This window comes from Athene noctua, chromosome 27, assembly GCF_965140245.1.
Source record: "Athene noctua chromosome 27, bAthNoc1.hap1.1, whole genome shotgun sequence".
In the NCBI taxonomy this organism is placed as follows: Eukaryota; Metazoa; Chordata; class Aves; order Strigiformes; family Strigidae; genus Athene; species Athene noctua.
The window spans coordinates 4,267,609-4,328,865 of record NC_134063.1 but is presented as its reverse complement, the minus strand read 5'-3'; the positions used below and the strand labels follow the sequence as shown (position 1 = coordinate 4,328,865).

General features: G+C 53.0%; 2 protein-coding genes across 7 annotated transcripts; one reads left to right on the top strand and one right to left on the bottom strand.

Annotated features, from left to right (window-relative positions):
- Positions 1 to 27,058: 27,058 nt before the first annotated feature.
- Positions 27,059 to 36,204, top strand: LOC141971030 (4-galactosyl-N-acetylglucosaminide 3-alpha-L-fucosyltransferase FUT6-like). The gene is made up of 3 exons (XM_074928093.1): positions 27,059 to 28,104; positions 29,464 to 29,549; positions 36,200 to 36,204. Exons 1-3 carry the CDS (start codon positions 27,059 to 27,061, stop codon positions 36,202 to 36,204), a joined length of 1,137 nt encoding a protein of 378 aa, XP_074784194.1.
- Positions 31,101 to 60,461, bottom strand: NRTN (neurturin). Of its 6 annotated transcripts, none has more exons than XR_012635247.1 (4): positions 59,780 to 59,879; positions 42,477 to 42,747; positions 39,150 to 40,726; positions 31,101 to 31,378 (listed from the first exon to the last, which is right to left on the bottom strand). XR_012635247.1 is itself a non-coding variant. In XM_074928094.1 (3 exons), exons 2-3 carry the CDS (start codon positions 42,718 to 42,720, stop codon positions 40,278 to 40,280), a joined length of 693 nt encoding a protein of 230 aa, XP_074784195.1. In that variant the 5' UTR covers positions 42,721 to 42,747; positions 60,383 to 60,461; the 3' UTR covers positions 35,701 to 40,277. The 6 variants fall into 6 exon arrangements, 3 of the variants coding, with proteins under 3 accessions (XP_074784195.1, XP_074784197.1, XP_074784196.1); XR_012635245.1 differs by lacking the exon at positions 31,101 to 31,378 and adding an exon at positions 35,701 to 37,369; XR_012635246.1 differs by lacking the exon at positions 31,101 to 31,378 and adding an exon at positions 35,701 to 37,011.
- Between the last annotated feature and the right edge of the window lie 796 nt (positions 60,462 to 61,257).

Here is a 61,257-nt window from a genome sequence, read left to right as displayed (position 1 = left end):
GTCTGAAGAACAGAGGATGTGATACTGTCCAACCTCATGACAGCAGAGGAGCCCTCTAGAACTCGAGGGAGCAACATCAGCAGACAACACTGGATCTTGCTCCGTGACCTTGTCAAAGGAGCCTGTGGATGCTAAAATTTTATATGGGTTTAAGACAAGACTGGGCAATTTCATGTAGGAGAAATTGCTGAGGGGTTACTGAGTACATCTGGCTCAAGAGTTCCTCTGAGTTGGAAACAGCTGGAGACTGGGAAAGGACTTGGAGTAGTATCATATAATTTGTCTTGTTCTTACTGTCTCCGGGCATCCTCTTATGGTCACTGTTAAAGAGAAGCTCTGAGGGAACCTGAGCCCATGGCCTGACCTTCTGGAGTGGTCTGTGTGAGGACCTTGTCTCTTGACTCTTTTTTATGGGGTTATTTTCTGCTGTTTTGGCATCAGCTGTGTCCCCAGGAGCTGACGCTGGACTCTGCTGCTGGCTGAGCTGTGAACCAGTGAGGCTGTTTTTAGACCTGCTCTGTAGATGAACTGGAAGCCCAAGGTGCTTCCATCTCAGCACTGAATGAGAAGAAATGCCTGATCATGCTCAGGTGCGGGGGGCATCAAGGGAGATGGATGGCTGAGGCTGACCCTTCCTCCCTCCCACTCACTTCCTCCTCTCAACTCAGCCCTTTGTTCTCATTAATTTCTCTCCAAATCTTCCCTTGCACTCAAACTCTGACCTTCCCTCTCTCTATAGTGCCCTTGCTTTTCTGCTTCTCCCCTTCCTCTGGTCCCCTTCATCCTCCTCCCAGCCTCCTCCTGCCCAATCCTCCTCCTCTGTATGAAACAGTTCCCAGCAAGCCTACAAACCCATTCTCTATAGTTTGCCAGTTCCTGGAGTTACTGAGGGAAAATTGAAGCAAACAAACAAATGGGCCATGAACACCAACATCGGTCAAGAATGAAACTTCCTGTAGCTGGAAACGGGCTAGTATCGACAGTGACAAATCCAGGAAGGTGGTTCTCCTCTGCTTTTTTTTTTTTTGGTTCTGCATTAAGCTCCACAATCAGAATTGCTTAGCAGCAGAGGGGCTTCATGGGTCAGCGGCAGAGAAAACAGATCTCTCTCATACCTTTTGGGGAGGATGTAAGATGATTCGGATGGATTGACTGGTGGGATTCATGCAGAGGTTTATAATCTGCTTAGAAATATCCCCCACCCCAAAGAAGGTGCAAGTGATAGATTTGCGAGGTGAGCAACCTGGCAGTTGTCTGCCGAGGAAGGCTTTGCACCTGCCCGGCTCTTGGATCCGTCTCCACTTCAAAGCAGGCGAGCTCTCCATCACCGCATGTCTCACAATGGGAAGGGCTGGCAGAACGGGGCAGAGGTTGTCTTTCTTTTCATCTTGATGTCGTTCATCAACGCCAAACACGTCCCCACCTGGGGTTTGTATGGGTTAGCTTTAAACTCCGCAGTGCTTCGTCTTGGGTGTCCTGGGGGAGGTTTGGCTGGACATAGCAGCACAGCCTGTTCCACCATGAAGGAGGTGTCTTCAGTTGCCGTTTGTGGGTCCTACCTTGAGACCTTGCTCTGCTCTAGATCTGTATTAAGCCAAGTTTAGCTGGGCTTGTCCTGGTACCCAATTTCACAGCCATTGAGGAGCTGCCTACTAATTTCAGGCTGTATTTTATTGTGGGCCAATTCCTTCCCCCATGTAGGGCAGAAGGAATGCTGTGCCAGTGTTTGTCTTTAGCTTCCTTGACTTTTATCCCTTGATGGAAAGAAACTGGTGGGAGTGAAGGCATTTGGATAGGGGGTACCGGGGAATTCACCCTGCCTGGAGTCACGGGGCCGTGACCCTCCCAGGACAGTGACTTTGGAGAAGTCATTGGTGCTGTATATTTTTTTTGAGGTTTGAGATTGGGTCAGCGTGGCTTGATTGCCTACCACGGGATCAGCCAGTGTGAGAGGCTGTGAGTGTTTCCCAGATCTGTGCTCTGAAGGGCTTGGATTTTTGATCTTGATGGGGACCTGTTGATGAACTACTTGAAACCACCTGGTGCAAAGTCAATGCTTTCCCTTACAGAGATGCTTAAACTCCTACTGATTTTAGGCAGAGCTCGTACAGGAGGTGATTTGCTCTTGTGTTTTATTATCTAGTAATAAACTTTTATTATTGTTGCTATTTGCAAGTGAGTACCTCAGCACAGCAAGTCTTCAAGTGGTGACAGGAGCATGATAAATTTTGCTACCAGTTTATGCCCTGATCAGTGGAGGACATTTCTTGCTTTGGGATTCCCAGGCTGTTGACAGCTGACATCTAGGTACTGGCTGCCCCAGCGAAACACCCTGTGACCTTGACATTGATGTGTGAAGGGTTAATAAGGGCTTTGCTCTGCCTCCTGTTCACATCTGCTGATTAATTCCAGCCAGGTGTCTATGGTTCAGGTCTTAAAACAACAATTGCTGAAGTGTCTGGGAACACTTAGTTAGGCTTCACTCTGCAATTCCAAGTATGGATAAATATTTGCACCTCTGTGGCTGTAAGACACCTTTGAGATATGAAGGCAATTACTGTAGGAGTTCTTTACAAGAGAAAAAAGGCTGATTTCCTGGGGAGTGGTGGTGGTTCAGAGGCAGGCAGGACTCATGGGCTCTTTTGCAGCTCTTTCTGGGTGGTCTTGGGGAAGGTCACAGGGCAGCTGGTTTTGGGCGCTGGAGGACTTGTCATCCTACAGCACCTCTCAGGGAATTCAAACATGCTCCCACTGATTTTTGGCTTTACATTTTCTGGGCCATGGTTGCCCCCAGTGATCCATTTTACATGGGCGAATGAGGAGGAGAAATGCAGAATCCAGAAGTATGTGCAAAGACCCTTTCTTGAGATATCCTGAGGAAAGGTCCTGCATGGCTCAGCAGTCCTGGAAAAAATGTTTAATTTTGATGAGTTTCTATTTCCATCTAGGTGTAGTTTAATAGTTGTAGTGTTCTGCCTCTTTCCATTCAAGAAACCAGGGGGTTTCAGCTATATCTTCAGGGGGATACAGCCCCACGATTCTTCATTTCTAGCTTTCAGCAGTGCGCCATGCTGTGATGTGATCAAGGATAACAGAAAATGTGTCTGTGTTCTCCTGACAAGGGCCTCCCTGCACACCTAGAGACTCCAAGTGTTACCTGCTCCTCTAAATGTGTTAATGACGGCCCTGCTGTTGCACTTCTGACCATTTTTAATGTCTTTTTTTCTGGGTTTGAGTCTAAAAATTTCATGGAGACTTGTGGACCGAAGCCATGTCTCACTCTGGCTAGTGATACATGTAACCCTCCTGAGCTGAAGCGGGACAAATTAAAACTCACCCCAAACATCATCATTGGCTCGATTCAGAGACGTATATGGCCTACAGGATCCTTATTATTTGGCCAAATAAACGGCCTCTCAAGACAGCTTTTCCCTCCAGTGTGTGATAAAGTTGCTTTATACCTCACTATCTGTACCACTGGGGAGTCTGTGGTGTATTAAAACTATTGTAATAACTTCACAGGCATTTCCACATTCAAGTGATCATAATAATGCTCATAAAGTACACTCCAGCATGAAGTATTTATGAATTATTTGACTTAAGGTGGGAAAAAAAAATATAAAAGAATAAAAGACCTGGGCTGAATTAATAGCTTTGGAAGAACCATAAATTTAGAGGCATCATATTGCAGAGGGCTATTTTGTGTGTGCAATAAAAGGGAACATTTATGGCTTTGGTGCGTAAATTTGTTTTGAATGTTTTTGAAGCAAAGACCTTTGAAATAACTTGGACCTTTTCTCCTTTCATTTCAATATTGCCTTAAAAAGAAACACCAGACACTTTGGTGCTATGCGCGAAGGCAAGCGAGGAACGAGGTGGGAGTGCGCTGAACTTGGAATCTTGTCCTTGAGCATGACTTGAGCAGGTGAGGAGGGTGATCATGATGCTCCCGGAGCCCTAAGGGGGGTACTCAGCTCCGGGCTGGCTTGCTCTGAGCCCTCGCTGGGGTTTGGTGGCCACATGTCTCCCATTCGCTGCTGTGGCAATAAATATACGTGATCCCAAATCCCTTGTTAGTAATGGTCTTGTCTGGAGGCGTTTCTGGATGCTGTTCACACGCTGCAATAAGGCAGACGGCTGTGAGATTTGTCTTCCCTCATTTCCCAACCTGAGGGTGATGCTTTTATGGGGAGATGAAGGAAAGGGAGCCAGGGGGTACCTGAGGAGCAGGCGTCCCGGCCGCACAGCGGGGTTAATGCCAGGCCTCTGCTTACCCTGGATCAGAGAAGGGAACAGATTCTGCCCCTTAGCAAACTGGGGACAAAGCATTCACCGCATCCCTAGGAGGAGTTTGCAAGTGATGGGGAAGCATTTACACCTCTGATCACCTCCTGCCCAAGGAATAGGGGTGGGAGAGTGGGGCTGGTTTAGGACGTGGCTCTGCGGGATGCCAGGGACGGTCCTTGGCGCAGGGTGGCAGGGATGACCTGCCCCAGTGTGTCCTGCCCGCTGGTCACCTTCCCTGTGTCCCTGGAGGCAGGGGGGACTGGAGCTGCCAGGAAAGATGTCTGATTCAAGCAGGAGGAATGCAGACACTATTGCTCCCTGGTTTTGGTTTGTTTTTTTGGTTGGATTTTTTGTTTTTTGTTTTTTGTTTTTTTCCTTTGCTACATATCATGATCAGGCAAAACAACCTGAAGCAAAGCCCCAACTCATAAATCCTTACTGCTGCCAGGACCCGGAGGGTTTTCTTCCCTCTGTCAAACTGAGTAATCAAATCCCCTCAAACACGTTTTTAATTGGGTAACTGAAGGCTGTAATGTTCCCTCTGGGACATCTGCGGTGTGCTTGCAGAGGCAGCAGGGAGACGCTGGCTCCCATTCCCCGGTGCGAGTGACGCCAAGCAGCAGCCAGGGCTTCTCCAGCCTGGAAGTACTTAGGGCTCCGGGGGGCTGCTGGAACCATGGCACCCACCTGGGAGCAATTTGGGGAGATGCCTGCGGAGCTCTGCGGCTCTGGCTCTGCTCCCCCAGGGCGGGAGCCGGCGAGGTTGGTGACTGCATGGCAGCTGTGGGGTGTGTGGGGGGATGCTGCCCCCCTTTCCCTGCTAAAGCATCGCAAGCGGGGAGCGGGTAATGACTGAATGGCTGTGAGGTTGTGCTAGAAACTATGGGATTTCCAGTGAGGCCGCTAGAAGACATTACCTGGGCGTGGAGGCACATTTGTCTCTTTGCTTTGAACTCTTGAGTTGCCCAGGTTAAAAAAATCAAAGGGAAAGGCACACGATGTGATATTCCCTTGTCCCATCCCCGCTCCCCCTGCCCAGCCGGACCCTTCCCACTCTGCTCTCTGCTCCCCACAGCAGCTTCTCTGCTGGGACAGAGCCAGTCCCACTGGGACCTTCCCTCAAGGGATGGTGGAGGAGACAAGTCATGTGCTGAGAAAGTGGGGGGATGCTCTTGTCTTGGTCTCCAGCAGACCAATATTGCTGGGAGTCCTACAGCACTTGGTGCTATCTCAGCCAAGATGGTTATCATTAATTGTACTAACTGAAGCCGTTCCTGACATCCACAGAAATGTCTAGTCCTGGTTTGGAGCTACGTACATTCTTGGCCTCTCTACATCCTCCTTTCCCTGGGAATTTTCCCCTTCAGACAACTGGACTGTGCTAGAAATACACGTTAATGCCAAAAACCTACAGAGGGGTTCTGCTGGGTTGAAGATGTTGCAAGGGGAGCCCATGGTGGTGCGGGTGCAGGGCGGATGCTGGGGCTTTTGGGGTCTTGCCGCTGACACCAGGGACTGGATGTGAATGTCTTTCCCCAAGGTGCTGCCTCAGTTTCTCAGTCACCGTCTGAGCTCAGCGATGGTGCATGCCTGTCTTTCTGTGGACGTTGGCCCTCCAGGCAGGGGTAAAATGATGCTGGATTTGTAGGTAGAGGTTACATCTCTGACTTAGGTTGTTGGGGAAATCAGGAGAAATGGAGAAACTGGTTAAAGAGGTGGATGAGGTTTGGATGGAAAGGCTGTTCCCTCTTCATGGGCTGGTTTGTTGTGATGTTGGAAAAACGGCATTGAGACCTGAGGGTGTCCTCATCCCTGGGTCTCCCTGGCTCCCGGCGAGAGCCAGAGGGTGCTGCAAAGAGGTGCCAACAGCAGCTCTTCTCTGCAAGCCTGACTCCTCCAGCAGTCAGTGTCTGTAAGGGAAAAGAAAGCAACCCTAATCTTAACAAAATTAATACACTGGGAGAAAAGATCCTTTTTCATTCCCATGTCACTAACAGAAAATATGTGCTGAAAACCCCTTACGCTCTGGCTGTTTTGTGTGCAGGATCCACAGGTTCCCATGCAAGCCTGTGAGGTTTTCTCACTCTAACACTGACTCCTGATGGATTTCCCTGCTGGTAGGCAGAAAAATCTTTTTTTTTTTTTCCCTGGCAGAGGACCCTGGCAGAACTGATTGCAAAGGATGCCCCACCTCAGTTCCTGGGAGGCTGGTACCTAGACGTTGGTTTGGGATTGATTTCCACGGCAAGGCATTTTTTCACAAGCAATGTGCATTTCTGAGGTGTTTCTGGTGCATCCAGGATGCAAAGGAGAGTAAACTGAAGAGCAGTTGGTGACTAGAGGCTCATTTTCTGATTGATGCTGGCTGGAATCAGACCTTTAATGGGTCCTTGGCTGTTTTTGGAGAGATGTTGAACCCAGTGCCCTCTGCTCAGTCCCCCATCTAGGCAAGCCCCTGCCTGGGTGGAAAGTTCACTTCTCAGACCCGTAAATTTAAACAGCTCAGGAGGCAGCTGGGGTCTAATCCAAAACAGTAGGACGGTGTGAAATATCCTCCCGGAGAGTTTTCCTGCTGTGCTGGATGCAGATCTGAGATATTTTGTGCAGGGCAGGCTGCCGGCAGTGGACGGGGCGCCAGGATCCCATGTCTTTGGGGATCGGGGGGTTTCTTGTATGATGGTGAGTGGTCCCCTTCTGCCACCACCGTGCAGGACACTGTGCACCAGAGGGGCTTGTGGCTCCCTGCGTCCCTGAGATCCTCCTTTGCTGCTCAACAGCACCACGAGCCTGGGGAAGGATGTGCTGCCTGGATGAGATTTTGGGAGGGGATGTTAAGAGACGATTGGGATCATTTGTTCCCCGTGGTTGTCACTGTGTGCCTCTGGCACACTTGCCTCTGGGTCTCTGAGAAAGAGAGGCATTGGAGTCAGCAAGGATCCCACGCTGTGCTGGGACCAGCCTGAGAAAGGGGAAACGTTCATGGAAAATCCATCAGCTGTACCGACAGCAGATGAATACCTGTCTCTATCCCCTACAGGCTGGATTAATGGGTATTTCCTTTTCATCCCGTAGAAAAGAGTTATTCCCCTTGCATTTATTTCAGAGCAGCATCCTGGTTCAGACCCTCTCCCTGCAACAGCCCTGTGCGGGAGCACTGGAGTTCCCTGGAAATACCGTGATGGGAAGGAGCTGTGAAGTGGCAGACGTCGCCGTGCATTGATGGCACACGAGGATGCTGCTCCCTGGGGGCTGCAAAGAGCCGCTGGAGCAGAGAATTGCAGGTTAAACAAGCCAAAAACTAGCATCAGCCCCCGGAGTGCTCGGTGTGCCCCAGCACGTGGGGCTGGTTCCCACTTCCCTTGAGACCCATTGCTGCCAGGGGATCTTGAGGGGCTCCCCGGGGGAGTCCCAGCCAAGATTTCCAGCCCTGACTGTGGATTTTGAGTTCTTCGAGGGGTGAAGTGGGGTTTGCGTTTCAGGGGAGCAGGATCTGTGTGCGGATGGGGCTCCTGGGCACATCACTGGGGTAGGTGGGTATTGACAGAAACCATCTCAGTAGCACAGCTACGTATCCTCTTCGCTAATGTGTTCATCCATTGATCTGGCCTCCCAGAGACCTTTTTATTTCAGATTTTAAAGGACTTTGTGGAGATGCATGGCCAGTGGTAGAAACAGATGGATTTTGGCAGGATTAACCTGTTGTTCAAGCCCTTGGCTGAACCATGACCTTGAGAACAACCTATGAGGGTCTCCTGGCATGCAAGGCTGGAGACAGAGGGTCTCTATGAGGGCAAGGGCAGGTGATGGCAGTGAGAATCAAGTTAGTAGCAACCAGATCATTTTAAATCCCTGTTGGGATCTGCTGCTGCGAAGCAGATTAAACCTTGCACTGAATACCTGAGGTTGGGATAAAGCAAAGCCTGACCCCCCCCTCAGCTCTGATCCTGCATGGCTTCATTAAAAAGAAGAACCAAAATTAACACTGGGCAAGTTAATTTTTCATTGCTGCTGTTGGGTAAAGTTGAGCTTGGAGGACTTTTTAACCTTGAAACAGACGTCTTCAGGTCTGGGCTAAATTATGCCTCCACAGGCTGTCATTATATCATAAAAGGAGCAGGTAATATTAACATTTTTGAACAACTGCCCAGATTAAGTTTGCTAGGGAAGAAACCTCTGTGAGTGTTCATGGATGCATAGAGGAAACCAGGACTGGAATGCTTTGATTTATGAGTGGGGCCGGGGATGCCCGGGAACGAGCGGGTCCTTGGACAGCTTACACACGAGAGCAGGAGGCTTAAAAGACCTGCTGAAATTCTTTGTGGTCTGAGGATTTCGCTGCTGTACTGATTCATCTCCGATTATCAAACGGAGCACAAATTCCTTCCTGATGACATGCGAGTGAGCGTGTTACCGGAGAAGCCAGCTGATGAATTTGGGGCGTGAGGGATATGGCAGAGGGTCCTTTGGAAGGACTTGAGTGCCTCTGGATGCTGATGTGACTCGTGGAGGTTTCCGCAGCCTGCAGAGCTCACGATGCTGTTTTATGCTCCCTGGAGACGTGGCCATTGAAGCAGAAGGCATTTTTAAGAGGTAAAACAGTATCGTTGTCTATGGGCTGGTGACGCATTTTGCAAAATAACCGTATCCCCCAAACTGGAAGAGAAAAACCCCAAACCAGCCCCAAATGACAGCCCTGTGAACAGCACATTGTGAAGTTTGTAACTATTGACTCTTTGACATTTTCAAGGGGGGAAAAAAATGGAAAAGGAGAGACATCATGTGCTGTCTTCTGCTCCAAGTTACCCAAATCTTTACACCCCAGTAAACGTTGACTCCTTGAGGGCCTGAGTCTGCATAGCCCATACCCAGCAGTGGTGGGTGCCAGCAGAAGTATCTTGGCCCCATTTTGGGAGCGCAAACGGCAGCAGAGGCTGCACAGATTCAGTCCTGGGATGGTGTTGGGACCTCACTCTGCTGCCGCTGACGTCAGGCGGGAGCGCCCGGGGAGCTGGCGGGAGCAGAGTTAGAAACACCCTTTGCTGGTGTGAATTAGGTTAGAGCGTGGTCCCGGGAGGAAGGGGGAATTCATTAAAACGCCACCACATGTGGAGTGAGGTTATAACTGATTTTGAGTGAGTGCAGCTGACAATCTGAAAATACATTTTCCCCTCCAAAGAGTTTTTATTCTCAGCTCTGCCTCGCTGCAGCCTTCAAATACTGCAGATGTACGTACAGGAGACGGTCTGGCATTGGTGTGAGCTTTTCCTGGTAGTGGTACAGAGCAGACCGAGGCACGATCAATTTAAAGAACGCTGCTGCTTTTCCATTGCTCAGATCTTTGTGCCCGTTCATACTCAGCGGGAAGTAAGTGGCATTTTCCAGTTTCTGCAGTAATGACTTCTTTGTGGTTTCATGGTGCCTCGCTGTTGGTTTATTCAGAAATAACAAAAGCAAAAAGCACCCCAGGTCCCATCAGGCAACATAAATTCAGCTCCTGGGGCTGCAGGAACCCCCTTTGGAGTTGCTCCTCAGATGCAGATGCACAGGCAAACCCTTGCAATTTAACATCACGTTGCTAAATTTTACGCTGTTTGCACCCTTGGCCTGTTGGGGTGATGGGGTTTAGCAAAACCCTACTCTGAGCTCAGGAAAGCTGCAGCCATTGCCCTTGCTGAGCTGACGCGAAGGAGCCCATCTTGCCCTGATGGTGTTTGTGCGTGTCTGAGCACCCACCTGGCACGGAGCTGCTCTTTGCTCAGAGTGGAAGGTCCTTCCCACAGCATCCTGGAGAAACTGGCTCTGCTCTTTCAACCCTTCTGCCCTCTGTACTAGGGAGAAGGGATCGTCCTCCCCAGGATAAAAAACATGCATTAGTGGTGGCTGTTTTCATTTTTATTTTTTTTTTTAAAGGGTTGCACAATACTTCCCCTAAAATCCGCTTGGAGCAGGGGGAACCAAACCAACCCACCGCAATGCCTCCCTGCCACGGCTGCCTCAGCATCCCCGGTGCTGGGGAAGGGCTTTGCAGCAGGATGGACTCTCCTCCTGTGATTTAGGACCCATCTTCCCCCGAAGCTCTCACTGAGCCAAGCAAGAGCACAGATCCTTCACTCCCATTGTTACTCTGCAAAACAGCTGCTTATTTCTGCTTAATCCTTTTCCAAACAGATAGGCTTAAATCAGAAAAGTTTGGGTTTATGCCAGCCTGTGCAAGAAGCTGTCCTGAATCATATCTCTGGGCAGACGGACTCTTGTGAGGCTTATAAAATACTGAGCACCTTCTTGGCAGAGTCGTAGTGAATAAGAGTGAGTAAAAAAATTGGCCTAGCCTCCTGGGGATGGGGGGAGCTCCTGGCCCAGCTCATTCCCAGCAGTGCTGCAGCAGCCCTGTGGAAAAGGGCTTGCAGCTGAATTGGGGGAAAAAAAAAAATCCTTAATATTTAGATTGATGAAGTAAGGGAAAAATGTCTCTGTGAAGAGGACGGCCCCGAAGGGTGTTTCTGTGCACTGGGAAATTACATGCATGTGTTTCCACTGCCGGTTGAGGTGTCCAGTGCCCAGATCCAGTCTGGCTCTCCTCTTGCAGGGCCAGTGTCCCCCAGCTGCCAGGATAGCTCATTTTTTCAGAAAATGCAGGGAAATCGGGAAAGATAAACATCCGTGCGGCCAATGCTGGTGTAAGCGGGGACCTGTTGTGCTGGGACTGCCAGAGGCTGACCTGGGGTGAGCCCTCAGCTGCAGGGCCCGTGGCGGAGCATCATGAGGGACACGGAGGCCTCCCTGGCTTGGAGTTAAACCTTTGCTGTCGCCTTGGTCGTGTGAATGGAGGGGAAAACCTGACCTGACACAACTTGTGGATGGGCAGAGGTTCAAAACAACCACCTGGGAACCACCTCATCTCTGGAAAGAGCACCCAGCTGTGGCAATTTGGACCCACGGGTGCAGTTACAGTTGAAACTCTAACTAAGGAGCCTGGCAGCAAGGTGACCCTTCAGTTACATCTCTCTCTTTTTTTTTTTTTTTTTGTTAACAGGTGAAAAACCTCATGAATTTTCCCCTGGAAAACAAATACACAGCAAAATCAAAGCTGTGGCTCACCCCACTGAAACCGGGTGGTCAGAAGCTGAACACGAGCTGGGGGAGAGCAGCTGAGGTGTGGTGGGGAGGCTTCGCTGGAGACGGACTGTCACAAGACAACGTGGCCGGTTGGAGCCGATGGAGGAGGAAAACATCCCAAACGTGTCAGTGCTGGTTTGGGTGGCTGCCGGGGCAGGGCTGGGAGGTGCAGTTCTGGTGACCTCCAGGCATTACAGGTAGGATTTCAGATGTCAGGTCTGGGGGCGCACATACACACGTGTGCGACCAGCACCAGTGTGGGCAGCACACACATGTGCCTCGACCACAGCTGCCAGTGCACACCTGCAAAGCAGCCCCTGCGGGCACAAACCGCATCCCAGCCTGGTCCCAGCTGTGTTTTCTTCCTCTTCCCTCTTCATGGCTGCACTCTGTGGATGTGACTGTGTCTTCTGACTGGGCTGGGAGCAGCCCCAGTCCTGCTGAACCCCTGCCTCTGGTCCAGCCTTTGCTGCTGGAGGGTTCTGGAGGGGAAAATTTGGAGGAAATGGGACTGGAAGACCTTTCTGGTGGTGAGAGCTGAGCATTGGCTGGAGGAGGGGGACCACGGGTAGGTCTTTTACCTCCAGCTCCAGCAGCATCTGGGCATCGCTGGTGCTGTGCTGCCGTGGAAGGGCAGAGGGCTGTGATTTGTCCACCGAGGCACTGTCATGAGGATCATCCAGCCCCCAGGTATTGGTGCTGTCCTTCACCAATCTCTCCCCTAAAACACAGTCCTGACCACTCCCCTCTAGCCCCATACCGTGGTCCCACAGACATGTGGGAAGTGCTGGGACATCTGAAGGAATCCTCACAATCTTCCTCTGACCAGCGCTGGATTTTCAAGCTAGTGGAAAGGAAATGACAGCAGGAGCCTGGGGCAAACGCTGGGGTGTTCACAGCCCTCTGCCCTGGCTGGAAGCTCCTGCCATTTGCCCTCAGTCCAGGTGTGATTTCTTTTTATTCTGTAAAACAGCAGCGCCCAAATGAGCCTGTAAAGCAGTGGCAGCATCTTTAGAGCACTCCAAAAACATCTGAAACATCAGTAAGATGAGTGTGTGGATGAAGAGGAATTCCTCCTGCAAACCCTTAGTGGCGTAGAAGGAGGCGCAGTGGTGGCTGGCAGGGGTGCGGGGCATCCCCCATGGGCTACCTCAGCCCACGCCACCTTCCCTGGGGAGGGCAATAAACTGTGATGCAGGCAAACAGCTCGGTGGTCCAGCAAAGGAGGATGCTCACATCAACTGTAGAGCTGGGAGGCTCCTGCCAAAGTCTAACCTGGGGCTGCCTTTGCCTGGCAAATGTTTGACACCACGCAGAGGGGATGCTGGTGCATCCAGGACATTTCCATCACTCAGACCCAATACAGGCACCAAAAAGAAGACAGAAATAATTCCAAGTAAAGTTGGCCTCTTAAATGTAATTAACCCTGAGCAGATGCTGGCTCGCTCTTAATCCAATTATCTATCAGCAGGCCTAGGCAGTGCTGGGAGGAAAAACACACCGACCTCATCTTGCTGGGAAGTGGGGCTTCAGATTCTTCCAGAATTTGCACCCCCACCCTGCCCCAAATCCAGCAGAGCTCTCTGGAAGCATGAGGTCCATGAGCAGCACAGGTGAGCTCCTTGTCCAAGGGCACGGGCTGCAGCCTCTGGGCACTGGTTGTCGCCTGCCTCCTGCATCACTCAAAGCACTTGGAGTGTGAAGTTTTGTTCTAAAATACTAGAACTTGAAGCTTTATTCCCCAAGGCTGCCACAGTGGTGCCTTCTTGAGTTCTATCGCGCAGGTTCTTAGGGAAAAGCTTGCAGTGCAGCATGTTCATTTTACAGCCACCTTCCCTGCCCAGAGGATTGCAGGGCTTTGCATCCCTGTCGGGATGTGACTCATGGGATGCTACAGCTTTTGGGGTACCCCAGAGGCAGAGCCAGCTGAACCCCTGTGTCCGAGGAAGAGAAACCTCTGGGAAGGTGGTTGAGCAGAGGGAGCTTTGCTCTCCTTGCAACTGCTCTTGTCTGCTTGGCCACCCACCCGCCCGGACCCCCTGTGAGAGGCTGGGGTGGGCTCAAGTGGCGGCTTCCCCAGCAATTAGTGGCCACTCTTGGGACTCGGGTCTCAGCAGCCCCGGCTGGCGGTGAGAAAGTTGATGGAAGAGGAGCCATGTCCGCTCGCTGTGACAACAGTACAAGTATTTCTGGAGGAGCGCCCTTGCCAGAGTAAATTGTTGGCAACCACGCGCTAATTCTCTTTTCATAAACAAAGCGAAGGAGATAAAAGCAGCAGCCTCAGCTGCCTCCGCCTTCTCCCTCCAGCGCAGCGCCTCGCGCCCTTGCACACCCAGTCCCGCATCTGGAGCTCATTGGGGGCAGCTGCTGGGAGGACGGGGATGGGAACCAGCTGAGCCTCCTTCCACGCTGCTGCCAGGTCCAAGCGTGGTCCTCAGGAGGGAGCGTGCAAATGGGGCCCTGCCTGGGTTGGGAAGCTTGGGTCAGATTGATGGTGGCAGTCAAAACATCGAAAAGCAGGGGGGTTTGGTCAACCTGTAAACAGAAAAGTGAGGGGGCCAACATGTAATTTTAATGGGCAAAGTAGCTTCAGAGTTCCTCTTGGCCATTTATCCCTTTCAATCAATAGTGACCAAGCACTGGGAAAATGTGCTGCTTGTTAGATCTTGAGTGTGCCCTGAATTTTGTCCTATCTCTGGCACAAACCTGAGCTGGGCACCACAGGCAGGTTGTTTCCCTTGGGTCTGCAAAGAGGCAGTCATTTTGGGAGCAGGCACCTTGAGCTTTGGCTTTGGGAAGTTGTTATTAAAAAAGCTGATTTGAGCCCCTTTTTGCAGCCAAGGGTCATTGCAGATGGGTTTCTCAATGCAGAAAGATTTTAGCAGGCTGGGGAGAAAAAAAAAAAAACAAACAAAAAACCAACAAAAAACCCACGATGTGGCCACAATGGAAATGTTTGCATTTTCCATTTACAAGAGGAACATTTTCTGTTTTGGGGTTGGAAGTGACTTCTGTTTAAGAAAGTTGAGGACAGCATAGTACAACACAAAAATAAACAGCAAAACAGCTCAGTTCGCTGCAGCCCCAAATGAAGCATTTTGAAATGAATGAAACAGTCCCCTGGCTGGCCCCAAATGAGATCTCAGGCGGTGGGATGGACACTCTGACCGATCCTTGGCTCTTCCAAAGCCTTCCCAGGGCATTTCCTGGTGGATCCTGCCCCTGGTTTCGGGCAGGATTTTGGAGGCTGAGCCTATGGTGCTCATGTGGAGTTACTCTGGATTTGTCAACCCTGTAGAGAAATGGTGTTTTAATCAAGGCTGCGTATAGCAGATGGCAGCTGGGAGCTGTCCCGGTGTGGGAGTGTGGCTGCCCAACCCCAGCTCCCCGAATCGCTCCCGTTCCATCGGCCTTTGCTTTGTGTTTTCCTGACAAACCCTTGCCGGGGTGCTGGTTTTCATTAGCTGGGGGAGGGCGGTTCTTTGCCTTGTTGGCTCTTCCACGTCCGTCCCATCCTTAAGGAAAGCTGAAGGAAATAACTTGAGTCAAGCAAGCATGCTCAGGGAACTCAAAAATGTCCCCCTCTGCAAGAGTCAGATTATAGAGTGGTGTGTCCTGTGTTCCTCTTTGCAATCGGAGACCTGTGGCCCTGCAACTGTGCCTTTATTTGTTTATCTAGATATCCTCTGAAACCAAAGATGTGTTGCGAGCATGGTCTTCATTATAATTTTATTAGTTACATTTCCAGTTACTTGTCTATTACATATTCCCCTTCTAGACCCTCCTCTTGCCTTTTCTTGGGAAAAATAGATGCTGTGCATGCGGGGGGTCACTGCCCAAATCTGCTTTCTTCTGGCAACCTAAGTGTGCAGCTGGAGACCTGGAATCAGCTGCAGGCGGGCTGGCTCTGGCGTGCAGCTCAGCCTTTCCAAAGGATGCTTTGTGAGGGTGCGGCCAGTGTCTGGTAAGACCCAATCCTCCTCTCTCTGGTTTGGGTTGTTATCTCATGCGTGAAGAGCTCCGACTTGTTTTTGCAGTCCCCAAGATACGGGGGTCCTGCCTGCACAGTGGCTATAGCTGAGCCACTGGGCCTGAAGGGACTTGGGGAGCCCATGGGAGCTGCACGTGCTACAGGGGAGGAGCTGGCGAGTTGCTGCTGGAGGTAAATTCTGTCTCACCCATTCCTCAAACCAACTGTGCATCCGCCCATCAGCCCATATTAGGTCCCTGGACCAACATTTGAATGCCCACAGGGAATGACCATGTTTTTGTCTCCTCATGCTAAATGATTTTCAGTCCCTGGCTATTTTTAATTATTTTTTTTTTTTTTTTCTGTGGAGACCCATAGCAGACAACTGAAAAATCACCCTTAATCCACCTGAACTGCTAAATCTCCTGGTAATCCCTCCCCAGCACTGCTCAGATGCTGCTCCCCTACAACAGACCTTCTTGGTACCATTAATCAGTGTCTTTGGCTCCCGGGTGCCTCTTGGTACGTGTCTATGCAGGGAAACCTTCTCATTTATAAAACTTGGGGACCTCCCACAGTTTCCCATTCCCTGTGACCCCGGCGAGGGGGTCAGTGCACAGAGTAAACTGGTTGAGAGGGAAGGTCCTAATATTTATATGGAAAGCCATTAGCAGGCAATATCTTATCTACCTTCTATTTTGAAGTGGAGCCTTGGGGCGATGGCAGGGCTATGGGTAGCATCGGAGCTGCCTCTGAAACACCCTGACATGCTCTGTTTTGCCACCTGCACTTGTGGCTGGGTTATAGCACGTTATTAATGTTGTGGGATGAGAGCAGTGGGTGCAGAAGGATTGCAGAGAGGAAAAAAATTGCTTAGACCCTCACCTGATGAATTTTCAAGCTTGATGAAAGCTCTCAAATCCACCTTGATACCTTCTGGGGTGGTGTGTTTTAGCCAGCTGGTCCCGGTGTAGATTGTGTCCTTCCAGGCCCAGCTGGAGGTCAGAGTGGTCTTTCTTAGTCGTAAAAAGTATAAACCTATGAAACAGCCGTTGTCTTGTGAACTCCCCTGAGCCTTCCCCAGATGTTGAACATAGCTTTGAACGCAGAGGTGGTCAAATCTTGTTTTCTCCAGTGGAAACTGTCTTGGAGAGCCTCTGTGTTGGATGTAATAAAAGGCAGGGAAGAAGTGAAGATGAAAGTGAAGATATAGCGGTGGTGAGATTCCTGCAGGACTTTTGATGTGAGAGGAGAGGTGGTGACTCCCTGGGAAGGCAGGCAGGTCGGACACAGGGGACCAGCAGGTATGTGGGTGCTGGGTAGGTAACTACTGAACTGCAGCACGGTCACAGTCTGCATTTCTTTAGGAAATGTGACAAAAAGCAAACCAGAACCAAACTGAACAGCGAGGCAGTGGGATTCCAAATTTGCTGATGTTTTATTCATGACATCTTCAGCAAAAAGAGCCCTCTGCTCCCGGGCTGCTGTGCAGCTGTGGATATAACTTCACAGTGTCCTTTTTTTTTCAAGTCCATATCCTCATAGGATGCTGGGAGTCCAGGTTGGACTGGGAATGGGAACAGAAGCATAGACATAATGAAACTTGTTGGAAGCAGTGAAGCTATTGGCAGTGGGCAGTTGGCTGATCTCCCTCTGGCAGATTTGTGGCATCATTTAGCATATAAATTCGGGGCACTTTGTAGATGCTGGGGCTGAAGCAGCTGTTGGGACTCCATGAGCCCTAACAAATATCACAGCAATTGCCCTTTAGTTCAAAAGCCATCAGGAATATCCAGGCACAGTCTGGGGGGCTTCAACCACACTTCAACCCCCCTGATATTTGTTGGAGTGACAACACAGCAGGCCATAAGCGATCCAGGAGGTTCCTGGAATGCACTGATGATAACTTCCTTCTCCAAGTGATAGAGGAGCCAACAAGGGGAGGGGCTATGCTGGACCTTGTTCTCACCAACAAGGAGGGGCTGGTGAGGAGTGTGAAACTCAAGGGCAGCCTTGGCTGCAGTGACCATAAAACAGTGGAGTTCAAGAACCTCGGGGCAATGAGGAGGGCTGGACTTCAGGAGAGCAGACTTTGGCCTCTTCAGGGATCTTTTTGGTAGAGTACCATGGGATAAAGCCCTGGAGGGAAGAGGGACCCAAGAAAGCTGGTTAATATTCAAAGATCACCTCCAAGCTCAGGAGTGATGCATCCCAACAAAGAGGAAGTCAGGTAAGAACACCAGGAGGCCTGCAGGGATGAATAAGGAGCTCCTGGACAAGCTCAAACACAAAAAGGAACCCTACAGAGGGTGGAAGCAAGGACAGATAGCCTGGGAGGAATACAGAGAAACTGTCTGAGCAGCCAGGGATCAGGCAAAAGCCCTGACTGATAGAATTAAATCTGTCCAGGGATGTCAAGGACAACAAGAAAAACTTCTATAAATATGTAGGTGATAAAAGGAAGACAAGGGAAAATGTGAACCCTCTGCAAAAGGAAACGGCAGACCTGGTTACCTGGGATATGGAGAAGGCTGAGGTACTTAATGCTTCAGTCTTTACCAGCAAGTGCTTCAGCCACACTGCCCAAGATGCAGAAAGAAAAGGCAGGGACTGGGAGAATGAAGATCCACCCACTGTAGGAGAAGATAAGGTTCAAGGGCATCTAAGGAACCTGAAGGTGCACAAGTCCATGGGACCTGATGAGATGCATTGGTGTGTCCTGAGGGAACTGGTGGATGAAGTGGTTCAGCCACTATCCATCACATTTGAGAAGCTGTGGCAGGCTGGTGAAGTTCCCACTGACTGGCAAAGGGGAAACATAACCTCATTTTTTTAAAAAGGGAAAAAAGGAAGACCTGGGGAACTACAGGCCAGTCAGTCTCACCTCTGTGTCTGGCAAGATCATGGAGCAGATCCTCCTGGAAACTATGCTGGGGCACATGGAAAATAAGGAGGGGATTGGTGACAGCCAACATGGCTTTGCTAAGGTCATGTTGTGCTTGACAAAATTGGTGGCCTTCTATGATAGGGTTAGAGCAATCATGGGTAGGGGAAGAGCAAATGACGTCATGTAGCTGGACTTGTGCAAAGCTTTTGACACTGTTCTGCACAATAGCCTTGTCTCTAAATTGGAGAGAATGGATTTGACAGATGGACCACTCGATGGATAAGGAATTGCTGGATGGTCACACTCAAAGAGCTGCGGTCAGTGGTTCGATGTCCCGGTGGAGAGCAGTGACGAGTGGTGTCCTCGGGGGTCGGGGTTGGGACCGGCGCTGTTTAACATCTTTATCGGTGACATGGACAGTGGGATCGAGGCACCCTCAGCAAGTTCACCGACAACACTGAGCTGTGTGGGGCGGTGACATGCTGGAGGGAAGGGATGTGCCATCTGGAGGGACCTGGACAGGCTGGAGAGGTGGGTCTGTGCAAACCTCATGAAGGATGGCCAAGGCAAAGTCCTTGGCACGAGGATGGCACAAGGCCAAGTGCCATGGGTTGAGGCAATCCCAAGCGCAAATACAGGCTGGATGGAGAACAGCCTGAGAGCAGCCCTGCAGAGGGCTTGTGGGCGTTGGTTGACGAAAAGCTCAACATGACCGGGCAATGTGTTTTCAGCCCCAAAAGCCAACTGTGTCCTGGGCTGCACCCAGAGCAGTGTGGGCAGCAGGCTGAGGGAGGGGATTCTCCACCTCTGCTCTGTTCTGGTGAAATCCCCCCTGCAGTGCTGAGTCCAGCTCTGGGGGCACCAACATCAGAAGGATGGATACGGACCTGCTCAAGCAGGTCCAGAGGAGGCCGTGAAGATGATCAGGGGCTGGAGCCCCTCCCCTGTGAGGACAAGGTGAGAGGGCTGGGATTATTCTCCCCAGAGCCTGGGGAGACCTTATAGCAGCCTCACAGTACTTAAAGGGGCTACAGGAAAGCTGGAGAAGGAGTTTTTACAAGAGCATGTAGTGCTAGGACAAGGGATAATGGCTTTCAACTGAAAGAGATATAAGGAAAAAATTCTTCACTGTGTGGGTGGTGAGACACTGGAACAGGTTGCCCAGAGAGGTTTTAGATGCCCCCTCCCCTGGAATGTTCAAGGCTGGGCTGGACAGGTCTTTAAGCAACCTGGTCTAGTGGAAGGTGTCCTTTCCCATGGCAGGGGGGTTGGAACTAGATGATCTTTAAGGTCCCTTCCAACCCAAACCATTCCATGATTCTACGATTCTATGAAAAGTCTTCAAGAGCAGGTGAAAATGACCTCACCACCTAGTTCTGCAAAGCTGAGAAAAGCCAATTCCCAGAGCCAAGAGTATGGTTGCTCCCTCTTTCCCTGCCTCTCTCCAAGCCCGGCATGGGATGTGTTTGTGTGAGATGAAGGAAATATTTCTAAACCAGAAAACTGCCTGTTGGCACCATTTAGATTGTATGTGCCCTAGGAATGATCACTTTTATAAATCAGGCCCTTCCTCACCCATCAGGGATATTTCTGTGTTCCCATGTAGCTTTTGTTCTATTTAAGTACCCGGGTCTGTCTCTTTGGATTGTTTGCACTAAGATAGATTTCAGAGGTGTTACTATTTGCAGTTGCAGAAATCCTACCCTGACACCATCACATGCTGATTACTAAATGCTGAGAAATGTAGGATCTTGGCTCTTGACCTGGGAAAGACACTGATGATTTCAAGGAATGGGCGGGAGAGGGACAGCTGAGAGGGAGCTGGACACCACATTTTGGGCTGCTACTGAATCAGGGAAGGGACCATAAACTGTCATAGGGAACAGAGTTTTTAGCTGAATTTGGGCATGCTGGAGGCACAGAGCATCTGTGATTCCCAAAGATGATGGGGAAAAAAATAACTTATTTCCTCCCCAGAAGAATGCTGGAGCCTTTCAGTGCTGTGTGTGAACATGGCCTGGGCAAGCAAGGCCATTAGCTCTGGCATCCCCCTGGCATGATTTGGCTCTGGGTGCAGCACAAGCAGTTGGATTTTTTTTCTCTAGAAGGAAATACCATGTTCTTGGAAATACAAACAGTTCACAGCGTTCCTGGATCACTCCCTGCCACTATTCTGGAGGCTGGAGCCTGTGGGGAGCAGCTGTGGGGCTGCCTGGCCTAGGTTCCCAAAGGGGTCGGACTCATGCCAAAGGGTGGGCGGAGCTGTGGTCCCAGCAAATGCACAGGACTGGTGATATAATAGAGCAAAATCACGGGGCAGTCTGGGGAGAGACAGTGGTGATGAGGCTTGGCCCACCCAGGAAGGCAGATGGCTCAGGGGATGCAGGGTTTGGGGTCGGCTGGTATTCAGGGCTGTCTGCCAACCTCACACTCCCGTCCCAGTCTCCCTGCTGACATTAAAGGGCTCTGGATCAGGCATTGCTAAGTTTATTCTTGGTGGCTGCATTTTTCTGCTCTGCTGTTACTGGGCTGTGCCCTCAGGTGGGTCTAGCCTAGAAGATCAGAAACCCATTGCTGGATGCCAACCAGGGCATGTAGTTATACGTTGAGGCACAAACAACATGCTCAGCATCTTAGGACCTGTTGTATCTTTGGAGTTGGGCCCCTCCCATCTCCCTGATCCTCCTCCCTTACCTTGGAAACCCACATGAGAAGTTCAGCAGGGTGAGAATGCCTATTGACATTTCTTTTATGTCTGTCCAGTCAAACAGGCTAAGGGTGATGGAGGGGACCATCGGCAGCCATCGTGTTTGGACAAGACCTCTCCATCCTACCCACTGAAGCTCAGCTGCATGTTTAGGACTACCACTGGATCCATGTTGGTATTTGCCTATTGATGATCATCTCCCAAAACATCTTTGTTCCTGGAAAACCTCAACAAAATATTCTATATGAGATGAGCAGGGAGCAGTTGGAGACCGCAGCTATGAATGCCCAGGGCAGAGCTCCCTGGTGAGTCTTTGCAAAGGAATTCTGCATTCCTCCCACCTATTTGTCCTGCTCTTACTCTTTGCAGCCTGCCCAAAGTGACTGGAGCAGAAGAACGTAGTGTTGTTCCCTTGTAGACTCTGCAGAAGCTTTTCAAAGGAATTGGAGGTATATCGAGATCTTTTTCCAGATATTTTTAATGCAAACATTAAATGCCTTGATACTAGCAGAGATATATTGCTGATGGGGCTGTAAGACATCTGCCCTGTCCTCATGGAGTCTGTCTTTTCTTGGGACAAGGTGTCTGATTAGATAAGGGCTTCCAAGAGCTCACCCCTCAGCTGTAGACCTGGCCTATGGCTTTTCCTCGCATGCTACATATGAATGGGAGACTAAATGGAGCCAGGGCATGGGTCTAAACACCGTCCCATTATCATCTGTACTGCACGCACCTTGGAATGATTTTAGCCCATGTCAAAGAGTGCCCTTCAACCAGCACCTAGACATGGTCCAAGGATGATAGTCCAGGGCAGGGACCATACCCAGCAAAAAGCCTGGATGTGGCTGCAGTTGACTGAGAAGCTGTGGGGATGGGAGTCAAGCTGGGTCACTTGGCTTCAGAGACAGAAACTAGTCTTTGTCCCATTTATTTAGTAATGTAGATTAGTCCAGTGTGCTTGAAAATCCATCACTGTGGACTAACTGTGCTTGGTGACCTTTTTGAAGGTAAATGGTCTCATCTGTTCACCTGCTAGCATGCCTGGGTGAACAGTGCTCGCTCGGTTGGAACAGGGAGCTCAGCCCTTGCATTTTCCTGTGCTCACCTGGGTGAGAGCTCATCATCTGAAGCTCCACTGTCACTGGCTCAGCAAGAGCAGTAACCAGGAAGCTTCTCCGAAACACAGCATTGTCTTCGGATGTAGGGATTACTGAGACTATTCATCACAGAACAATAAATCTCCACGTCAACTGCATTTCATGCTGCCAAGTCTATTACCTGAATGGCCTCTTTGTTCTGTCTGTCCTACAATCTCACATCACCTTCTGGACTAAGTGATCTGTCACCTCGTGTCATGTGTGCCACTTGGAACAATTCTCAATCCACAGCTTTGTGACTGTTTTCACTTGCTAATTTGTTTCACTTACATTAATTACACCTGCTGAGCTTAAGTTCCTTATGGTCCTGGTTTTCATGGGTACAAAAGTCTTGAATTTTCCACCTGCCTGAAGCCTCTTATCTGGTGCTCCAGAATCCTTCAACTCAGGGCTTCCCATGGTGCTGGGAAACTCAGATCCTCTTTCTTCTCTACAGCCTCGAGCAAAATTGCATCTGGGGACATCTGGGCATGCAGGGTGTTCATTTGTGCTGCTGGCTGCAGCCGTGGACCCTCAGCAAGAAAGCCAGCTGACACCTGAACTTCACAACTGCATCCACCCTTGTAGGACAAATTTGTTCTCCTGAGGCTGGGCCATGTTCATGCTACAGAAATCCTTTTGCCACCAAGGAGAGGCCATATCAAACACATATAGATATATGTTTCTTTTCCGGGTTAAGTAAAGGTGGCCCGTCCACCTATGTCAAAATCGGTTGGTTTTGACTCAGTAAAGGTTTAGGCCAATTAAGAGGATCGAATTTCAATTGGCAGATGCGGCTTGTAATGTTGCAGGATTCCCATCCTGCTATCCAACTTGAGACATGAGTGTGTATTACAATCAATTTTGAAATTACATAGAGTGCTTAAAAACATAAGTGATTTTAACAGAACTGAAAGTGTGATTGTTAACTACTTACAAATTTAATTGGTAATTGAGCAAGATTTACTCGCAAAGATATGAAGTATGTCCACCGAGGAGAACAGAGCCATATTAGATAATCTCCTCGCAATTCTCTTTTGTCTGGATTTAGAGATGCCCAGGTCTGCGAGCAGTGAGTAGTTGCCTTCGTACCATTTTCCACGAGAACCCAAGGGAAAGCCCATAAATTTAATCCTGTAGGGAATGGCTGCTTGTCCTGATAACTCCCAAACTGCACCTGGGTCACATTTGGCATAGTGCTAGCTGGCTCATGCCAAAGCTGGGCCATGGACCATTCTGAATAGCAGCCTCTAGGTTAATTAAATCCAGAGCCCTCGTATTGTTTAAGTTGTTAGTATAGGTGTAGCCTGTGTTATGGGGAAAGGGCAAGAAGTCGCAGTTTCTCAAGCGTGGAATTCCTAGGCAGAGCAGTTGAATGGCTGGTACCTTCTCCAACCCAGGTGAGGAGCCGTGAGACCTGAGGCTTCCTGGGTCATCCTGGGGTGAGCAAAACCATGAGTTATGGCCCCCGTTCCTCATGCCATGGTGTATTTTTTTGCTCTCACCTGTGCTGGAGTGCTCCCAAGTCTGCAGGAGGCACTTGGACACACTTCAGGTGACCTCCAGCTCTGTCCCAGGAAGCACACACCTGCGAGTAGAAGACTTAAAAATGTAAAATATTCCACCATGTATTGCCCATTTGCATTCCCCTTGCCCCCGCCAACCACCCCAAACCTGTATTAAAACTCTTTCTGTGAATTTAATTCCAGACCAACAATCCGTATTTACAGCTGAATAGATTTAAGCCCGATAATAGCACGTAACGGCTTCTTAATATCCCAGTCAAGTGCAGCCAAGCTTGGTGCAAGATCAATTCACTCCTGTCGTGGCAAACAACCTTTCCATGTCCACAGACCATGATGTACAATGCCTATGCACCTGGGCTGGAGATGCTCCAAAGCTTGGTCTGCGGTGCTGGACACAGGGGGGATCTTCCAGACAATCTTGTTCAAGTGCTCATCTACTCTGAACCTCATGGTGATCGCTGAAGTCACCGGTCCCAAGAAACACTTTAGCTCAAGATCTGGGAAAGGTGACAAGGAGATGTGGGCTGGTGTAGGGATGGGGAAGCCCGTTAGCTGGCAGAGGGTCTTGCAGATCTGCTGCCTACACCTCCACTCCATGTCAGCTTTGCTTGTCCTTCCCAAACAGAGCTGTCCTCCTGCAACATGAGGGGAAGGAGAAAACATCTCACAAGCAAATCCTGTGGATCGAGACTGGAAAAGGAAGCAGACCAGTGCACGTGCAGAGGTGCTTTCAGTGGTAAGGCATGCTTTAACCACAAGCAACGTCTGGCTCCTTTATTTGACCGTTCCTTGATTTGTCAAAAAGAAATCTGTCCTGCCTTTATTACAGCTTTTATGATTGGGTGATATGTTTGTGGTGGAAGCAACTGGCATGCGCAGCTCAAGACACAGAGGAGCACCTGGAACACGCTGCCAATCCCTCCCTGCGTCTGTGCTCTCCTTTCTTCTCCTCTTTCCTGGTTGTGTCATCCACTCCAGTGCTCACCCTCATGGCGCGCTGTCTCACCAGGACCAAGCCCAGAGGTGAGTTGCAACAGTCCTTTCTTTTTTCGATAGTTATTGGAGGAGGAACCTGGTTCAGGCTGCAAGAGAGAGGCACCAGTTACAGGAGGGAGGGGGTCTGTGGACATCTGTTTTCACCTCAGATTGCAGGGGGGCATTGCTTCCCTCTCTGTTTACTTATGTCTGTCAGTAGTAGAGGTACCACTGATACACAAGGTAAGAGCTGACAGGTGACAAAGCCACCAGCTTTTGGTGGAAATCCTGTTATTTTCGGGGATCTTACAGCTACCTGTAAGACCATGGTGGAGTGCAGGCTGGTGCTGTATAGGATTCCTCATCCTTAGGTGGGCGTTGGCATGCAGTCAAGACTGTTCTCTTAGTCGTGATTACTGCAAAAGCAGCAGGACCTGGGCTTTGGGACACAGACATCCTCAAGATCTTAGAGACCACAGCAAGTGTACAAAGCAGTGGGGTGTTGCAGGCCTGAAGGTCCATGACTATTATCTGGCACAGAGGAGTAGCCAGCAGGATGCCGGGGATAAATCTCTGGTGGTGGTGCTGGAAGTTGGAGGGGTGGTGGTCATGTGGGTGCTAACTCTGCTGAGAAGGCTGGAGCTGCTGTTCACAGGACACAGAAGTAAAACAGACAGTGACAAACGAGGCCATTAATTAGTGCAGATAAGCTGTTCTGAAATGTTCAATGAGGTCATCAGCTGAAAGGAAAGGAAACACATATAGCACCAGCCTGCACACCAGAACGGTTCACTGGTGGCTGTCAGATCCCCCCCAACCCACCCCATATCTCTGTGAGCTCCCCACGCCATATCTCGGTGAGCTCCTCACCCCATATCTCTGTGAGTTCCCCACCCCATATCTCGGCAAGCTTCTCACCCCATATCTCGGCGAGCTTCTCACCCCATATCTCGGTGAGCTCCCCACCCCATATCTCGGCGAGCTTCTCACCCCATATCTCGGTGAGCTCCTCACCCCATATCTCGGTGAGCTCCCCATGCCATATCTTTGTGTGACGCTGACATCAAATCCAGTTTGTGGTTCAAAGCCCCGTTAACCCATTCTTTTGGTTTGTGTCACCTTTTGGGGGATCCCCTTGGGGTCTTTTCCTCATTGTGCCCATGCACGTATTATTCTGGCATTTTGTCCTCCGTGTTTGCAGGCAGCGTTGCCTGTGTCTTGCAGCCCCGTGCAAAGCCCAAAGCCTGCCCCAGTGCTCCTCTCATCCTGCTGATCTGAGCTCAGATGCAGGGGCATCTCTTTGCACGTGACAGAATTTGTGCTGGGGGCCCCTCGGTGGCTCCCTTGCAGGGGTCTGTCACTCTTGGGCACGTTCTGACTTCTCTGTGCCCCCACCCTTTTGGTACCCCTCTGCCCTTATGAAGTTTCTGCCCATCCCAGACATGGCAAAGTGGGGGGACCCCAGCCTGGCCATTTTATATCTGTATTTTTATGATTATATGTTTTTAATCTCTATAGCTTTATAAATATATATCTATAAATATTCACAGCTATACATATATAGAAGAATATATAAAACAGCGTGTCTGTATCTAATTTAAAAAGTCAAAACCTATTTGTACGCTCCTTTACATATACTTCTATATAACGTATACAAGTATAAAATATGCGTTTATATACAATATATGGTATATAAATCTATCTATTTTTATACATGAGTATTTCCCGGTCCAAAGGAAGAGGCCAGCCAATCACAGGGCTGCCTGAGACCACGTGGGTATGATGGCTGCCAGGCAATCACAGAGAAGTATGATGTTTAAAAAAGCGGGCAACCACCTGCCGTACAATGGTGGCGCTGCGTCCTAAAATGGTGGCCAAAACAAAATGGCAGCCCCATGTCGGTAGAGGAGAGGCCCTCCTGGGTAAATCGGAAGGGCGTGGCTGCTCCTGCCAGCCAATCACCACAGAGCACGTGACCAGAAGAGGGGGCGTGGCTTCCAGCCCCTAAGGCAGCTGGGAGGCGGTGGGCGTGGCTTGCGGTGGATGCTGGTGGGCGGGGCACCTGTCACTCCTCCGCCTCTCTGGGGCCTGTGGCGCTGCTGCCGCTCCTCAGGCCCGAGGTCAGGGGCCTCCCGGGAGGGAGCTGGGCGCCGCGCGCCCCGAGGAACCCGCGAACGGCAGCTCGTGGCTCTCTGGGAAACGAGGGGGGCGAAGACGGGGCTGACGATGGTGATGGAGGGCAGCCTGGGCTCTGTGGAAGCGCCTTGCGCACGGCGCTCTAGGGGTGACCTTTCTTTCTGCGGCTGGAGTTAACTGTCCTTCAGCTCTCCGCGCCGTCCCCTGAGCCCCTGGGCGTTCCCCTCTGCCAAACCCTGTACCCAGAGCCCCCTCCCTGCGGGCATCTCTGTGCTCCCATCACTTGTCGTCCTGTCTGTGGTGTTTGCAGGTCCGTTCATGGAGTGCGTGGAGGGGAAGGTCTCCTGCAAGAAACTCCTCATCTTCCTGCTCTTCAGCTTCATCATCGGCTCCTGTTTCTTTGTTTCTCTTCATCAGTTCAGGACTTCTGATCCGGAGCGTTACAATTCCAGTCCCTCTGCACGAAGAGCCCATCCTAGAGATATCGGTGCCCCACCAAAGGGTGAGCACAGGCTGACCATCCTGCTGTGGAAGTGGCCCTTTGGGCACCACTTTAACTTCATAAACTGCTCAAAGGTCTACAAAACCCCGGACTGCCATTTCACCGTCAACCGCAGCTGGTCCCAGAAGGCTGATGCTGTGATTATGCATCACGGGGATGTGTGCAGGGAAAGGGAGAAGCTGGCCCAGGTCCCCAGGTTCTCGTTCCAGCGCTGGATCTGGTTCAACCTGGAGTCCCCAAGTCACTCTCCGAACTTAGGTGCCATGGACAACCTCTTCAACCTGACCATGTCTTACCGGAGAGATTCGGACATCTTCACCCCTTACGGGGAGTTGCAGCTCCTTACCCAGCCCCAGCCCCTCAACATCCCACCCAAGACCAAGCTGGTGGCCTGGGTAGTCAGCAACTGGAAAGCAAACTCTTCCCGGGTAAAGTACTACCAGGAGCTGAAGAAACACATCACTGTGGACGTCTATGGGCGGTATCACTTGCCCCTGCCCCGGGACAAACTCCTTCCCACTATCTCCCAGTACAACTTCTACCTGGCTTTCGAGAACTCACAGCATGAAGACTACATCACCGAGAAGCTCTGGAGGAACGCCTTGTCCTCTGGCACTGTCCCTGTTGTGCTGGGGCCCCCTCGAGAAAACTACGAGCGCTTCTTGCCCCCTGACTCCTTCATCCACGTCGATGACTTTGCCAGCCCTGCGGATATGGCGCAGTACCTGTGGGAGCTGAGCAGGGACGGCGAGGGATACCAGCGCTACTTCCAGTGGCGCAAGTGGATGAAACCCTCAGAGGGACCTGGGTGGGCTGTGCATGTCTGCAGAGCTTGTCACTTCTTGCAGACCACGGCAGCCAGGTACCGGGTTGTGCCCGATCTGTCTGAGTGGTTCGTGTAACTGCTGTTTGCTCAGCTTTCTGCCGTGCTGCAATCTTTTTGTCCTTGCTGGTGGGTTGCAATTTCATGATTAAACTTGATGGAAGTGGAGGGACAAAAGGAGCTTTAAAGCAAACAAGGACAAGGAAGCAATTAGGTGTTTGTATGTCTTTGTCTTGAGAACAGATTGTCAGATAGAGTAGTAGTACATTGTCTTTTTTGTCGATTAGTTACCTGAAAAACTTGTTTGCTGGCTGCAGCTTGGTCTTTGAAGAAGTTCACCTTCAGTCTCCGCAAACAATTCTGAATCAGCTCCACTGGAGCCAAAGCGAGTGGCTAAGAGGGGGAGCTGAAATAACAATACCTAGCATAAAACAGTTTCAAGGACTTGCCACTGTGCAAAGCAGCAGCTTGAAGGGTCGGCCACACCACGAGGCTGCCTGCTGCTGCAGGGGGAACCGCCTGCTCTCCCCTTGCTCTGCCTTGGGCTCTCCCTGGCTGCCTGTGTGGTGCTGCATCAGGATGCTAAATGGGCAGAAACCAACTCAATTTCTTTTTCAAGGCTGTTTTTGGGACAGGTTGGCAAGACAGTGTGTGTTTGAGGAGGGATCTGGCAGCAGCAGCCTGGTCTGGGTAAGGTGTGGGGTGCCAAGGATGCCCCGGAAAGAACTGTAAGTTTTAGTGCCTGCAGCACCCTGTGGCAAGGAGACGCTCAGGACCAGCACGTGATGAGTGACCTCCTCTGTGCCTCGAACACAGCAACTTCTGGCATCGGCTGATGCCTCTAGGCCACGTGTTTAAAAATTAGTGAAGAATTTATTGACCTTCCTGTTGCTGTTCAGGTTGTATCACTGGAAACTCTTTCCTTTTCAGGTTGGGGAGCCCCATTGCATGGAGTTGGCGGACACAGCTGTGCCCTTCCAGGCTCCTTGCCGATACTCCTGGACATTCAGTTTGTTTTCCTGACGGCTGCTGATCCCTGAGCTGAGCCTTTCAAAGGTCTGTCCTGACCCCAGGATGTTTCCATGAGGAAAATCAGCTCAGAGTCCAGCAGTGCATACAGAGATGCAATTGTTTTCTCCATCAGCAGCATTCAACAAACATTTCTAAAGAATTCCCTCTGCATTTTCACTCACAGGCATTTTGTAGGAGAAGGACCATCAGCAAGACCTTGTCTTTAACATTGCGAGTCCCTTATTTTCATTAACAACCTTTGCCACCTTTGTTTTTTCTCTGCTTTGCAGATTGGTTGAATACATTAATCAGCACAAGCCGAAGGACAAATGTTCACTCCAAAACCTGAACCTTTATCCCTCCCATCTTCTTCCTCTTCTCCTACAGTACCTGTCTAGCTAAGACCTTCCTGAGGCTGCTTAGTTTCATGAAGAGCCCTTGCTGGACCTTAGGGAAACCCTTTGGAAATTCAGGTAGAAAAATGTGCCACATTGTCCTTAGCCATGTGCTTGCTGTCTGCTTCAAAAAAGAGCAATAAATTTGTGAGGCATCAATTTTTATTGCCAAACAACTGTTCATGCTTCTGCCTCTGCCTCGTCTGCCTGCAGACACACACATCTCTCCTCCTTTAGCCTGCAACTCCTGGGATCTCATCAACCGACCCAGGTGCTCTTCCCAACTTTAGAGCCAGTTCAGTTCAGAGCAGCTGGAGAAATTTAAGCCTTTAACACTACGGATTGAGCTGATATGGATGTGGATAAGGGATAAATAATATTCTGTGTGTGAGCTCTAGGTACAGGCTCCTTCTGTCAATGGCGGCACCGGGGAGTTGGGATGGATGGTCACTCATTTCACTGCTCCTGCTAGATTTGGAAGATGACACCTGTCCCTGGGCTAAATCCTTCCACCTCGAGACTTCCCTTGGGAAGACTTCAGCTTTGAGCATTACCTTCAAAACCGATAACAAAACAGAGTGGTTGATTAAGCTGAGCAGTGACGGGGCACAAAGTCCAGCTGCTTGGAAAGGGTGTTCCATTTGGAAAACCAATGGCAAATTTCCAGGAGCTAATAGAGACGACCCGTGCTGCGTGCATGAATGCAGCCAAGAGGAGCTTGGGAGCTTGCTCTTGGCTTTAGCCAATGTCACAAAAAGCCTTCCCAGGAAGACGTGTAAAGCCCCATGAACATGTTCAGTTCACCTGCAGTATTTTTCTTTAGCCTGTTTTGAAGGGACGTGCTGCGGGGAAGGGGAGGTCCTGGTGGGTGGCAATGCAGGGTGTGTTGGGGCAGGGCTGATGTCTCCGGGGGTTTAGGTGCCTCCTGCAGCAGTGGGTGACTGCAGATGTGCAGCTCCCTCGGCCATCAGGGTTTCCAGGTGTACAAAGTGGCATTTTGCCTCACTGGGTGCAGAGCAAGTGGCTGTTCATGGGCAGGGAGCCCAGTTTTGGTCTCACTGGAGACTTGGTGATGACGTTTATTGAGATCACTTGATATTTTTGCACCATTGTGCTGGGAAGAGGCTGGATGGGGAAAGACCCTCTGGTGTAGGGCTGGGAAGGGAGATGTCTGCAGGGAAGAGGGGAAGGGGAGAGACTGGACTCAAAACTAATGCCAGGGGTTTGTCAGGGGAGCACCTAAAAGTAATTAAATTTGGAAGTTTTCAGTTGAGGTTAACCTGAAACATGTAAATCATGGAGAAGAGACAGATTGAAACTCAGGGTGGTTTTTAAGAGGAAAGAAATGTCTTTCCAAACTTGTAAGGCTCTCCGATGGAAATGGTGAAGCAAAGCCCCAAGCTAGGGAGGGTTTTTCTCTCAAGTAGAACAAGAAGTATTTCTGCAAATCACAACAATTTCCACGGCTGATGGCAGGGAACTGCCCTGATCTGATGTTGGGGGAGGTTTCGATATGATCCCAAGAATGAGATTAAGAGGTCAAATGCCATCCACCCAAACACTTTTTATTATTAAAAGCAAAGAGTGGTAGCGATAGGATGGAGGGGAAGGAAAAGACAGAAATAAAGTGCCCAGAGTAGAGTTGCAGGAATAGTCACCACCATGGATCCAGCAGCGTTCCCTTGGTCCTCAGTCTCCTGTTCTCTGGTGGTGGGTGCACACACAGCAAAGTTCTCTGTTGCCTTTTAAGTTCATCGTATCAGCTGATTAGCATATCTGCCCACCTTTAGTTTTTCCTCTGTTCCCACAGGTTTTTGCTGACTTCATGCTTCTTAATCCTGCGGATTGTTGCGGGGCAGCAACCTCACCTCTTATCAGTTCATTAGCAATGCCCGGGTGGGTCTGGCCTACACAATAGAGCCACAGAATACCGGGTTTACACGATGGAGCCAGTGATAAACATTTGGTTTCAGCAGTCCATGTCCCCCACTTTGAGGTTTATCTAAGGAGTCTGACAATGCAACTGCAAGGGGGTGGGGGGTGCAGCCTTCCATACCTCCCACTTCCTTGGGGGACATTCCTCAGACTAACCCAAAGGCCACAGCTTGTCCTTGAGGTTTGCACACACACACGAGCAAGGTTTGAGACAATCATTTGCCATTTCAGCCTTTCACAGTGACACACACCTTAGAGCAGGGGCCAGTGTCGAGGTGTCCGTGGCTGTGATATGATCAACAAGGTGCTGGGGTGCCGATGGAGGGGGATGTTGAATGGCAGGAGAGCACCTGAAAGAGCCTTGGGCTCCTTGGCATAGGGGGAGATGGGGACAGGGCTTGACACATCTATTTAGTTGGCATCTTACATTCAGAGAGGGCCAAGTCTCCCAAATTTGGACTATTTACCCTTGTGGAGAACCTCTTTTCCAACTATGGGGAAAGTCGAACATAATTTATCCATCCCTGCTAATGCCTCCTGCTGCTGCAGCCTCTCCAGCTGTGGTTGGGGAGCATTTTGGAAACACCTGCTCCACAAAAGAGCTGCAAGAAATCCCCGTTTTTCTCTTGCCAACCTCCCAAGCTGATTCCCTTTGCTTCCAAGACCTGGAGTCATTTAACATCTATCAAAAAGACACGAGTCCTGTAGGTTTTTGGATTCTTTTAACTGAGGAATGGCAGCTCCAGGATTATCAGCTCTCTCCTTCTGTGCTTGAGCCTGGGGATATTTTGGCAGGTCAAGGCCAGCCAGACTCATCAGCCTCATCCCTCTCCTGGGTCCAAGGGCTATTTGGGGACCTGGGTGAGCCTTGGGGAGAGCAGCAGGGGTCTTGCTGACCCTGAGGCTGGCCAACCCTCAAGGCTGCAGGAGCAAAGGCAAAATAAATACGCAGGGGGCAGATTTATGAATGTTGACCTCGTCCTTACCCAAAATTGTGCTGCAGCCTTTGAGAGGGTGACCAAAATAGGAATTTTAGTTCCACTGAAGTATTCAGGACTGGGCAGACCAGGGGGTGGTAGGAACTTGCACCCAGCCAGGCTTAAGCTATGGTCCTTGAGGAGGGGACATGGGGTCGACAGGACAAAAATACGACATTAAACTTTCTCCTCCTCTAAGCAGTGTCTTGCTGCTGCCGTGGCCTGGGGAAGGGATGCCTGTGGGCGACGTGGAGCCACACACAGGCTGACTTTGTTAGGGGACGGGAAAGCTGACACCGCACTTGGGAAACTGTAAGGGGGGGACTTCATCGAGGGAAACATCTGGATGGCTGCGCTGCGGGGGCCCAGGGCTGGGAGACCACACTGAGAAGTCACAGTCTGGCTTTTCCTGAAACACCAGTGCTGGGGTTTGCAGCCTCCTTGCCCAGGTGTGTCCCCCCCCTCCACACCCCGTTGGAGATAGCAGCATGAGGGGCTGCGTCAGTCCCTCGCAGAAAAGATGTGATGTTTGCCCCCAAATCTCTCATCTCTTCACCCAAAGGTGGTAGGGGGCAGGCTGAAGTGTTCCCAGGTGACACTTGGGCAGAGATGGTCCAAAGAGCAGACAAGGGGAAAACTTCACAGGGGTGTTTCTCCAAGAGGTGAGAAAGAGGCTGCTCCTCATGGGAAACCGGGGAGATAATAATGTTGAAAATGGAGTTTTTGGAGCAGTGTCTGACTTCTGCTCTGCAGAGACACCAGGGCCAGAGGGGAGCCAAGAGGAGAGAGAGAGAGCTTCGGAGAAACACAAATCCTCACCAAGCCCGGCTCAGCAGAGCTTTGCATTTGGGGAAGGGAAGAGAAAAGGCTCAGCTACACCAAAATCCTGAAAACAGCAGCTGGAGCCTTACAAGCTCCAGAGCTCCATCATCACTGGGTTTGTCCTTCTGGATGTGTGAAGGTGCCTGAACCAACCCTGTAAATGCAATTACTTCCAGCTTTCCTGAGCCTACAGGCAGATACTCATCCCCACGCTTTGGAAACCTGCTCCTCATTTTGTCCAGTGAGGCTGGGGAGGGGAACATGAAACTATTAAGACTGTTTTCTCCACATCTGTCCTGCACCACTGAGCTCCCTCCTTCCCTTGTAGCAAAACCCCAGCAGCAGCTGAAGTAACGAGTCTTGTCATCCCGGGCTTCTACATTTTTGGTAGTACTAGCAGAGATACCGAGAGAAAAATCACCATTTATATGGGTTTGTCGGTTGGTTTTTTTAAGACTTGCAAACTTCACGCTCTTGTCTTCACTTCTATTTCACATTTTTTCAGTTTGAAGTGAGGCTGGGTTTATTTTCCCATGGTTTTTCTTACCAGGAGGTAATTTTGAGAAGCTCAGACTAAGTAGTGGGGTCGAGCACTGTCAGCATCCCATTTCCCGCCTGTTACTTTTTCCATTTAAAAAATGAAAAAATAAATACAGAACATCATTTGAGAGCTGGGATTTTTAAGCTGGGGCTCAAAAGCAAGCACCAGCCAGTGAAAATCTCCCAGTTACACTATGAAAACTGGCACTATGCACCTCATCTCCAAGAAATTACACCCAAAATCATCCCCTGCCCCAGACCAGCAGCACGTCCTGGCTTCACACTGTTGCCTGTAACCGTTGGTTTTTTTTTTCTATTTTTTTTTTTTGTTTGCGCTCTTGGAGGAGTCAGATTTTCCAAGCAAGCAGCCCTCTCCAATTTGGTCATTAAAACTTCAGTTTGTCCTTTTTTTTTTTTTTTTTTTGAGAGGCTGGCAGCAGGATTGCAGCTTTTCTTAGTTTCTGGAGTGCACGCGCACACGTACACACATGCACGCATGCGTGCGCACATGCGAAGATTTATGAGTCTCAAAAGATGCTTCATAAAATATTTACAAAGTGGAGCTTCGAGCGTGAATGTTTGACTCGGCCACGAGCCGTCCACGGCTGTCAGGCCTCTGGGTGGCATGAGGGGGGAATATAAACAGACCTTTTTTTCCATTCCCAAAAAAACACTATAAACTTTTGTGGCTCAAAAGCATTTTAGCTTCTTTTTTTTTTTTTTTCCCCCCAGCCCGAGGTGTTCCCTGCTGCCCGGTGCCAAGCCCGGCAGAGCAGCGGGGCGGCTCACTGGCTTTGCTCAAAATGAGGTGTTTTGCAAACAAATACAGGAGCTTGTACCAACTCTCACCACAGACACTAGATAGTTTGTCTTATTTTTCAGTGAAAAAAAATTTTTAAAATCATATTTTTCTGGACCAAGTGGAGCAGGAGTGAGGTGGTGCTATTACAGGACAGAGACGCAGGCTGATGCTCTGCACACTAAATTCCATCATGTGTGTTAAATGGGGGTAATGTGTCTTTAGACAGGGTAATATGGGTTAGTTGGGGGTAGTATGTGTTCAGTGAGGTTAATGCATGTTAACTGGGGGGTAGCCAATGTGGAAATGCACGGTTAAAGGGGTCAACGTCTGTTAAATGGGGTTAATGTGTGCTAAAATGGGGCTTGTCACCTCTGGCTTTTGTCCCCTGTGGAGCTACTGGGAACCAGTAGCAGGAAGAAGGAGCTGGGGTGGGACTGGTGCGTGTGAGGCGGCAGCGTTGGTGCCAAGGCTTCCACTTTCCACAGCTTTGAAACGTGTTTACATCCTGAACTTGGCCAGGCTTTCAAATTGCAAAATTTCACCCAAAACAAAATATTAACCACCATAAACTTCCTAATAAGAAGGGCAACAAAATCCCAGCCAATGCCTGCTGCTGACTTTGAGATGTTTTCCCTATAAAATAAAATATGTCTCTAACCTCAGCACGGCTTCCAGACGAGCAACTGAAACTTTTTTCTGGCTGACCCTATCAAAACCTTGCATTTTCTTTTTTTTTTTTTTTTTTTTTTTTTGATGTCATTTCACCAGAATTGGCATGTCTTTGAGCCAACACAACTGGAATCGCCTTTACAAGAAGGAGGCAAAAATGATTATTTCTGTGGCTAAAGTAGCCAGACCCATGCAGGCAACAACCCAGCCTTGGTAACATCTCAAATCGTTGGTTTGCATAAACACAGTTTTGCAGTAGAAGACATGAAAGAAACAGGGCTGTCTGCAGGTGTGCATGGAGGTTTCTGCAGGAAACCAGAAAATAAAGTCAAGCTCCTGCCATCCTTCAGCCCTCTCTGCTCTCCCAAAACAAAAGCCAAGTTTCCCATTTCCCTGGCCATCTCCATCCCCAGGTTGGGGATATAACAGCACTCCACCATCGCTTACCCATAGGCAGCAGTCAAAGACAATAACCAGAGAGAAATCAATATAATCCCCCTTTTATTTTCACTTTGTTGTGAGTATGTAACAGCATCACACCCGAGTTTATGTTTGTTTAAAAAAAATAATCTCATACTGCATTTTGTTTTTCCCAACGTTCAGAATAAATGGTAAAAATGTAATAAATGTAAACTGCACTTGGCACCATTTGGATCAATAAATAAAATTAAAAAAAAAAAAAAGAGAGAGAGGAAGAACGCGTTACGTAGATGGCACACTATGGTATCTAAATAAATAACATAAGTTACTTCGAATAAATAGAGAGTATCTAAAATATAGATGCATTGCATCAACTTCTGCAGATGGTCGGCCAGACCCGACAATACCAGAAGGGAAATGGGTTTATCTGGATGGTGCTGAGCGGAGTCGCGGGCTGGACCATGCACTCCCACCCTGTTCCCGCCGACGCGGTGAGACGAGTCTCCCTTTTCTTTTTCTTTTTTTTTTTTTTTTTTTTTTACCCCCTCCTTTTGGGTCTCAAGTTTGAGGCTACGCCTTGTTTAACCAAGAACGAAAACATGTGGTAGCCCTATTTACGCAGGGAAGAAGGCTGAGGTTTCCAACACCGCCAAAAAATAATTTGTCTTAATAAACTGGGAAAATAATTTCTTCCCAGCAAGTTTCTGGTCCTGTTTAAATACGGAACACTCCCTTCGCGAGGGCTTTCATCGAGTGGAAACAATGATGTTAGACCCATTTCCCCCTCACAGATACTGAATCAGGAGAGAAACCATATCAACAAATGGGATCCCAACCGCTGCGAGTGACGGGTGGATCCGAGCCAGAGCCGGAGCTGCGGCGCTTCGGCCGCCTCCTGCACCGGCCGCGTTACACAAACACAGGCGCGGACGTGGATGGATGTGTATAGTAAAACACAATGAAACGTCCCATAACTCATTGTCAGAGAGCTGGGATAACATAACACTCGTATTTTGTGCTGTCACAACCACGAGAATAGTTTTAAACATCTCCTCATGTTTCCCAAACCTCCTGATTTTTCAAACGCTGTGAAACCCCCTCATCTCCCGGGGAGCGATGCCGCTGCAAACAGCAAAGCTGCGGCAGCGGATAGGCAAGCTGCAAAAAAAAAAAAAAACCAACCTAAAAACACCCCCCTGACAGATGTTGCACGCTATTTATTATTATTAACATTAAATAACCCGTGGGATGATGAGGAAGGAGCCAGATGAGATTTTGCTGTAGCTCTGAGCAGGGAATTTTCCATCCTTTTTTGCCCTTTCTGCATTGTAGACATTCTTCCGGACAGCTCCAGCTCCTATTACAGCAGAGAGGGCTGTAGAAATGGAAAGCATTAGGGAAATATCAGCCTTTCTATTGGAACCACATTTCCATGCCCAGGCGGCAGCGAAGCGGCGCAGGACGGCGCGGGTTGAGCAAAGCTCCCGCAGCAGAGCCGGGGGAACTTCGTGCAGAAGACGCGCCCCGAGTGAGACGCACGGAAGAAGACATGCAAGCAAAAGCCATCCTTTGGCCACGGCCACAATGCCCCAGCTAACCCCGAGACTGGGTCTGGGAGTTTTGTGGTCGCAAATCCCCAGCTGCAACCCAGCTGCACCCCAAAAAAAGCAGCAGGCGCAGTGCGGCAGATGTCAGGCGCTTCCCCCTACACCTCTGCGCAGGCCGGTGCTCAGCTGCCAGCAGGGTGAAAAGAAAAAAAAAAGAGGAAAAATAAAGATTAATTGGAGCTATTCACGTTGGTTTGTAACAGACGCATTGAATCGTGGGTTGTTTTTTTTTTTTCCCCCAGCAAGCCTAGTTTTTTGGGGTTGCAAGCTGGATTTGCACTGTGCATGGGTACCCCTGGGGGTGTTTTGCAGCTGGAAGGTATGAGTGGGGCTGGGGTGCCCCAGCACCCTCCGCCTGCTCCCGAACCCCCCACTGCTCCCAGCAAGACCCTGGCGAGAGAAGGGTCCCCTTGGGCTGGGAGACCCGTCAGTCTCTCAGTCTGCAAATCACGGCACTCTAAATCCCTAGATATCGTAGAAAAATTGCCCAAACCAGGGTGCAAACAGCCCCCTGGGGAAACGCAACAGCTCTGACATCTCCCAGCCACCTCCTTGGGCTCAGGGGAACACAACTCCAGGAAGCTCTGCTGCAAATCCCCCTCCCACAGCGCCTGGTCCTGCACTGCTTCTGCAACACCTTACCTTGCTTTATTGCCCTAGTTCCCTTCTTTTATTTTTTTTTTTTTTTTTCACTGGAGGCTTCTGCAACAAAACTAATTTTAGTTTTATAGTAGTGAGAACTGGAAAGCACCCAAGCCCTTGAGAGTGCAGTTATTATTATTAGATTTGGGTGCGTGGTGGTTTTTTTTTTTTAAAGTCTTGAGCGAGCCGCTTATCTGCCGCGAGCACGGCGCGGATCCCGCTGACGGCTGCCCATCTGCTCTCCCCGTCCTGCTCCCACTGCGCTTCCCCTGGCTGCTTATTGTGAGCCACCTTTTTAATCCCCCCCTCCCCAAACCCAGAGGTGCAAACTCTCCCTCATGGTGCTGCAGCACCTTGCGAGGCCGTTTTGGGATCTCCGTGCACCTACAGCGTGGCTCGAGTTTGTCTGCTCTCAGCAGCGTTTGCATCCCCGGGGGCAGGTTTGCCAGCCTTTGCCGGTTCACCAGCACGTGCGATGCCCCACGGACGGGTTTCACACCCCACACGCACAGCTGCCTCCTCCCTTTCCCATCAGCGAGGGGAAAACTCCGTGTTACAGAGTGCAGGCTGCTTTCCCAGGGACGCCGGCTGCGCGGGCAGCCCTGCTGAAGGATGGTGTTTATATTGCTTCACTACGTCCTGGCTCTGCTCAGCCAAGAGCAGTGTTTGGATGAAAAAGCAAGAAAAAAAAAAACCAAACCCACCAGCCTGGCCCTTTGCAGAGGTCGGGAGTGCTGCTGGTCGCCCAGGGGAGATGCAGGGGGGAGAGCTGTCTCCCATTTCAAACCCAGCTGTCTCATCCCTGGGGATGCCAACCTGTGCCCTAAAATTCTGCAGCAGCATCCCCCAGATGCTGTGCTCACCTAGACAAGCTCTTCGTTGTGACCATGATGGGATGGAGGTACATGGGATTTTTTTTTCCCCCCTGTTTTGCTGCACCAAGGAGCTGGGACGCTATTGTGATCTGGGGGTGGCCAGTGGAGCATTTTCCCTCGCATTGGTTAATGCCCAGGACATGACACCAATATTCTCCTTCTGTTTATGATTTGCTTTTTCTGGGAAGAGGGCCAAGGGGAGAAAACCCATCAATCCCAGGCAACAAATATAGCCTGCCCAGAGAATGCAAAAGTCTGCGGTCTCATTTATTTCTCCGCAGAGTAAACACAAATGACACTGCTGTAAATGCGATCCAGAGCCAAACCCCAGGCCTGAGTCCCCTCTCCTGCAGGACTCAGGCCCCGCTGAGGTGATGGGTGATACTCACGTCCCGCGGCCAGGAGAGCTGCTCCGGCTCTCGGGGGATGCCGAACCGAGGATGCTCCTGCCTGCGCTGCAAACCACGGCTTGGCTGGTGGCCTCGTGAGGCTCTGTCACCTCCCTGGCAGGGGCAGATCTCCAGCCCAGCTGCCCGCAGCGGGGGGACAAGGAGGTTAATCCAGTTACTTCAGATTATCATGAGTTTTAAAAAGAAAATCCCAGGGCTGCAGGGAGCGAGGTGATGGCAAAGGGGGCACGAGCGGGCGCGGCGAGCGGAGCCAGAGCCTTTCCCCGAGTGCAAACGACTGTTGGTGCATCTCTGCTCCCAAACATGGGGCTTTGGGGTGCTGAAATCCCCCTGGCAGGGCAGGGACCCCAGCATGGCGATCACAAACCCTGGGAAACCCCTGCACAGGGCAACTATAAACTGCAGGGCTCAGCCCCCGTCCTGGGGCAGCACAGGGCACCTGCAACTGTCTAATGCAGCCCACACCTCCAGTGCAGCCTGTAACACACGCCGTGTGCGCAGCACACCCTCTCCAGGACCACACGCCCCTGGTACCATGCCATACGCAGCAACACCTGCACAACACCCCCTGTGCACAAGCACTACGCCCTGGCATGTGCAGCACAGCCGACATGGAACACCCGGCGCGTGCAGCACAGCCCGCACCCGTCACCTCTGCTGCGTGTGGCACACCCCGTGCAGGGGCCACCTGCTTCACAACACCCCCTCCGCCTGTACGCGTGACACGTAACACAGCCCGCGCACGCCAGGCACCCCGAGTGTCGAACACACCCCGTGCATGTTGCACACCCACTGTCACCCTCCGGGGCGGCTGACAGGGACCCCTGGGCCACCCCCAGAGGGGGACAAGAGCCGCAAGCAGCCGTCACCGCTCCAACAACCGCAGCCTCCGCCGGCACCGACAGCCACATCTCTAGTCCTGTGCGGCGAGCGGGACGGTCACGCCAAAGGACGCACCAGCAGCTCAGTCTCTCCTCCAGCCAGAGGTCTGGGGCCCGTCCCTCTCCCCCTGCCGCAGCCCCCGGTCCCTCTGCCTGGCGGCCAGCGGGGTTTTGGGGCCGGGGCATCGCCTCTCCCGCCCGCTCCTCCCGGGGGGGCCCCGGCCCTTCACACGCAGCCGCACTCCTTGGCCGAGAGCTCGTTGACGGTGTAGTAGCGGTTGTAGGCGTCCAGGAAGGAGACGTCGTCATCGTACGCCAGCGGCCGGCAGCAGGGTCGAGCCCGGACCTTCTCCTTCTTGATCTTCTTTCTGCTCCTCATGCTCTTCAGCGAGAGGTCGTAGCTCCGGACGGCCGCCTCGCAGGTGCCGCTGCAGTAGCGGAAAAGCACCGTCTCATCCGACTCGTAGCCCAGGCCCAGCTCGCTGACGCTCACCTCCAGCTCCTTCAGGGCGCAGGGTTTGTGGCGGGCGCGGGCACGTTTCCTGCGGCTGCCTGCCCGGGGGAAGAGTGGCAGCTCGTGCCCGCCCGAGTTCATGGCCTGGCTGTAGCGCTCCACCAGCGCCGAAATCAGCTGCCGGATCTCCCCCTCTGTGTAGCTCTCCAGTAAGCTGCTGTCTGCAAGAGAAGGGGCGGATGTTAGCGGGTGTCCCCCAGGGTGGTGGATGTCCCAGGGGTGGGTGGCTGTCCCCTGGGATGGAGGTCCCTTGGGGCTGGTGGCTGTCCCCCAGGATGAAGGTCCCCAGGGCTGGTGGCTGTCCCCCAGGATGGAGGTGCCCTGGGGTGGGTGGCTGTCCCCCAGGATGGATGTCCCCAGGGGCAGTGGCTGTCCCCCAGGATGGATGTCCCCAGGGGCGGTGGCTGTCCCCCAGTGCTGGCTCCCAGCTCCCTCTGTGCCTGGTAGCAATTGCAGAATTGCAAAATTCATCCCTGCAACCCAACAACGCGTGGCTGAACCGCAGCATCTCCCAGACACCGTCTCTGAGATGTGCATGAGGTCCCCGAAGCCTTTAAAACCCAAACCCCAAGGCCAGAGATCCCCGTGGTCTCAGGGTGGGTGCAGGGGGGGGGCATGGCCAAGCCACCCCCAGCCCATGGGGGCAGGAAAGCAGCAGGGCAATAAACCCCCCAAATCCTTCCCCCTCTTTCCCTCTTCTGCCTTGTTTTCTTTTTTCCTCCCTACCAGCTCTCCCTTGCCTGGAGCTGTCCCAAGAAGTCCCTTGCACTGCACAACATCAAGTTCATGCTTAAAAGTCAACTGTTTAGGGGGACCCCCCCCCCCCCCCCCAAATTAACTCCTGCCACACTCATGGTTTCCAGATGCCTGCAGCCAGGGAATGGGGCAGCCGTGCTCCTCCGGCACGGCCGGACACTGGCCCCATGGTTGGGATATTGAAAGGAGAAAGCACCTGTAAAGAGCAACCCGGCAGGAATTAAAGATGCCAGTACTGCTCCTTGGTGGCATCACCCCGATGTGCAAAAAAAAAAAAAAAAAAAAAAAAAGCGGAAAAACCACCTGATTCTAATGAAGATGATGCTGCAGAAAAGCTGCGATGGGATTGGGGAAGAAACACCAACAAATTTAATATTTGCACTGTTTCCCTACGGTCTGGGTGCAAGGGCTGGCCCCTAGGCCAGCAGCCAACATACAAAACTGTCCCCGACCACCACTGGCAACATCCAAGTCCCTCTGTCCTAACCCTAAAGCCGGCGTTAGTCCAGCCCAGCACCAGGGGAGGCACAGGAAAGACGAAGGAAAGCCTAATTTGACAGCTTGTCATCGATTTCCAAATTTCAACCCAAAAAAAGAGTTCTTCTGGTTTGGAATCCAAACAAACATGCCAGAGATTTTCAGTACGCTGCCAGCACGAAGGGGCGAGCGGCGCTGCGGGGGAAGCTGCTGCCTCCCCGCAGCGCGGAGCTGTTCCCCCTCATTTTCAGCTCCTGTTTGACATTTTGCATTTGCAAAAATAGTGCAGAAATAAAAAATTAAAAAAAAAAAAAAAAAAGAAAAGCCATTTGGAGCTAAAAAAGCAGCTTTTTTTGCATTCAGATGAGCTGTTTGCATTTGGTTTCCCTACGTGGAGAGCTGACGTGCTCGCACCGAGGTTTGGTGCCCAGTGGCTGCATTTTTGCAGGACCCCTTGCTCACTGCCCCGAGCTCCCCCCCCCCTGCACCCCAAGCTCCTCTTTAAACACTCATAAAGGGGATGCACAGACGTAAGAGAGGGCAGCAGGGAAAGCAAATGGGGAATAAACCCATCAGGCTTTGCTTGCGAGGCGAAAGTGTGCCCCGCTGGGGTTTGGGGGCCAAATCCTGCGGGTGTGGGAGGGACGGTGGCCCCGGGGCAGAGGCGCAGCAGCTTACACTGGGAGAGCAGCGAGCTGTGGCGTTGCAGGGCCCGTGGGGATCTCCGCAGAGCTGCCGGCGGCGAGGAGGAGGAGGAGGAGGAGGAGGAGGAGGAAGAGGAGGAGGATGCCCGTGAGGAAGACGGCGAGGAAGGCAAGGGGCTGTATTTCCGGCTTCCGTTGAACATGTCTCTACAAACTAAAATGGATAACATGGAACTGAGGAGCATCGATGCAATGGCTGCAAACTTCCATACCTTCATCTTAGAGCAAGTCAGAACATTGAAACTCTGCAAAACAGGCAAAACAAATATCCTTATTACGCGGCCTTCGCCCGTGGCCCCCTCTTCCCTCCCCCCATCCCCGTGGCTGACCATCTCCCGTGGCACCACCAGCATCCCCTTGGCTCCAACTCATCCCCTCCACCCTCCCGAGAGTGCTCCAGTGTTGCAATGGGGAAACTGAGGCACAGAGATACGGTACAGCCCACTGCAAAGGGGGAACTGGCCCTGGCAGGCGAGGGTGACTTGGGGCTGGTGGTGGCAATGGGGACAAGGCGGTGTCCTCAGCCAACCCACCCCCAGCAGCACGCAGCCTGCCTGGGCGGCTGGAGATCCACCTCCCCTCGCTCCAGCCAGGCTTCCTCACATCAGGGGCTGACACCCGTGGGCTGCTGTGAGTAAAGGATGGCAAACTTATGCCATGCCACCCTGTGACACCTCTTTGCCCAGCACAGCCCCTCCTTGGGACATGGCGAGCAGCAGACGGAGTCCCCGGCTCCATCGTCCCCTCCATCGCAGAGCCCCAGTGTGGTTTGATGTCCTCGGAGCCCTGTGAGTCTGCCCCTACCGTCCTCTCACCCAGACACTTAAATGGAGCCTGAATCCCTCCCCACCAGCCCAGCGACGCAGCAGCTCCAGCAAAACCAGACAAAATCAAGAAAACCTCAGGAAAAAAAATGAACGGGGCGACTGGACTGTCCCGGCGCGGCTGCAAGGCTTGTGGTGGGACTGGGCGCCTCGGCTGTGCAGATCATCTGGGGTTGCAGCCTAGGAGTTTCTCACAGCATAAAAAAATCCCCGCTGGCATTTCTCTCGCAGGAGAGTTGGGCCCTTACCTTACACCACTCCATTTTTTCCATTCAAGGCAGATTGGATCTGATGGGATTTTACAACTGACCCCGCAGCCGGGCAAGGCAGCGGGGAATTGGGTCCGTGCTCCTGTCAGTGGGCTGTCAGCCATTAAATCCCCATCAAAGACAGGCTCTGGAAAGCAGCACGGACTTGCAGCCGCCTCCTGGCCCCTTTTTTTATTTCAGCTCCTTGCAAACTCCAAACATTTCTCCTTTTTAAATAAATTTTCCATGGGGGGAAAAAAAAAAACAAAACGGAGAGAAGGAAAAAAAAAAGAAAAAACCCCAACCCCAGTTTAGCAATATTTGCCAAGCAGAATTTACCAGGGGAAAAAAAAAAATGTTTATTTTAAAAATGGAACTTGACAGGTTTGCTTTTACTGTTATTGTAGAAAACAACAAGAAGGGCTGTGAATGCTGCCTCATTGCCAGCAAGCCTTTATTTTACAGGATGCAGGTAATTGCACATTAACTAGAAGTAATTATATGCCCCGTAGGTTACAAGATAATTGTAGAACCCAGCCAGAGTCTAAATATTTTCAACTGGGCTATAAACAATGCCAAGCTAGAAAAAGAATAGTTTCGCCTTATAAGGAGGTAAGATCATGAAATCCCGCCAGGATACGAAGCGGCGGAGCTGGCCGAGACACCGCGCCGATAAGCACCGGCAGCGAAACGTGCGTTGGGTGGAGAGTTTGCAGGCGGCGGTGGGGAGCACCCGGAGGGGGACGGTGCTGGTCCCCTCCTGCTGCCGCTTCTCCTCCCGCAGAGCCAAGGTCGAGCCGGTCTCCCCGACCTGCTGGCGCGGGGAGGGTGATGGATGCCGCTGGGTGTGTTTGCATCTACATTCATCATCATAATTAGGTGCCTGGAGTTCAGACTTCTCCTCTGAGATAAGAGCAGGAGCAGGGAACAGGCACCGAGAACGCTCAACCGCCACCAAACGGTTCTTAGCAAGGTGGCAGGGAGATGGTGCTAAATGGTGAAGGACCGAGAAAATCGCAGTTTTTTCTTGGACAGCTTGTAAAATTCGGGGAATGAAGGACCCACGAAGAACAGCAGCCTCAGGTGAAGCAGCTGTGTGGGTTTCGGAGGTGGGGAAGGGACCCCGCTTGCGGTGACGTGTTGGTCGGCAGCGGTTGGCTGTCCAGGAGGACAACTTGCTTCTGGCAGCTGATGTTCAGGCATTTGGGGAGGTGATGGACAATCAGCAAGGGGGTCACACAGGGCCTAGAGCTCAGCCTTCATCGCCACCTCCCGAGCTGCTCCCCCATCCGCCCCCTTTGCCCTGCGCCGGGGAGGGAAGGGCTGCGACGGAGCAAGGCTGCGACACTCGAGCCGTCCACCTGAGGAAGGGCCTCTGCCTTATTGAGAGCCCATAAATTTTTAGGAGAGTGGTTTCAGCCTCACTGCACGTCCTGTGAAAAAGCCTCTTATTTCAGCAGCCAGTAATTTTCGCCCCCACCCACTCGCCAGTGACCTTTCAAAAGACTAAAATCCCAGCTCCAACGTGCAAAACAATAAAATAAAAATAAATAAATAAATAAATAAAATTCCAGGCTTTGCCTTTGGTTTCTCTTGCTTTAAAAAGCCACAGACCGCATGTGCCAACCTGCGGGGAAAGCTGAACTTTGGGGTGGGGGGAAAGGAAAACCACACACACGCACACAGGAATCACCGCCGTGACTCACCCGGGACGATGTTCGAGCTGCGCCCTCCCATCTGTCTGGTTTTCACGTATTTTAAACCCACTCCCAGCAATGATGAATAATCACAAGGGGTTTGACACGTGCTCCCCGGGACCCGCTGCCGCAGGCGTTGCTGCGGGGCTCTCCCGCCGCTCTGTTTAGACACGTGGGGTGCAGCCTCATCTCACATCCCCAGAACACCAAGGGCGCCCGCGCCCCGGGATGCACCCTGAGCTGCCTGGGGGTGGCGATTTGCACGCGAGCGTGCAAAGCATTTGCAAGGAGCTGAAATGAGTGAAGCCAGCAGCCAGCGAGACCCGAGAGAGCTCCAGTGTTGGGCATCTGTGGGGAGGGGGATTCATGGCCCACCCTCCACTCCTCACATGTTTGCAGGCAATGCCAGGCTGCTGTGACAAAGTTGCCTACGGCGATTGCTCAGCATCTGTTGGGACAAGTGTTCACAGAACCAGACTCATAGAATATGGTTTGGGTGGGAAGGGACCTTTAAAGCTCCTCTAGTCCAACCCCCTGCCATGAGCAGGGACATCTTCGACTCCAGCAGGCTGCTCAGAGCCCCGTCCAACCTGGCCTTGAGTGTTTCCAGGGATGGGGCATCGACCACCTCTCTGGGCAACCTGCTCCAGGGTTTCACCACCCTCAGCGTAAAAAATTCTTCCTCATATCTAGTCTGAGTATTGACTTGTCCAAGCCTTGCTCCTGCCGGCACAGCGAGCCTCCAGCAAGGAAACACCAGGATCCTCCCAGCCTGGACCACGCAGTGCCGGGCACGGCTGCTGCTGAGCCTTGCTGCTGCTGCTCTTTGCTCCTCACAGTCTCATCGCAGCTACTCCGCAATGCCAAGGTGCAGCCATCTCCCCGTGCTGCCAGCTCCGGGCTCGGCTCAGCAGGATGGATATCCCCCATTCCCAGGGCCAGGAGGCAGTCCTGCCACTCGGGGTACCCTGCCTGGCACCCACATCTAAAAATCGCCCGTTAAATCCACGCTGGGGTCTTGTCCCTCTTGCTTAAAGTAATTTTGGGAAAAGAAAAGCGCATTGCATGGGTGGGGATGGGCTGGGGGGGAAGGGGTTTGGCTGAAAGGCCAAAGGATGGCCTTGGATGGGGTTTGGCTGCAGGTGGCCAACATACCAGGCTGGGGGGGGGACAAGGCTGCTCCAGCTTTGCTCCCTCTTTCTGGAGGGGATGGAGGAACCCAGCAAACCTGGGGCTTTGGGATGCCACAGCAGCTGAAGGTGCAAAAATATGGCTGTGAGGGTGTGCCAAGGGACTGACGGGGAGCGCAGGGTGCAGGAGGCTCACAGAGAGGTGCAGTACCACCTGGGGACGCCTCCTCTGCCAGCACAAAAATCCTTCTTTTCACAAGGCAAACGGGCAGCCTGCTTGGCTCTTACCATGTGTCACCGGGAGCCAAAACCCATCGAGCCACCACGGCTTTACGAGTCACCCTCTGCCACGGGCTGTGCCCGTGCATTTACCCCAGAACAGACCCACTGCAGCCACCCCACCCGTGGCCCGTGGGTCTGTGCCCCAGGTTTGCTGGGAGGGGGCTTTTGGGCTGAGTCCTGGCAGGGTTTAGGCGCTTGCAGCTACATTACATCCCGGGGAGGGACCCAGGGATCCTCCCTGGCTTGATTAAAGGCCAAAGTTTGTGCTCAGCTTTTCTTCTGGAGGAAGCCCAAAAGCTCCCTATTTTCCTGCATTCTCCTGATAATCCATTAATGCGATCACAACCGTCTAGCCGCGCCGTGCCTGCTGCCAAGCAGGGAACTCAATCTTGCTGGAGAAGACCCTTCCCTGCCACACAGCCCCCACAGCAGCCCCCTTTCACAGGGGCCCAGCTCTAGAACTGCTCCAGCACAAAGCCTTTGCTCCGGCAGCCTCTTCTGCCATCACCTGCCCCACTCTCAACCCCACGGCAGCTGGCTCCTGCCGGGGCTCACTGCTTTCCAGGCAGAAGGAAAACTACTCCGTGCCCTGAAGAATCGGAAATATTAAGGAAAAACAAGAAGTAGCAGCACAGCCAACTCCCCATCGCTTAGTCTGGAGGGAGCAAGTTGATTATCTTGGCTCCCCCTGCCACTGCAGATCCTCCCCAAAACCCCTCTATGAGCTCCTCGTGCCTCTTGTCTTTCTTTCCAAAGGGGATCCAACAAATCCATGCTGCAGCCCTAAATAAACTTTTCCAAGGCTCGATTACCCTCACTGTTCGGCAAAAAAAAAGTCAAATCAATCGAGTCTCATTTCTAGTTGGCGTTTTCTTCACTTCAGCTCCCAAGTGTCAGCGTTTCTGCTGCCTTTTCCTGTAATCAAAAAGCAGCGACTCCTTCCCCGCAGATGCATTACCTTCGCTCACAAAAAACGGAGCATTTTGGGCTTCTTGGACTTCCCTTGGTTCTCACGCACTTGGTTTTTGTCAGAACTGTTTTTTTTTTTTCTAATCCATTTCCAATTTCTCAAGCAGATTCTTAGGGTTTGTTTCCAATATCCACTGACTCCTTAAAGCCTCAATCCCGGAGTCATGAGATGAGGGAGAAAAAAGAAGAGTTTTACTTTTTTTACCCTAAATCCTCCTTGCTGGAGCAGGGAGGAGGAGACGCGAAAACTTTCAGTCTCGACGCTTCAAAGCCCAGAAAGCAGAGAACCCAAAAGACATTATATTATAAGTGTGTCATAAATTTTCAGTCGATTCATGCTTCCGGGCATCGATTCACTATTTTCAAGCGCTCAGCCTCAGCCACGCCACAAGAATGGATGAGGCCACTGAGTGGCCGAGGTTTTTTTGGCAACACAAAACACTTGGAAAGACAAAGACCTTGATGGGACATCAGAGAGCGCTTCCACCTGCCACACACTGTTTATTTTAGTGCCTTAGATGGGAGCCAAGCTGCTTTGAAACCCCGGCTCCTCATGACTCACCCCACAGGAATTAAACAATTTCCATCCAGGCTCACGGTGAAGCAGCTCCAGGGGCTGCTGAAAAGCGGCTCCTCCAGCAGCAGCCTCCAGCTCAACGCCTGGTCCTGCTCGCAGGATGGTCGGCAGGTCCTGAAGGGTGGAGAGACCACCTGGGTAGACTTTCCCCCAAATTTATGGCAAGCTCCTGACCTGCTTTTATGGGAACTGACCCCCCTCAAAGAGCATCAGCGTGGCTGACACCCCCGAGCAGGGCGGATGCTGCGCTCAGGGTACTAGAGCCTACAGTGGGATGGCCAGTGCCCCAGGGTCAAACCAACCCCCAGATGGCAAAACTGGCCCCAAAATGGGGACCACTGAAAGGAAAAAAGCCCCAAACCCTGATCTGAGTTGAACTATTGGATTTTCCTGCTCTTTTGATGGTCAGTGGGTGCATAAAGGAGGGGGAAGAAAGACAATGTCCCCACCTCCAGCCCTGCTCCGGAGGTTGTTCCGAGGACATGGAGTGCCACCACCTCAGTGCAAACGTCCCCTTGGCTGGGGACACGGGGCAGTGGTGCTGGCATCCTCGCCAGCAGCTCCCCCGCCCCAGCACAGCCTCGTGCTTTGAATGCCAAAAGCGATGACGGCCATGGAGCGTCCCACAGCCCCGCAGCACTGGCTTGTCCCTGCGATGCCTTCCTCCCCTCCCCAGCCCTCCTCACTCCCCTGTAAGCAAAACCAGAGCCGAGCGCGGGACACATGGTTCTGCTTTGCCTAAGTGAAAACCAGCCCAACGCGAGAAACTCCAAAGCTCTTCCTGCAGCCTCAGCTTCCCCCGGTCCCCCCCCCCCCCCAAAAGGACCAACCACAAACGAGCCAGACCTTTGTCCCTGGGCTCCCCGCCACAGCCCAGCTCCTCTGGGAAAGCCTTTTGGGGCAACCGCCAAAGCCCCTCCTGGCTGCAGACGCTCGGCAGGGCCCCGGCAAGGAAAAGGCAGTGGCGGAGCCAGTCCTGGACCCACGGGATGGCTGAGAGGGAGAGGGGGCCACGGGTGGGTGGGGGGAGCATCAGTGTTCCCGGCAGCGCAGGGAGCCCCTCGACTGAACACGCCAGCCATCGGCAAGCTGCGCCGTTCCCACGCTGACATGACATTTACATTTGGGCTGAATTACGGCGGGTTTGGTTTACATCTCTCCAAACAGCTGGATAATAATAAAAAAAAACCCAAAAAACAACCCACAACCTCCTCATCGTGATAAAAATAATAAGAAAAATAAGTCTTCAGCAAGTCCGTGTGACAGAGCTGAAGGGTTTGCTAGGGGCACCTGAGGTGCCGCAGGCGATGCTGGGGGGTGATGGTCATGCTGAGCTCCAGCTCGAGGCTGGAGAAGGAAGATTTTGTGGCTTGGCCACAGCTGGGATGCTGCATCTCAACGTGAGCAGCAAGGTTGGGGCACAGCTTTCCAGCCCTGCTGAGCTGAGCCTGGGTAGTTGCCATCAGACGGAGCAGCCCCGCTCTTGGCCCCATCCATATTCCCACCATTTCCCTCATTTCAGACTTTGGGGAGCCAAATCAGTGCAAACGCAGCCAGGCTGAGCACCGGAGATGGCACCAGGAATTTCGGGCACATTAACCCATCCGTGCCATACGCACGGCCCCCATCCCTAGGCACCTCCGGTGATGTGCCTCTCCAAAGGGCATCACCTTCTCCCCATGGGCTGTGGGGCTGGGAGGGAGCAGGCACAGGACCCCCCGCAGCCCCCATGGTGTGGCCAGAGCCCTGTGCCAGGGAGATGCCCCATCCCATGTCCCACGGCACCGATAGGAACTGAGCAAACGCTGCCAGCGAGGGGGTTTGGGAGCTCTTCCAGGAGGGGATGGAGCACAGGGGAGGAAAATCCTGATTTGTGCCACGGCTGGGGGGCACCTTGAAAAGCCATTTTTGTGTGGCAGGGGACAGCATCTTGCTGCCCCGAGCTGGCTCGCACTGGCAGAAACCAAACTCACTGGGATGGAAAAACCCAGCGCCAGTGCCCTGTGCCACGTCTGGCACCGCTGCGGTGCCCCCAGCCCAGAAACCCCGGGGTCACGACCCGCTCGCCTCCCTCCCACCCCCCCAGCACAGGGCCGGCCCCGCTCAGACCCATTTTGGGGCTGGATCCCTCCACGGAGTCCTCGCGAGCCGGATGCCGGGATGGTGCCGGCCGATCTCACCGTCTCCCGTCCCTTCCGTGGGTTTTCTGCTTTCACCATCTGGCGCGTGCCCCGGCACGGCGTGGGGCTGCGGGGAGGCAGGCGGCCCTGCGGGACACATCCACACCCTGGGAGGCAGAGCCGGGGCCTTTGATTCCTTCCCCGGAGGTCCCGCGCGGAATTTCATGTCATTAATTAACAGGGGATACGCAGCAGGCACCCGGCGGGGAGGAATCCCACTGCAGACGTGGACCCGAGCGTGGCAGCGCGACGAATTCTGCCGCGGTGTCCTGCTGGGTCCCCGTGTTGGGATCAGCTCAGCCCTGGCTGGGCTTAGCTGATCCCTGGTGAGGGCAAATAAAGATGCTGCTTTCCCTCCAGCCCCAACTGCCCTCGTCTCCCACCCTGCCGCTCCTGTCCTTGCCGCTCTCTCCGTCGCTCACCGGGGCACGCCGGAGGCAGAAACGCAACTGCAATATAAATCAGCATTAAAAAAAAAAAAAAAAAAAAGCCGTTTAAATGCAGCACGACTCACTGCAGCGTTCACCCTGCCTGGCCAGCTCAGGGACACCCGGGTGGTGCCTGTGTGGAGGTCTGGGGGCACCTGGCTGAGACTTGCACACCCAACCTCCCTCACCCCCTACTTCTGTTAAAAAAAAAAAAAAAAAATCATTGACAACATCCCATTTTGGGAATCTCTATTCCTCTTCACAGCTAAAAACCAGCCAAAGTGTTTAAAAATCCCAGCTGGTTGGACATGGGTGGTGTGGTGCCCAGCTCATGGTTTCCAGCAGGCGCCGGTCCCCAGCCGTGTTCCCACTGACCCTGACAAGGTGTGATTGCTTCACCAAGGTCAGCGAGGCTACAGCAACCCAAAAACCTTTATAAGCTGATTCAGCCAGTTCTAAGCAGCAGCAAGAGCTGCCCTTTATAGTAAGAGATGAGTAAATGGAGATAAAATTACAATAAAACTCTTCAGGATGGTATTGCTCAGCGTGTCAGCTTGTGGCGTGACGCAAAAGAGTGCCGTAACAGGGAGCGAGGTGGGAATAAAAACTGAAAAAAAAAAAAAAAACCAACCCCAATGTTGCAGCCAGATCCCATTTGCTGAAGGGTAGAGAAAATAAAAATATATTGTTTGAAATCCCACCAAACCCAGGACAGTTTCTGCAGGAAATCAGGGATAACTCCATCCAGAAAAAAAAAAATAACCCACAAGCAAGATCCACCCCCTCCCAGTCCTGAGCACCCACGGGTGCTGGTGTGCTGGCTAACAGCAGCCAGCATGGCCCAGCGTGGTTTCTCCAGCCCAGAATTTCCCCCTCGTGCTGAAACCTGAAGTCTGAATGTCAATTAATTTCTTTTTTCAGAGTGACAAACCACCGCCCACCGCCCCCCCCCATGCACTAAATAATCGCACGATGCCAAAAAGGGGTGGTTTGTCGGAGGAAACTAATTACTGTGGCTTGTTTGAACAATCCCAGTGCCTCGGGAAATAGGGTTAAAAGCTTGAATTTTGGCAGTGAGACAGCGCCCAGGCCCCAGATGTGCTTTCCTCTGGGCCGGTTTCGACACTGCTGGTATCTGTGAGCTGCCACGGGTGTGCTGGGGGCAAAATCTCCTTTTTTTCCCGAGAAAGGAAAAGCCCTTGGTGCAAAAGGAGGGGAAAACATGACAGAGGCAGGAGGGCTGCCATAAAATCACCACCTCCTCCCACACAGCGGCTTTGCCCACTTTCACCCTCTCTGTTTTGTAGGGTTTTCCTTCTTTGCATATTTAGCTGGCGCTGTGGCACGCTCAGCCCTCCCAGATCCCCAGGGGATGTCACCGTGCTGCAGCGTGCCTCAGTTTCCCCTTTGCAAAAATGCCCTGGGAGCACAATGGCCCTTGAAGGACTGTGTGTATTATTTCCCCATTTTTCCAGAGCACCTGTGGGAGTAGAGTGGCCACTCTGGCTTTTCCACATGTCTCCGGTGGGCTGACATGGTCCCTTCAGCTCCCACCTTCATAATTCCCATTCTCATCCCCAGAGAAATAAATCCTGCCCAGAAGCAGCATCCCTGCAAGCAGGACAGGCTGAGCCTGAAACGAGCTGTGCTGGGGGCAGGACAGAGGAGTTACAGCCCCCAGGTGTCCTGTGAGGGATGAGCACCCATCTGTGTCCATCAACAGCACCCATCTGTGTCCATCAACGGCACCCATCCATGTCCATCAACAGCACCCATCCACACCCCCAACAGCACGCATCCGTGTCCATCAACAGCACCCATCCACGTCCATCAACAGCACCCATCTGTGTCCATCAACAGCACCCTTCCACGTCCATCAACAGCACGCATCTGTGTCCATCAACAGCACCCATCCACGTCCCTCAACAGCACCCATCCGTGTCCATCAACAGCACCCTTCCACGTCCATCAACAGCACGCATCTGTGTCCATCAACAGCACCCATCCACGTCCCTCAACAGCACCCATCCGTGTCCATCAACAGCACCCATCCACATCCATCAACAGCACCCTTCCACGTCCATCAACAGCACCCTTCCACGTCCATCAACAGCACGCATCCGTGTCCATCAACAGCACCCTTCCACGTCCATCAACAGCACCCATCCGTGTCCATCAACAGCACCCTTCCATGTCCATCAACAGCACCCTTCCACGTCCATCAACAGCACCCATCTGTGTCCATCAACAGCACCCTTCCACGTCCATCAACAGCACCCTTCCATGTCCATCAACAGCACCCTTCCACATCCATCAACAGCACCCATCCACATCCATCAACAGCACCCATCCGTGTCCATCAACAGCACCCTTCCATGTCCATCAACAGCACGCATCCGTGTCCATCAACAGCACCCTTCCACGTCCCTCAACAGCACCCATCCACGTCCCTCAACAGCACCCTTCCATGTCCATCAACAGCACCCTTCCACGTCTCTCAACAGCACCCATCCACGTCCCTCAACAGCACCCTTCCATGTCCATCAACAGCACCCTTCCACGTCCCTCAACAGCACCCTTCCATGTCCATCAACAGCACCCTTCCACGTCCCTCAACAGCACCCATCCACGTCCCTCAACAGCACCCATCCGTGTCCATCAACAGCACCCATCCACCCTGTCAACAGCAGCAGACCACGACGTGCAGGTGATGCTGATGCCACCTGCAGCCCAGCAAAGGGAACCCCGCCATTACCTTCGCTCCCCTTTTCCCTAATATATATTTAATTTCTTTTTGCACAGAAGGAGCCGGCTTGTCAAGGCGCCCGCCAGGGATTACAGCGCTTTGCTAAGGGCAGAGAGACCCGAGAGAGGTTTGCAAATCCAATTTGCACTAAACCCTTCCAGTGGGTTTTGGACGGTGCACAGACTAATATCCCATTAGCGTTTACTGTCCGACTCCAGCAGCAACCACCGACATATTGAACCACTTAGCGCTGCTCCAGAGCGAACAAATGAGAAATTCCTCCCAAGACAGCGACAGCAGTGCATTGGGAATGGAGATTTTGGGTGGAGGAAAGTCAAAACTGGGAGACGCTTGGGATAAAGGGGAGATGATAGGAACAGCTGGAGGGTCTCCAGAAGGCAGTAGGTCAGGGTCACCTGGATCTCTGCACGCGGAGATGCCGATACAGTGGCGCAGCATCCTGCAGACACAGATGTGTCCCCCAAGATTTCCTGGCACTGTGCAGAGAACCCCCCAGGGACCGGAGCCCTTCCACATGGAAGAGCCACGCAGCTTCCAAAAAAGCCAAGTTTTGTCCTCTGATCACACCTGGCTGCGGTGGCACTGCCCTTCCCGTCTGGCTGATGTCTCCCATGACTCCCGTTCAGATCCGAGCTTGGGGATAAGAGACTGGGATCATTTTCCTGCCCCCAGATGACAGCGAGTGCACTCTGTGCTGCCATAAACCGCTATCTGCAATCGGAGTGTGGCCACCCAAACTTGCCTGTGCTCCTGCAGAGGAGCCAGCACCATCAGGGAGGTAAGGGCAGGACATGGGGTGACACAGGCAGTGACAATCTGCCCCTTTTTCCCCCATTTTCCACCTTTCCCAGCCCAGATGCTGCAGTGGTACCTGCTGGCGCTGCTCAGAGCAACAGGAAATTAAAGAAAGCGCTGGTGGAAGGTAACGGCGCGGCGCAGCTGACGGAAGAGCTCCGACAAGAAGATGGATTGTGGTGCATCTCCTCTCCTGCTGCCTGCGGGAGCCGAGCCGGCAGCCCCAGCCAAGCCCTGCGCCCCGCCAGCAGCCCTGTCCTGGCAGGGAGCCCTGGGCTGGCACGCCGATGCCACCTCTCCTCCATCGCCCGCAGCCCACACAGCCTGTCCTGCTGCAGCTTCTGTGCCGGCGTTTGGTGACGGAAAAGATCTCAGATCTGCTCTTGGAGTCAAGTGGGGGCCAGACCTCCCTCTCCTCCCATCACCCCTCCGCAAGTGACGCTTTGCCAGGGCACAGCCGGACATCACCGCCCCTGCGTGTCCCTCTGTCTGTGCTTAGAGGGCTTGTGCCACCCAAATCCTGGCTGGATCCTTCCAGTCTCTCCTCTGCCCTCCCCCGAAGCGCCCTTGGGCTCTAAACAGGCACGGCCCCCACCCCGGTTCGGGGCAGTAGGGCGATGCTGCAGCACCCAGCCTGGCTCGGTGGAGCATCCCTGCCAGCGGCCGCCTCCGGCGTCCTCCTGCCACGTGTGTCGGCTCCGCTGCTGGCACCGTCCCTCCCAGACGGCTCCGTGGAGCTGTTAAGCCTCAAAAATGTGCTCTTAATAAGCCAGCACCACTTAACGAAGACAGCAGCTGCCCTATTAAATCAGGGGCGAGCCTTTCCTCGGGGACATCCTGGCGGGATGGGACTGGTGTCCCCGGGTGGGGATGCAGCACCTGCTCGAGGAGATGAAGATGTTTTGGTTTGTACCCAAGGTTTTGGCCAGTTTTGGTCCTCCTGTGTCACACAAGGGCACGGCATCCCTGCCTGTTGCAGGGAAGGCAGAAGAGAGGAAAAAGCCCAGGGAGAACCCAAAACATGGCTTCAGCACCTTGCTGGGACCATCCCCTGCTCATTCCTCCCAGCACGGCTCTGCTGGTTGCAGCCCAGAGCTGCTCAGGGACCACAACCCCTGGGATGGACTCCACGGGGATGTGGGATTTCGGGTCATTGGCACAGGGACAAGCTGACACTGCTCTGCTCCGGGAGCGCAGCACGAGGCTGCCCGGGGATCCGGCAGCAGGACTGGGGGCTCTGCCCCATTTTATGGTGCCAAAAGGTCCTCGGCCACCAGCTGCCTTCACCATGTCCAACAGCCCCGGTGTTTTATAGGGGAGGGTCAGGGAGCAACAACTGCCAGCAATAAATACACCCCGTGCTCTCAGCCAGCTCCGCCAGGCCACAGCCAAAACCAACATTATTAAAGGCAAAAAAGCCACCACAAGCCGTGCAGAAGCCCGTGGCCTGGTCAGTGATGTGAGTGCTCAGCGCTTTTGCAAACAGCTCTGCCATCACAAGCGAGACCCAGAGATGGCAAAGTCAGGGCAAAAAGTGGTTCTCACCCCAGGACTTGACCAAAATGTGTTTGTTGAGGCCCAGCTGTCCCCGGAGCTCCCGTGGCCTGGAGGCAGCAAGGGTGGTGGGCTGCCAGCCCTCCCCAGCCCCCGGTAATGGCTCTTTGCTCTATCCATCCCCCAAATCCTGGCCTATTTGCTTGATTTAAATAGTCTTTAAAAACCGGCATTCATTTGGTTCCTTCAGGGACGTGGTTTTCTCCCTGGGAAGGACTAGAGGTGGATTACAACTGCCTCACCCTTCTGCTGCAGCCTGGGAAAAAAAACAGGCCAAGATGATACTGAGGGTCTCCCTAAAGCCTGGAGCCCTGTTACAGCAACCCCCCAAGCCCAGACCCTGCTCACAAATTATTCCCTTCCTCAGCACCAGGCATCACCCAGGTGAGCTCACGGATGGGATTTATCACCCTGCCACACAACCAGGTCCCTGTGCTGCAAAAAAGCTGCTGAAATAGAGAAAAATTCAACTCCTGCCTTGGATTATTGCAGCCTAGGAGTGATGCTAAAGGAGGAACTTCCCTTCTTGGGACATCTCCTGCTGCACCAGGGCTGTCAGAGTGAGCGCTGCCTTCCCCCAGCGAGGGCCGGGCAGGGCTGCCCTGCCTCCCTCCCAGCAGCCACCAGCCACCCCCTTCTACCCTGGGTTTGGACAAAGTTCAAAGGAAACCTTTTCTGCTGGAAAAAAAAAAAAAAAAAAAAAAGCGGTTCCATCAAAATCAAAACACTTCATGAAAACCAGTGTTGAGGCAACTGACATTTCTTATTAGGGGACTGACATGCTGGCGACGTGGCCTTTGAACAGCTGCGGGAGGAAATGCTTTTTTGTCGTTGTTTGAGAACAACGCGGTGGCAAATAGATTGTTTCAATTTAGTTCTGTGGATGCTGAGTTACAAAGTGAGCCCGTTTCGGGTTTCGTGACGAAGAAGAAACGGGAACAAAACTGCTTGTGGCATTTCCCTTCCCAGGGTGATCGCAGAGGGGGTTCCTACTCTTGGGATGCTCCTTCACACGAGAGCATCTCTGCACTGTGCCTGGCACAACCAGGAGGGAGCAAGTTTGGGTTTCTCTTCCTCTCCTCCAAGCTTAATGGGGAAAGACTACTCCAAACTGGCCAAATCCCAGAAAAAAATGGGTTGGGGGGGATTTCTCCAGTCCAACCAGCTAATGGTGGAGCTGGAGCAGACGGCTCAGCCTGACCGAGGGGCCGGTCGCCCCATGGCTCCATCGCTGCGGCAGCACTCCAGGGGTGCCAAGTGATACCCGGCACGGTGGGAGCAGAGGGGTGGGAGCAGGGGCTGGTACCTGGGTCCTCACCCCCTCCCTACACACACTGAGCCCTGGGAGCTGCCGGAGCAGGATCACACTCTGCTGCCCTGGGCTTAGCAAGGGTCCTGGAAGTGGGATTGTGCACATGTGCTTTAGCTTAGACCAGCAATGAAATTGCCTGCGGCACCAGGGGAAAAACAAAACCACCCTACACCAGTAAAACACACACCAGTCCTGAGCTGTGCTACTGCACCTCCTACGCCGGGCACCCATACGGGGCCCCTGGACCCTCCCTGCTCTCAGCATCTCCCTCTCTGCTGAGGCCCAGCCCTGCTGGGTACCGTGAGATGCTCTGGAGGCAGGGCCTGACATCAACAGGCAGCTGCCAGCTCTTTGTGACGCCCCAAGTCCACCCCTGCATGGGCACGGCATGGCTCAGCATCACACAGGATGGGGCTCTCCTGGGTGGGCAGCTGCCTGCCCTTGTGCTGGGTGTCACCCCACCATGGCACCCTGTGCCCCGCGGGGACAGCCACCGCGATGCCTGCTCCGGCCACGCCACCCGCTGGCCCGTGTTTAGGGCCACAGGAGAGGTACCTCGACCTCAAAAGGTGAATCTTGCAAATCTCAGATCCTCTCTTGCGGTCCCCCGAAGGTGGAAATCAACCTTAAAAGCACACCGTGCAGTCTGGCATGGCTGCAGGAGAGGAGCCCAACGGCAGCCCTAGGAGGGGCCTTTCCCTGGGAGAGCGGGGCCAGGGCTGAGCCGAGAGCTGTGATTCACATCTGCACCGGGGGAGGGCACCCAGTGCAGCCCCAGCCAGGCCTGCTCCAGCCCCCAGCACCACCCACCCCTCCCTCTGCGCAGGCACCCAGGGGTGCCCACCTCCCAGGGAGAAGGGGCACCGGAGCGGTGCCAGGACCTCCCTGTCCCCCCTCCCCCAGGGCCACGTCCCAGCAGTCTGGACCAGCTCCTCTTATTTACAGCCCAGGGGCTGGATGCCACGAGGCCTGGAAGGTGCTGGGCTCTCCCCTTGCCCTCGCAAATCCTGCGGCTGTGCAGCCCGGGGGGAGCCTGGCCCTGGTGCCCATCCTGCACAGACTGATCGCAGAGTGGGGGGCACAGCCCGGCCTCCCCCGGGGTGCCTGCAGCCGGCAGCGGGATGCGCTGCACCTCCTCTGCTCCTTCCTCCAGGCAAGAGACGAGCTGGACCAGGAGGGAGTGAGCACTTCAAGATCCAGTGCTATTTAAAATTTTGAGATGTAGAAATAGGAAAGTCTCATTTCCCCGGCCCATCCCCGGACCTGCTGGGGCTGGAGGCGCGGGACGAGCCGCTGGTGGCTGTGGGGACGCTGGGGATGCTCCCGCCGAGGCACTGCCGCAGCCCAGCGCAAAGCTCAGGTGCAGCATCGCCAGCTCTGCTTTGTGACCTGGAGCCAGCACCGCAGTGGGGAGATTTGGGTCTGAACCAAAGGCCCAGTTAAAACCAGCAGCTAAAAAATCAAAACCAAGTCCTCAAGCCTCCTAAAGTCCTCCACAGAGAACCCCCCCTTCCCCGCCCGAGCGCTCTGCCCTGCGCCATGCAGCATCTCGGCCGCTTCTGCCATTAAACCCAGAGCGCCCACGAAGAGCAGAGTCCGAATTTGGGATCCACAGATGATCCTGGCTTCAGACCTGCGACTTCAGCACATATCCAGGACCCACACGCTGCCTCCGGCAGCCGTCAGTCCCTTCTCCCGCGGTGATAAACCGTGCCCTCGACCCCGCGCCTAATTGTGGATTGGCTCCCGAAGCAACGATGGGATTTAAATCAGTGCTGGCTACAAGCTACCATATATGTGCAATAAAGACATCTGAGGTCTAGGCTGTTTTTGTAAAGCCTCCGTACAGACCGCAGCAAGAGTGGGAAATTCCCTCCCTCGACGCCGGGGTGAAATTTGCCTCCCAGCCCCTGCAGAGCTCTGGATTTGGTTACCACGGCTCGGCGGCGGCCGAAACCTGGCGGCTGGAGCTGGGAGAAGGTGACGGGGTTGCAGATGCAGACAGAGCCCGGCCGTAGATCCTTCCGTTTCTTAAACTAATATTTAGACAGGACGCCTTTTCCCCCCCCTCCTGTGAACAAACTGCACCCTGAGCCGTCCTGAGCCGTGTTTGTGTTTCTGCGTGGCGGGACGGTCTCCAAGTATGAAGCAAACTCCTCCGGCGGCCGCAAAGGCCGCCCCGACCCCGGGCGGGAGGTGGGCGGCCGGGGGCCGGATCCCGGCTCTCCCCCCTCCTCGCATCCTCCGGGGAAGCCCAAAGGACCCGATTCTGCCCCGTTTGCGGGGCGGCAGCACCCGACCCCACCGCGCTCGGACGGGACGCGCGGCCCCAGGCGGGGGGGGGGGGGGCGGGCGGAATAAAAAGCGGCGAAGCCCGGAGCCGGGACCGGATCCCGCCGGGGGAAAGAGGCTCCGCCGGGATCCCCGGAGCCGCCCCCCCGGCCCCGCACCGCCGGTCGAGGGGCAGGATCCGTCCCGGGAGCGGGCAGGTGCCCGGGCCCCCCCGGGGCTTACCTGGACGCCGGGCCGGTGCGCAGCGCTCAGCGGCGGCTCCGCGCCGGGGCCGGGACACGCGTGGGGCCGGGGGCCGCCATGGGCGAGAGGCGGAGCGGCTCGGCGCGGGTCTGGCACGGCCGGGCTGGGCTCGGCACGGCGCGGCTGGAGCACGGCTCGGCTCGGCTCGGCTCGGCTCGGCGGGGGGGGCTCGGCCACCGCCTCCTCCCCGCGGCGGGGGGCGGGTTTGGAGCCGGCCGGTTCCCCCGCCCCGCCCGGTCCCGCCTCCGCCCGGTCCCGAGCTCCGGTGCCGCTGCCGGTCCCGGGCCCGCCCCGTCCCAGGCCCTCCCGGTGCCGGCCCCGCCGCCGCCCGCGGCTGCCCCGGAGGAGGCACCGGCCGCTTCTCGCAGCGGAGCCGACGGGGCCTGGCCCGGCCCCTCCCCGCCCCGCCCGGGGGCAGCCAGACCCCCCGCTCCTGCCCCGGACCCGCGGTGTCGCCCCCGGAGCCGGTGCCCGAGCCCCGGTCGCGGTGCCCACATCCCCCCTCCCGCCGCACGGTGGTACCCAGCCCCCGGCCGCCGGGCGCATCCCCGCCGCCTTCACCAAGGGCATCATTTAAGTCACCTCTGCAGCCGGTCCCAGCAGGGCGGGCTGTGGCTGTCAGCGGCTTTGCGGAGAAGTAATCTCTAGTTTTGCATCAGGGCTTTTCCCAGTCCGGCTTTGCAGCCCGAGGACACGCCGAGAGCACGGCACGATCTCCCCCCCGCCCCCCCCCCCAGACAGGGGACGGGCTGGGGCACGCGTGGAACGAGTTGTCTGGAGTCGAGGGGTGGTTTTGCGCTTTTCTGTGTCAGAACTAAATAGTTAGATCGGAGTCGCCCACCTTGCACCCGCGGTCGCCTCTCCCCGTGGCCGGTAAAGCCCGGCCCAGGCGGGGCGCAGACTTGAGCCGGGCTGCACGGCTCCCCAGCTCCCAGCCTCTCGGGACGAGTCACCCGCTTTGCCGGAGGTGCCTGAAGTCCTGATCAAAAAAAAAAAAAAAAAAGATGCCTTCAGGTAAACTGAAACTTTGTGGCTTACGTTGGTCAACGTTAAAAACCCCTGGAGCACATCACATCCCCCAAAAAGATTTTTATTATAGTAAGTTCTGCTTTATCGGTTAAAAACTGATGTTCTTCATGTGCAAAGTATTTTTCAGTTGTATCACTCCATCTCATCCCAAAGGTTTATTTTCTCTGGCAACTTCTCGGTTCGCAGAGGAGACAGGACCAGTTTGTTGCTGCCTGGAGGTGTTGGTCTTTCCCAGCCTTGAGGGATCCCCACAACCCGTCCTGGCCACGCAGGCTTGGACAGGGCTGGGGACAATGAGGCACCGGGGTGACAAACATCCCAAGCTCCAAGCTCCTGTCGCCGGCCCTGGCTGCAGTGATGCTCTAATATGGCAAAGTTATTTCTAATAATAAATAAATCCAGGTCAGCCGTACAGAGAGCAATGTCAA

Coding starts and splice junctions, on each gene's coding strand:
- LOC141971030 (XM_074928093.1), top strand. CDS start 27,059: ATGGAGTGCGTGGAGGGGAAGGTCTCCTGCAAGAAACTCCTCATCTTC. Junction 28,105..29,463: donor TTGCAGACCACGGCAGCCAG/GTACCGGGTTGT, acceptor CTTCTCCTACAG/TACCTGTCTAGCTAAGACCT.
- NRTN (XM_074928094.1), bottom strand. CDS start 42,720: ATGAAGGTATGGAAGTTTGCAGCCATTGCATCGATGCTCCTCAGTTCC. Junction 40,727..42,476: donor CAGCTCGCTGCTCTCCCAGT/GTAAGCTGCTGC, acceptor CTTCTCTTGCAG/ACAGCAGCTTACTGGAGAGC.